Below are 66,260 nucleotides of genomic sequence, written 5' to 3'. Positions count from 1 at the left end.
TATCCTCAATCTCAAATGAGAAAATAATTAATTGTTGTTACATGCTTATGCATAAAAGAGGAGTCCATTATCTGTTGTCTATGTTGTCCCGGTATGGATGTCTAAGTTGAAGAATAATCAATAGCGAGAAATCCAATGCGAGCTTTCTCCTTAGACCTTTGTACAGGCGGCATAGAGGTACCCCTTTGTGACACTTGGTTAAAACAGTGCATTGTGATGATCCGGTAGTCCAAGCTAATTAGGACAAGGTGCGGGCACTATTAGTACACTATGCATGAGGCTTGCAACTTATAAGATATAATTTACATGATGCATATGCTTTATTACTACCGTTGAAAAAATTGTTTCATGTTTTCAAAATCAAAGCTCTAGCACAAATATAGCAATCGATGCTTTTCCTCTATGGAGGACCATTCTTTTACTTTCAATGTTGAGTCAGTTCACCTACTTCTCTCCACCTCAAGAAGCAAACACTTGTGTGAACTGTGCATTGATTCCTACATATTTGCTTATTGCACTTGTTATATTACTCTATGTTGACAATATCCATGAGATATACATGTTACAAGTTGAAAGCAACCGCTGAAACTTAATCTTCTTTTGTGTTGCTTCAATGTCTTTACTTTGAATTATTGCTTTATGAGTTAACTCTTATGCAAGACTTATTGATGCTTGTCTTGAAGTGCTATTCATGAAAAGTCTTTGCTATATGATTCACTTGTTTACTCATGTCATATACATTGTTTTGATCGCTGCATTCACTACATATGCCTTACAAATAGTATGATCAAGGTTATGATGGCATGTCACTCCAGAAATTATCTTTGTTATCGTTTTACCTGCTCGGGACGAGCAGAACTAAGCTTGGGGATGCTGATACGTCTCCGACGTATCGATAATTTCTTATGTTCCATGCCACATTATTGATGTTATCTACATGTTTTATGCACACTTTATGTCATATTCGTGCATTTTCTGGAACTAACCTATTAACAAGATGCCGAAGTGCAGTTCCTGTTTCTGCTGTTTTTGGTTTCGAGAAATCCTAGTAACGAAATATTATCGGAATCGGACGTAATCAACGCCCTATTTCCTAATTTCATCGGAAGCATCCAGAACACCCGGGAAGGATCGGAGGGAGCCCTGGGGCCCCACACCACACCCCGGCGCGGCCAGGGGGCCGCGCCCCCTATAGTGTGGGCCCCCGGAAGCCCTCTGCGCCGCCTCTTCGCCTATATAAAGCCCCCGACCTAAAAACCTCGACACGTTCGACGAAACCACGAAACCTTCCAGAGCCGCCGCCATCGCGAGGCCAAGATCTGGGGGACAGGAGTCTCTGTTCCGGCACGCTGCCGGAGCGGGGAAGTGCCCCCGGAAGGCTTCTCCATCGACACCGCTGCCATCTCCACCGCCATCTTCATCACCGTTGCTGCTCCCATGAGGAGGGAGTAGTTCTCCATCGAGGCTCGGGGCTGTACCGGTAGCTATGTGGTTAATCTCTCTCCCATGTACCTCAATACAATAATCTCATGAGCTGCTTTACATGATTGAGATTCATATGAGTTTTGTATCACTACTATCTATGTGCTACTCTAGCAAAGTTATTAAAGTAGTTCTATTCCTCCTGCACGTGTGTAAAGGTGACAGTGTGTGCACCGTGTTAGTACTTGGTTTATGCTATGATCATGATCTCTTGTAGATTGAGAAGTTAACTATTGCTATGATAATATTGATGTGATCTATTCCTCCTACATATGCATGAAGGTGACAGTGTGCATGCTATGTTAGTACTTGGTTTAGTCTATTGATCTATCTTACACTATAAGGTTACTTAAACATGAGCATTATTGTGGAGCTTGTTAACTCCGGCATTGAGGGTTCGTGTAATCCTACGCAATGTGTTCATCATCCAACAAGAGTGTAGAGTATGCATTTATCTATTCTGTTATGTGATAAATGTTGAGAGTGTCCACTAGTGAAAGTGTAATCCCTAGGCCTTGTTCCTAAATACCGCTAACGTTACTGCTTGTTTACTATTTTACTGTGTTACTACTGCTGCAATACTACCACCATCAACTACACGCCCGCAAGCTATTTTCTGGCACCGTTGCTACTGCTCATATACATTCATACCACCTGTATTTCACTATCTCTTCGCCGAACTAGTGCACCTATTAGGTGTGTTGGGGACACAAGAGACTTCTTGCTTTGTGGTTGCAGGGTTGCATGAGAGGGATATCTTTGACCTCTTCCTCCCTGAGTTCGATAAACCTTGGGTATCCACTTAAGGGAAAACTTGCTGCTGTTCTACAAACTTCTGCTCTTGGAGGCCCAACACTGTCTACAGGAAAGGAGGGGGAACGTAGACATCATCTGCATACCGTCATAGTTCTGCTGCGTGTTGTAATACTCCATGTGCTCAGGATCCTGATCACTAGCTCCCCATGAAGGATTGGATGCAGTGTGTGTATCCTGTGCCACGAAACATAAGTGATGTCAAACTAAGTGGAGTATAGTCTATATGGAACACAATAGCTAGAACAATACATGCCCTGCGTGTATCCTGCTCCTCCCATGAAAGGGGCCTGCTGCTGCTGCCACTGGTCAAAAGCAGCTTGCTGCTGATAGTCGTCGAACAATCCATGTTGCTGGTACTGAAAGTTGTCGGCGGGCCTGCAGAGGAGCGTTGAGATCTAGCGCAGGCGGCGGTACTCCGCGACGATCCCGCCTTCGCCGTGGACTCCAATCAATGGCACACCTGAGGACACCCCGGCGTAAACGGACGCGGGGTCGATTTCGACCATTTAGGGCATCCCCAGGGCCGCGGCCTCGACCGCCTCGCCGGCCACCAGGACCGGCCATGGACTTCTTCGCGGGCTTGGCTGCGTCGCAGGAACACCTAGGCGGCGCTACGGTCGAGCTTTGTGGCTGCTAGGGTTTCTTTGGAGGAGTGGGTGAGGAAGAAGAACGCGCGCCCCTTTATATAGGCCGGTGGCATGCGGTGGCCGTGGGACGCTTGGCGTCGCCATTAACGTGGTTGGCGGAGGTGGGCGGCCGCTCGGCAGCCGAGGCATCGTCGCCATTAACGTGGCGCAGAGTGCCGAAGCGACGCAGCGGCGCAGTCGCTGGCGCGTTTGAGAAGACGCATCGACGCATGGTCGCTGCCAGGCAGGCCCGACGAAACGTCCGCCAGACGCGAGCGGATGTTTCCGGACGTCCGCAGAGACGCATCCGAGGCGCATATTTGGGCCAGGTTTGCGTCTCCGCGGATGGTCCGGTCACTTTGCGTCGCCCCGCTGGAAGTGATGCCAGACGCATTTTCGGTCACGGCGGACGAAAACGGTCGCTGAGCGTCCGTTTGCGTCGCGCCGCTGGAGATGCCCTTAGGCCGACATAAAGGAACGCACGCGACCACTTGGACGTCCGATATGTGTCGACCTCTTGAAGATGCCCTAAAAATACTCTTCATGAGACATTTTCTTTGTCTATTTTGCACGAGACACAAAAAAGTCGATTGTCCGCAAAACTTGAGTGTGCACATAGAATGCCAATATGTATGCGCGAAATTTTTGACCAGATTTTTTTTTATAATTTAAATTGTTTTTTTACTGTGGCAGGAGCATATGCACATGGACTCAAAATTGCATTTTTATCTATTCTCGTGTCCCTTCCAAGCTGGCCTAGCTTTACTCCCGAATGAGTTTATGTGGGCTGGCCTGGCTAGTGTGCCTTGATAGAGCAGAAGAAAGCAGCACCCAGGCGATATTGAACGGACAGCATCGGGCGTGCCCAAGACAGCCTCTGACTTGCTAGTTGCAGGTTAGAGAATCCGCGCCGGTCTGCGCGTGGCCGGGCGAGGGCGCCTTCGCGTGCCCGGGTCGAGCGACGCATGCATGCAACAGTTTGGTTGCTCCCGTCCGATCGGACTGCAGCTGTCCGACGGGGTGCTGTGCCCCTGGTCGGCCACCGCAGGGCCTGCAATCGGTCTGCTGCAGTCCGATCGGCCTGCTCCTGTCCGATCGGTCTGCTGCATGCCGACAGAGTCACACTTTTGGAATTTTTTGAAAACGTGTGATAGTCCTGCAGTTAAATAATTAAAACGTATTATTTTAAAAAAATTCGCGAATCTCCAGCGCCTCCCCAGGCTCTTCGGTGACCGAAATCTTGCGTGCCGCCGGCGCGAGGAAAGTGCAGCAGCAGCGGGGAGGCAGGGAAGGGGCTGGTCGTGGCACGCTGACTGCACGAGGAGGGGGGAGGGGCGGAACTCTAGACTCTAGAGGCAGCGGGTGAGGCAGGGGAGGGGAGGCCCCCGCTCCGGTGATGGGGATGCTGGGGATGGGGCGGCCCACGGCGCCGGCGGCGGGGATGTAGTGGAGCCGGCAGAGGGGGCTTCCGAGAGAGTGGGATGTTGGAGTGAGGTCTGAAGGTGTCCGATTTTTGCTTTTTTTCCTTTCTTTTCGCACGACTGAGTGATATGTTCGTCTAACACCAACTACACATACCAAAATCTGTTTGCTTCTAAAAAAGTTAAATCTTCTAATATATTTTTGTTGTTTTACTTGTTTAAATCTTCTACTTCCTTAGCTTTTTTCATCGCAAAAAAAAACTACTACTTCCTCCGTCCATAAAAAGTTGTGAGATATTTTGTCCAAATTTGAATGTACCTATACACTAAAGTGTGTTTAGATGCATTCCAATTTAGACAAACTTTTGACATCATTTTATAGACAGAGGTAATATTTTTTTATTATCATTTCAATGGATTAAATAAAAATACATCATTATTTTTTATGTATGGCCTATGTGGTTTGTAGTACTGAATGAGAGATATTTTATCCGACATCCCTAACTATGTATTTAGCTCGGTATCATGATATTCATCATATGTCTCACTATTATTTAAAAATTAACTTTGTTGGTTTGTATGACATAATTCAGGACAAATGTTTTTATTTTTATTGACTAGGAAATGAATGGTGATGGTGAGAAGTCGAGACTTCGAAGATGGCGAAAGCAGTATGGGTCCCTTGAATTTTGAAAGATGCCATGTGTCCATCATACGTTTCATGCGCAACTTACATTATAGGCCAATGTGACCAATTTAAATGGTTCGTTGAATTAAACTTAGAAAAAAACTACACATAATACATAAATAGGACTTATGAAACATGTGCCAAACTTTAAGAGACGTGCATTGCACGTGCAAATTTACTAGTTATGGATAAGAGATGAGATTAGAGTATCATAGGTAGATACTATATCATAGCGCACATCACGAGAAAAGTTAGTATCAAATAAATCTTGTACACAAATTTATATTGGGTTTCTACAAATCAATTAATATAGCAAAACTATGATACTAGTCTATGATACTATGCATTATGGATCTAATATCATACAAAAGTATCATATACATGATACTACTATATGATACTACCCACTATAGCCAGCCTTATATACACCATGTTTTGGGTTTAGTTCAATTTTATAATTTAATATAAAAAATTAATATTCATAATAACAAATATATATAATATGAATATGTACTTTAGGAAGATTCTAATGTAATAAAATTATATGTTATGGATATCAATATTTTTTCATAAATATTTAGCCAAAGTTTACAAACCTTGATTTTTTTGACAAAGCCTATAACGCAAAGTAATTGTGAATGGATGGAGTATGTTTTCCTTATGTACCTTGAAGTCACACCAGATTTTGGTAGTCTTATGGATATGTCCACGAATTCACATTTACCCATGCCAGATTTTTTTTTTTTGAGAACACAGTACAACGCAGACGCTCACAAACACGCACGTACAAACACCCCTATGAACGCACGCACGCACCCCTACCCCTATGAGCACCTCCGAGGGACTGAGCCGGCATATTTTGAGGTTGACGAAGTCACCACTGGCGCCTCGCTGTTGACGGGCACGTCACCTACCACTGAAAGCATAGCGCCGGTTAAATCCTGGAATAAATCCAGGTAAGTGCAAACACCCATGTCAAGTCTAGGACTTGAACCTGGGTGGGCTGGTTCCACCACAAGGAACCTAACCACCAGAGCCAAGCTCTGTTTGCACCCATGCCAGATTTTGGTCGAAAGACGCGTCTAACTGATGGCCGGGTCTATGCATAACCTTACGTCAAGCATCACTCCGTCTCCAACTGATGGAGATCGCAGGACCGATAGGAAATGAGGCGATGATGTCCCTTCTTGCTTCTAAGAGCATCTCCAGTCGCATCCTCCAAAGGGATTTGGGGCGCGCCGGACAGAAAATACGTTCCAGCCGCGTCCCCCAAAGCTCATTTTTGTCCGACGCGCCCCGATACGATGTCTGGCGCCCCGAGCCCGTCCCCGTCCCACAGGGGACGCACCGGGGACGCCGGACACAACGAAAAGCGAGGCGGGCTCCCACATGTCGGCGACTATTTGCATAAATCGTTGGTTCGCGCCTCTTTTCTCGTCGCTCCTTCCTTCCCGCGCCTCCCACCCCACCGCCGCCGCTGGATTTCCCGACCGTTTGGGCGTCTGATCTCTGCTGAGAGTCAGCACCGTTGTCGCGACTGGGGCTCCCGCCGGTCGTGGCGCCGCCACCGCGTCGCCAGCGCGTCCCAGAACGCGCCGTCAAATCCGCCCCACCTCCGCGCACAGAAGGTGCTCGACGACTTGCCAGGTAGGCGCGATTTGCCGCTGTTTGTTCCGTCGTCTGCCTCGGCGCAATTTTAACCATTGATTTTGCTTTAGCCATGTACAGCGACGATGAGATGGTTGCCCCTGCTGGAGGACGAGCAAGCCTTCGACGACGACGTGCGGGAGCATTTGCTGATCATCGCGTCCCTCCAGGACATGCTTGACGCTGAGGCGGAGAAGAGGAAGAGGCCGCACCGCGGAGGATCAAGGCCGGGAAGAAGGAAGTCGAAACCCCGGCAGAGGATGGAGGGGCATGCCATGCTGCACAACGACTACTTCGCCGATGACGCAACACAGGCCGACAATTTTTGGCGCCGGTACAGGATGAGCAAGGGGCTGTTCATGAATATCCTCCACGGCGTTCGAGAGTTCGACCCCTACTTCAAGCTCAAGCTCGACGCTGTAGGCGTCCTCGGGTTCTCGTCGATTCAGAAGTGCACCGCCGCCATGAGGATGCTTGCATACGGAGCACCTGCTGATACACAGGACGACTACCTTCGCATGAGTGAGTCTACTGCCATTGAGTGCATGTACAAGTTTTGCCGAGCTGTGGTGGGAAAGTTTGGCAAATACTACTTGAGAGGGCCAACTGAGGAAGAGACTGCAAGGATCATGGCACAAAATGCTGCCAGAGGATTTCCTGGAATGCTTGGAAGCATCGATTGCATGCACTGGGCATGGAAGAACTGCCCGTTTGCTTGGCAAGGTATATACAAAGGCCGTCATGGATATTGCAATGTGGTGCTTGAAGCTGTGGCAGATTATGACCTGTGGATTTGGCATTCTTTCTTTCGCATGGCGGGATCACACAATGACATCAACGTGTTGCAGCGGTCTCCGGTGTTCAGCAGACTAGTGGAAGGGCATGCTCCACCATGCAACTATGAGATCAATGGCCACCAATATACCAAAGGCTATTATCTAGCCTATGGTATATATCCAAAATGGGCCACTTTTGTCAAAACAATCTCGAATCCATCAGGTCTGAAGAATTCCCACTTTGCTACACGACAGGAGGCTTGCAGGAAGGATGTCGAGCGGGCATTTGGTGTGCTTCAAGCATAATTTGCCATTGTCCGGTACCCTGCTCTAAGCTGGTCTCACGATCAAATGTGGGAGGTGATGCAGGCTTGTGTGATCATGCACAACATGATCATCGAGGATGACCGCAAGAATCATGTTAGGTCACATGTTGGTCCCTATGGGTGTCAAGGCCCTCTTGCGGAGGTTGATCATGAGTTGCCTGCAGATTTTGCTGATTTTCTCGCCATGCACGCAGAGATCCGTGACAGCAATGTGCATGAGCAACTTCAAGCTGATCTCGTTGAGCATTTGTGGAGGATCAAAGGAAATACTGTGGCACCTTGATGTAGCATCTAGCCCTATTTATTATATTTGATTACTTGTTTTATTGTTTGTTGTAATTTAATTTGAAAACAATCCTCGCAAACATTTTTATTCATATGCTACATTTGATAAATGGTTTATGTGTTAAAAAAGTAATTTAAATGTTTGGGGGCGGCGTTTGGGGGACGCGGCTGGGGAGCGACGTCCCCAAAGGTGGCATGAACAAAACACGTCCCCCAAACGCTCAATCCGGCGCGGTTTGGGGGACGCTTTGGGGGACGCTAATGGAGATGCTCTAACGTCCTCTCCAATGGCTAGGTGAGCAATAGGCTCTCAGCGTTGGGATCCAGTTAGCAAGATCTATTTGACAGGTGGAGAGAGGTTATTGGCAGTGGCAGTGAATGCATCAACGGTAAGTATCCATGTACTCTTGGTGGATACACAAGATATCCTAGTTAGATCAGGAAAGTGTGTCCTTGTTGAAGGTGTTGGCTTGGTGCTTAGCTCTTCTTGGACTCGTCAACATCGACACCCTTGCGAGTTGCGACGATCCCATCTTGAAGGAGCAGTGTATTTCTAGTAGTTCCGTCACATGTCCTAGGGCTGTGAACATACTATGGCCAGGCAGATCCATTTTGGACGGCTGTGGTTTTACTTTTTCTAAGAATAAAATGTTAGCTGATCTTTTCGGCATCATATATGTTTGTTTTTTCTTGGCATAATGGAATTTTCAATAATACATGGTTGTGTGCATCATAAGATGGGTCTTAAAGGAGGGATTTTATAATACTTTTACTCTGTCGTACTGTATTATTTCATAAAGTAGAATTCCATGTATAATTGTGTTTACATAGTACTATTATATTTATTTCTATATTGCCGTTTATTTTGGAAAAGTTCTATACATGAAATTGTCTATTTCATAACTAAGCTACATGAAATCAAAATATGCACCATAAGCTATTTAATTTGTGCAACTACAACTTAAGTGCACCAAGGCATTGTACCACCCAAAAACATGAAAATACAGAGAACGACATTGTTTTAGAAATAAAAAAATAAATCAGTTGATTTAGTTGTAAAAATATGGATATATTGAAAATAAATAATTTCTCCACATGACCGTTATTGGATTAAATATATGGAGCTAATGAATAGGAAAATTATGACTCTCCTTCTCGACCCCCTCCCCCCCACCACCACCACCAAAAAAACAAGCGCATTCCCTCAAAATAGAACACATGCCCTCCTGTCAAAAACGATACAATGAAATAATTAGGAATAATGATTTGTTTATAAATCATACTTTTTGTTATAATAAGATTCACACCTAGTATCATGTGGTTGGTGGGTATCAGTTGCACCGCAACCCACATAGACACCAATCTTCTTAACACTTGGTGCACCTAGTAAGCTGCCTAGTTGGATGTCAATGCTGATCTCGGTTGTGTATTCTCAATACACCTCTCTCACCGCGTCGTATGAGGCATACTCATCTCCTCCCATGCACGCCAATGCCTCGTCCTCCCTCTCTTCATGTGTGGGCCGCTGCATGGCTCGGCCTGCTCCTCATCTCCTTTAACACCGGTGCCTTGAACGGCCTCCTCTCATTCCAAGCTGCTCTTTGGCACTAGATTTGGAGTCGAAAGAGAGGAGGATGCACTAGCTGCTCACACGCAGTGCTATCTCATCCAGATCCAGATGGCTAGCTGTGTGTATGAGAAAGAGGATATTATGAGGCGAGCCTTATATAATTTGTAACCACATCACAAAAGAAGGTTGAGAAATATATTTGTATGATGTTGGTCACATCGCAAGCGATCCATTAGGAACGACCGTTTCCCACATGCTATCTCAAGTAGCAAATGGGATATCCAGCCAATCGTTCAAATTTTCAGTGACCGACTGCTCGTCATGTGGTACGGTGGTGGAGGGTATCAAGTTCATCTCAAGATGATTTCTGTGTGAGCTTCGTTATGTTTTGCGTGCTGAGTGTTGTTGCTCATCAATTAGCTAGAGGGTGTGTGGTGCTCCTCCCGATTGTATTGAGAGGTACTTTGCGACCCAACCTAATCATTTGAGTTGTGCTACACATACAAACAACCTTTTCAGCCTGCCACTTCACAAACATGACGTGCATATTTAGCTGTGGCCGGTCACTAGACCGCATACAATTCCGACCCAATTAACCATGTGTGATGATGTCATTTTCTTTTGCGGTATTACCTCCGATCGAAATTAATCGACTCCGGAGACTACCGGACTGTTTGTACTACGTGTATGCAGGGACGGAGCTAATCCCAATAAAAAATGCAAAATCCTTCACTATTTAGCATTGTGTAGTGTTAGAGGCTGACACCAGTGTAATAGATATGTTATACTAATGACCCAAGTGCTATTATTTTCCAGCTTCATCCCTACGTGTATGTGTCTGCATCGATCTTTTCGAACAGAGGGAGTATGTGCAATGATGGCGTTTATAATAGGGATACCGTGTACGTGTGTGAAGAGATGATACAAGTTGAAAACAGTGTTTAAAAAAGTTGTACTGAATATTTTCCCATAAAATACAGACTTGGGTCGGGGTAACAAGTAAATGTAAAATAGAAGAACGAGGCATTTGTGCTCAGAAGCTAATGATTTTTCACTACCCTACTCCTAGGCTCCTAGCGCAAACAATTTAGTCACCTCTGGACAAATCAGTCTGTTTGTTTTCCGAGGTCGGCCATGAAGCCCATGTCGTTGCCATTGCTCCACACTGTTTCATTTTCTGAACCATACACTGGAGTCACTACTGCCCCTGGCCAAGCAGAACTCTTCCTGTCCCACTGTCGTCTCCAGCTACTTTTAATAATTTGTTGCACCACCGCGGATGACTTTGGATTGTTGTTGCATGTTGGGAGAAACTTTTCACGAAGGGTCAGGATATATTGACAGAGTTTTACCTGAAGCTTTACTGGGAGAAGCGGTGAATGTAAAATACTCCCTCACTTGCGGTAGGTTCAATAAATATAGACATATTTTGCCTTCATTTCGATTGAATCTACTACAACTATTTAGGGCCCGAAGGAGTACTCAAATTGCTTCTGCCACGAAGAGATAGGGTTGGGAAAATTCTCCATGCTCTAGCATTTGCTGATGAGTGATGACTGCACGAAGCAGTGATATTTTCGAATTTCATATTGCTATTTCTGGTTAGGTGGACGGCCCAATAGAAATGCGTCACAGGGTGCACAAAGGCGCCTTTTTGGTCTGGTGGAGGAGTTGCCGTCTCCACCTGGATTGTTTTATATTCTGGCATTTTGGTTCGTGCATGCGTACTCCCCAATTAGCTCAAGGCAGCAAGTTACTGAATTTTGTTTCACCTGCAGCGTGCATGTTGGAAGGCTAGGTTTTAGTTTATCCCTTTCTTTTCCCCTTTTCCTTGAGCTTTTTGAGTGGATTGGACAATGCATTTTTTTTATAAAAGACGTTTTATTAATCTCACAAGATAGTATCTAAGGATATAAATTCAAGGAGCTAACACCCGACCAGGATTTAGCAACATGATACCGCAACCAACAAAAAGATCCTCATACGCTTGAAAATAATTGTTTGTATTTGCATGATATTGCAATGCCACACTTACTTATTTTTTTTAGTGTTCTTAGAAACAAGTGAACTGTCCTTACCTTTTATTTTGTATGTTGCACAATCTCTACTTGAAATCACGTGAGGATCTAAACTATATTCTTATCCATGTATGGTATTTGTCATTTTGACATGTAGTGATATTTTCAAAACTATATTTATATATTTATGTCTTTTTAGAACTATACGTTCAAAAGAATTGTACCATTAGGCCAGGTGTTGCTCACGTATTTTTTTTTGAATAAAATCTGGCTTATTTAAAGTCAAAAACATCATACACAACAAGACAATTGAGTAAATGAATGCGTACATATAAGCTACCCTACTTAGACGGAGATTACTTTTTAGAGAGCATGCCTACACGTGCCACAATGTTATAGTTAAGGAGGAAGGTTTATGTACAAGAGGTTGCCCTAGATGAGAATAAAAAGGGCAACATAAACTCAAAAACAAAAAAAAAAACTACTAAAGGCTAACTCCTCGCGACATGGTCTAGGGCTTCAACTCGATCCTACTCCTTTGGCCCAAAACCCACACATTTCTGTTTTTTTTTTTCAAAGCTCCCAACAAGTATGCTCACCCGAGTGTCGAATGCACGACGCTCCTGCGGAGGAAGCGTCGACGGGCTAACAACCACCAATCCTGAAGTGCAGAGTCTTTCTCCGGTATGGTGAAGGACATATGGGCACAACTGACTACAGATGTACCAAGTCTGTCTCAAATGAACACATTTGCATCAGTATGTGCTCCGATGTGCCTTCCTCTTGTTCGCACACAAAGTAGCTCGAGGTTTTCTCATGCAGGCCGTGTCTCCACCTGCGATTCGTAGTCCAGCTGTGATGTTGTGCCGCTAGCCATATGAAGATTTTGATTTTAGGTGTAGCCATGTATCTTTAGATTGCTTCGGCCAGGGGAAACCTGACCCCACCCTGCATCAACATCCTATAAGTCAATTCCATGGTGTAGGCTCGAAACTCCGACCATTGCCAAGCGAAGACGTCTGGTGTGTTTGTGTTAAGTTGCACACCTGCAATGGCCACCCAAAGCTGGAAGCATTCACACGCCTCAGTTTCTGGTAGCGGTGCGTGCGCAGCCAGGTCATGTGCCTAACCGTTGTTGTGTAGTATTTGCGCCACCATCCCCGTGTTGCAAACTCTCATGGTAACCAGTTTCGTTAGGTTTGGTGCGATGTCTGGGGCCGCTGTCCATGAATCCATACGTCTCGCCAAAACAACGCTCGCTTTCCATCACCCACCGAGATACTGATGAGACTGTCAGAAAATCCTCGCGTCGCCATGTCCTTGACCATCAGAAGCCCTTGCCATGGCCTGCTGGGATCCATCCGCTGTAACCACTCCCAACACACCCTCAAAGCAATGCTCTGGATTGTCATGTTTTTGATGCCCAACTTGTGCCGACTCATGTGGCTTGTAGAGGTTGGGCCAAGCCACCATACACTATCCTCCGGCAAGGCAATCCCCTCTCTCCGATCCTTTTTGTGTTGGCCATGGAGGTTACAACGGAGAACATATGCCTCAGTAGCAATCAAACTTGTAGTCTTGGATGACGGTTGGGCCACCATAGTTCACCATGTCAATTAATAGCATTGAGAGATTTAGCCACTAAAGTACGTGTGAAGACTTGCACCACAAGACGGGATCGGAGCCGAATACCTTTGCTTGATATATAACTTCTTTAAAAAGGTCTTACTACACAAATGCCAAAGATAAAAATACCATCCCTGGTTTGTAGTGTCAAGAGTGAATAAGGGCAGATGGTGAGCGGGATTCATGAGGATAGTGGCTACATTTCTTTCTCACATGAGAAGCATGATGGGAAAGCCATAGCGTTATTTTTATAAATGGAAGAGCAACAAATCTTCTTTCTAAAACCAGTCATATTTATTATATTGCACGAAAGCATGACCATGCTGGGCTTTTGTGAGAATGTGTCTGACTTACGGGGGTAAAGTTAAAGTTCCCCCGAATTGACGTAAAGTAGTATAGTAGGAAAATAAAAGGTAAGAAAAAAGGCGACGATTTCTATCCCTTCGCTCTCGCGCAGTCCGACAGCAAGTGGGAGCTACGCCTACTACTGATGAACTCGCCCCCCTCTTGTCGCGCGCGCGGACGGCCCTGATCCCAAAAGCCGGTAAGTTTCCTCCCTCGCCCAATCATCTTTCCGAGTCTCGAGCTGGTGTTCTTGCGGAATCGGTTGCGATCCAGCTCCCTCAGCGCCGCGCCGACGACCTCTGAAGCTCCGCTGCTTTTTCTCTTGTATTTTTAGCCTTTTTACTGGTCCTTTCGATGCCTTTTTGAATGGATTGTTTTGTCTGATGTTTTCTTCCTGATTGGTGATGAGTATTATGATCTTTGTGCTCGATTTGAACCACCGATGAGTAGCAAAGATCACCTGTAGTTGGTTCTGACTTCTGAGTTCCCGCAACAAAAAGTACTGTATAAACATACCACTTTAGTCTTTAGATTGACTCTTCCAATATCCGATTTCTTCACCGGTCAACTTACTTTAGAAATTAGCTATTTTCCCAGGTGAATCTTCTGGATAACTTTTTCCCTTTCTTTCATCCTGGTGTGCAGGAGAGGTGGAGTCTGTAGCTTATTTCCTGAAATGTGTTGTATTTATTTGTTGGTTCACCCACCTCGATTTTTTTTTTGTTGGTTCATCAGTTTGGTTCCTCCGTATTTGGTTTGTTCTGGGTTCAGTTGACAGCTGATCAACCAACTTATCACCTTCAGTCAGGCCTTGATCTTATAATATTAGCTTAAATTTATTAGTACTGGATAGGGAGCAAAGATGTACCAGGAGTTGGAAGTGTCTGCAATTCTCACTCACCTGAGGCAGAGGAATCAAACTGAAAAGATGCACACTATGCTAACTTCTGTGTTGCTCTTTTCTTAAAAAAAATGCCGTGTTGCTGCTGTTTCCTTATCCCCTCCATCACTGGTAGTCCCTCTCATGTGTCATTTGGCTTGTTGGTATTGGAATATAAGTGTATGGAAGAATCCCATGTGTAGGTATTAACTAGGGGATGTAAGGAGATGGAGTAATAAAATGTGATCTGAATATCTCCTTACAGGGGCGGGGTCGGTGGTGGTGTTTAAGGTCCACATATGTATCTCACAGGGTACACTATTAAGGACTAAAGTTTGGACTAAAATTTTGTCTTCCAACATTACTCTGTTAGGTCTGATGTAATTCCTATTGCCTTGCACCAATCAGTGACACTTATTAAGGATCAGAAGGAGTACGAAAAATGTTGCGTTTTGCCTGTCTCTAGCAGTAACTTACTGCTGCTTTCTTTCTTTGAAGCCTATTGGACGTCTAAGATCTTGTTAATGTTCATCTGGAGATAGCATGTGATGTCTGAACAACAGGACCATGCTAGTAAAAGCTCTAGCTCAAGCATCAGCACCAGCACTCAGGAGAGCGAGGAGGAAGCGTCCGTAACTATAGGTAGCCTGCTCGCCCAAGCAAGGAACAACAGTGGGCGTCGTCTTGGGAAGCGCCTCTTGCATTTGGGTTTAATCCCGGTAATCAAGAGTCAATCTACGTTTGTTCGTCTTTTATCTTATACGGAGTAGTATTTTTTTTTCTTGAGCTTTACTTCTAGCTGAGTCATAATTACCTCTATGAATGTTCTCTGAAGTTCGAACTGAACATAATTTGTCAGTGTAGTACTCAGTAGTAATAACGAACATGCATTATAATTTTGAACTTTGAATTATGAAATGAAATAATAGATCTGTTGGTGTCCTTGGTTATATAATAGTAAAGCTTCTTCTAACTTTTATGGAAAAATTACTAATACCCTATTTCTACTAATACCCTGTTTCATGGCAGCACACCCCTCGAGTTAACGGAGAGATTCCTAACGTTGACAATGCAACCTTGGATCATGAAAGGTTGTCGGAAAGGTAAAGGTCGGATCTCCCCGCTCTCTCCACTTGAATGAACATCATCTTGCAGAATGAATCTTCCAGAACATATGTACTGTTGCATCTTCTTATTTGGTTGCATCACATGTAAAGTCCATTTAGCTTTACCTTTTATTTTGACAGGTTAGGGACTTACGGTTTGGCCGAGTTTCAAATAGAGGGAGATGGGAACTGTCAGGTCTGTTTACATGTTTACCCAAAACAAATTGTAGGAGACTTTCACACAAATTTTTATTCCATTTCTTAAAGATAACATGGTAATTGACATATTGTTACTTCTTCTAGATGTTTCCATTTTTATAATCTCACTCATAACCAATTTAAATAACAAAAGATAATTGGCCACTTAATCTGGATAAGTCAATGCTTTGGGAAAAGCATGGGTCGGGGTTGGAGTTCTTCCCCTGTCTCTGTTGTCGAGAATAAGACGTGTTTTGTATGTTTCATTGCAAAATGAAATCGGGAGGAGGAGCTCCCCAATCCACACTTTTTCAGAGACATAGGATTACTATCCAAATTAATTGGGCAACTCTCTTGATACAGTTTCGAGCTTTGGCAGACCAGATTTTTTGCAATCCTGATTATCACAAACAAGTCAGGAAGGCAGTCATGAAACAGGTAGTCTGTGTTCGCCTAAACTCATGTACATTCTGTAGTAATATAAATATATCCATTGATCACATTGCAGTCTTGATCATATTTTTTCATTGTTATGCAACTATGCTGAAGCTTTGTCCCTGAATTTTAGCTAAAGGAATTCAGAAAACGCTATGAAGGCTATGTACCAATGGAATATAAGGTGTACCTGAAGAAAATGAAAAGGTTGGGGTTGAGCAAAGATAAAGCTGCTTAAATTATATGTTCACTGGCGTTATACTAGATTTCGATTATATTCATAGCTTCATGCGTATGTTTTGCAGATCTGGGGAATGGGGGGATCATCTGACCTTGCAAGCAGCTGCAGACCGGGTAACATGGCACTTCTAATTTCAAGATGGCTGGATAGTTTCTGCAGTACTTCTACATAAACATTCTCGTGGTTCCTGAAACTGTGAATATAGCTCAAACACACAAAAAAACTTCTATCCTTGTCCCATCCCATGCAAGTCCTTATTTCGATATATGAAATATTATGTGTTTTTATGTAATTGTTTCACTAGTCATGATAAGTGGTTTAGCATTCCTCGTCTAAGGTTCCTGAAATTTCTACCAGAAGTTAAGTGTTTAGTAATGTATTCAGGTTTTCTTCCGTGGTAATGCTTCTCTAGTTCTCTTGGACTATTATGTTCTTGTCGGTATTCATTGTCATGGCATTAGCATTGTCATTTACTCGTGCTTTAAATTTTCCTAACACATTTCTCCTGTTATATATCTCTACTTTCTCACAGTTTGGTGCCAAAATTTGTTTGGTGACGTCATTTAGAGACACATGCTTAATTGAGATAGTCCCCAGGGACCTGACTCCCACAAGAGGTGAGAGCTGAGATGCTCCGATGCTTACATATTATTTTCCCGAACATTTATCTGGCCAGTCTCTTATGCTATTGCTATAATCCTGTAGAGAGATTTCCCAATCCACGAGGGCGTGTGTAGACACAACTGAATATATATGCTATTTAATCCTTCCATGGTACATGTTTCAGAGATTTGGCTGAGCTTCTGGTGTGAAGTACACTACAACTCCTTGTATGGAACTGACGGTGAGTGCTTTACTTAACTGGTGGTTTGATGAACCACCAATTTGTTACAGTTTACAGGTCATTAAATTTTAGAACCCCTTCCACTTACACTTATTTCTGTATTATCCAGTCAGCGGCAAGTTCTAACTTTTTAATTAGCCTGTTCTGTACATTGTAGATATCCTGACCCGCAAAACTAAGAAGAAGCATTGGTTGTTCTAGGGTGGTTCCAACTTCTGAGGTGCTTCTCTGTGTAAGCTGTTCTTCTCTCTTCAGTTCGGCGGGGGTCTGCGGTAGTACTACTAACGGCTTGCTACCATGGCCAACATTGTAAAATCCAGGTTGAAGCTCTGCTTGGAACGCATATGAAGGACACAGCCATGAAAATATCCCGCGTCCCTCGAGCTTGCTTAGGCTTATGAGCTAATGTACAGTAAGTTTCAATGAGGATCTTTGCAGATTTAAGCTCCATGAGTTGTGTTCTGCGTTCCCTGAGCTTGCGTAGGCTTATATGAGCTAATGTACAGTAAGTTTCAATGGGCCCTGCAGTCTGCAATGAGGTTCTTTGCAGCTTTAAGCTCCATGGTTTATGTTCTATATAGTACACATGGTTTTTTTTCATTTTCTTTTTATAAAGAAAAATGTATTAACTCGAATGTCACATCAAAAGGAAATAACCACATAGTGTTCACTCCCAGCCTCAGAATAACAAGATGCGCACAACCCTTACAAGACCATTACAATCTGGTAACACGAATTTTACTGACTCAAAGTTGCAGCAAGCACGGTGATATAAAACCATAAAGAGTTTACCTGGCCTTAATTTGCATGATGAGACACATGTAACCCTGCAAAGCCATTACAGTTGGATGACAGAATTCTCATTCTTCGCACGCTTACTCGATCTGTTGCCACCAATTTGCATCTTCCCTTGCATGGTTCAAAGCCTTATGATGATCATCACCTTGATCCCAAGCCTTGGGCACAAAATTGTCATCAGCCTTGAAGTCTTCCTTCTCAAGGGAGTACTGCAGCACATAGCTTTGGCTTTCCACCACAACACCATGACTCGAAGGAAACACCTCCTTGCTGAGCACCGCAACCTGAACGCGGATGATTCCACGGCGGCGAAGACAGATCAAGTCCACATCCTGGGTCGACCCGACGACGGAGCCGACAGCCCATAGACCCAGGAAATGGCGCAGCGAGTGCGGCACCCCTTTGACGTGAACCCAGACGACATGAAGATCAGAAGAGGAGGGGATCTGCTCACCTTTCCACTCGGTGATGTCCAGGACCACGCCAAGCGATTGCCGATACACCTTGCAGTTGATAACTCGCTGCAGATCCTCCGGAGATGGGAAACCCAGCAGGAAAGCATTGTCACCGTGAGGGAGAGCTTCCCACCTCCATGAACCTGTGAACGGGACCATGCTCCTGATTATGTCTTCGACCAGGCCGGCGGTTGGCTTGCCTTCGGTGACCGTGACCACCGCCGTGGGAGGCGCGAGATCGAATCTCCACACGGAGTCGGGAAGCTGGAGGAAAGACGAATTTTCACAGCCGTAGCCACAGAGCATCGCGCTAGGTCTAGGGACCTTCAGAACTGGGCACTGCGACATGCTATGGTTTGTGTTGTCGCAGATGAAACAGTAGAACGCGGCAGCACAGTCCATTGCGGCCGTGGCCGGAAGCGCCGGCGACCCAGACCGAAGGACAACAGGCCTGCTGCTGCGCCGGAGAAGGTAGTGTGAGAGAACAGAATTGGGGTGGGATAGCTTCCCTGTTATCTCGTATATATAGATGATTACAAGGTAAACAAACCATTTACAATTACAACCATAATGACCTCAATCAGCTATAAACGGGAGGCTCAAGATATGGTTTAATTGCACCAATATCGTAGGATATTCGGTTGCCTAACACACACACCCCCCTCTCTCCTCCCTCGTCGCAGCGGGAGATTAACGGACGGTGATGCTAGACCGAAAATCTAGAAAATGGCACGGTGACGGTAAAAACACACTTGACCACTCGATTTCGAAGGAAGTGTAGATCAATCTTGATGTGTTTGGTGCACTGATGCTGAACCAAATTTGTAGACATGTAGACGGCGCTAACATTGTCACAAAACACGACGGTGGCCCGAGGAAGAGGTCGATGAAGCTCCTCCAAGAGTTGGCGAAGCCAAGTAGACTCAGCAACGTCATTGGTGTTGGCGACGACACGGTACTGTACTTCAGCGTTGTAGTGACACACAGTGTGTTGGCGTTTGGACTTTGGAGGACCAAGACACCAAGTTGTCGCCGAGGAAAACACACTAGCCGAGTATCGGGACATCCTGTCCAATCCGCGTTAGTGTACGTCCGCGCGCCTTGTTACGTGTTAGGTGTACGTCCGCGTTTGCCGTTTTTACATCTGTACTTGCTAGTTTGCGGGCGGACTCGTTCGGTTTAGTCCTGGTTTGCGTATACGTGCTCGCTCGGGGGCTTCTCGCTCTGTTGACGCGTGTGTTATCGCCGGATTTTAGCCAAATTAGGAGATGGGCCGTGATTGAGATGGGCTTAGAGGATACGCACATAAAGTGTTTCTGAATCGGCCTCGTGCGAGAGTTTGGGCTAGATTGCCCGTATATCTGTACATTATGGTAGATCACGTTTCAGTTTAGAATTAAGAGATAGAGTTTGGTTCGTACACAGTTAGGTTTATTCCAAAGATAGAAAGTCTACGAACTATAAATATGTACCTAGGGTTATTGAGAAAGAAGGACGATCACGTTCACAACAAACACAATCTAGGCGCATCGCCACCCCTTGTTTCGAGGGTTTCTTCCGGGTAAGCGTCATGCTGCCCAGATCGCATCTTGCGATCCGGCGATGATTATTCGTTGTTTTGTGTTGCTCGTACTGAAGCCTTGTTGATGGCGAGTAATACCGTTATCATAGATGTTTTGGGGCTAACATCGGTACTTTTCTGATATGTTTGCTTAGTTATGCTGCCCCTAAATATCTAGCTGCCTTTGCACCTATCTAAGGTGTAAGGGCAGCATCTTGCTTGGTCTTTATTTAGTAGATCTGATCTGTTATGGTTGTTCCTTGTTCTCCAAGGATTAGTTTGATATCCGCATGGTTAGGCCTTGCAAACGGGTTGAACGATCCAGTAGTGCGTAAGGTATAGTTTGCCGATCCAAGAGGGGTTGTTCCGGGAATCGACTCTGTGTTGGTTTTTAGGCCTCTTCTAGGACTAGTTTTCTGTTATCTTTCGTATCTGTCAGGCTCAACTACACGTAGGACGTTCCAATTATGCGGTGAAAGCCTTAGACTGTCGTAGATCGATTTAACTTGGTATTGATAAAGCAGGATCCCCATGTTATCGTAGATCCAATGCGAACCATGGGTCAATCGGCTCTTTGAGCCGATTCACAGGGTAACCTGAGAGCCGATCGAGGCTCAGATTTAATGTTTACGTGTCTGCCATGCAGGAAACTAATTGAAGCAATCCATCACCTTCCTGACCAGGGTATAGGTCAGGTGGCACGCCTCGCAATGCCCAGACGTGTGCCGGATTTTGCGGGCCGTCGCCCGAGGGACCAGGACCCACCAGCAGTTCTGGGAGCCTCCCGGCTCTTCGTGTTGCTCGTCGCTGCTCGCCGGTGGGTTTTGGCAGGCAACACATTCTGGCACGCCCGGTGGGACATTCTACAGCAACTGCGTCAACATCTGCAGCTGAGATGGCGGACGGACCAATCACGTACGAAGATCTGCCTGTGGAGCACAAGAAGAAATATGATGATATTAAAGCTGTCTTTGAAGCCGATCTCATCGGCTCTTTCGAGAGGACCCATAAACATGGCATTAGGTGGAAAGGGTTCTCACCCGAAGGCGTTCTCGATGAAGTAGATCTGTCTGTCCCTTCAGAGGAACGCACCAGAGCTCTGCGCCAGGATGTTAATTACATGGTGGCTCATTCACTACACCGTCATTCTGAGAGCCTGGTGAACGCTTTCGAGCGCATTGCGGTTCGCGTGGTTCAGGAAATCATGAAGCATCAGTACTCTCCGTCAGGGCCTGCCCTAGGGACTCACCAGGGAGAAATACCGTTCCGGACACTGCATCGCACTGCCATTCACGCTTGCAGCTCCAGAGCCACAGGGTTCACCGGCATACGTCGTCTACAAGATTGGAGGCGATCATGGCGATTGCCAATTCCTGTATGAGCCGCCTAAAGAAATCCCACATGGATACGTGTGCACATACGTGCCGGACTGCAATAACTTGGCGCGCACGAACCAGATTGCAGCAGGAGGGATTTCTGGAGCGGACGCCGATAAACAGGCGTGGCTAGCTAAATATGCCACCGGAACGAGTCATGAAAGCTCAGCCCCTGCAGCTCATACCGTGGAACAAATCAGTACAATTTTGAGAGACCAGTTCGGCATCCCGCCAAAGAGGAGAACAGTCGGCTATTCCAAGCCGTACCCCAACGAATATGATTTGATTCCGCTGCCGCCCAAGTATCGGCTCCCTAACTTCTCAAAGTTCAATGGATCAGAAGGGTCTAGCTCAATTGAGCATGTGAGCCGATATTTGGCACAGTTGGGCATGATTTCAGCATCAGACCCGTTAAGTGTAAGGTTTTTTGCGCAATCTCTCACAGGACCAGCTTTTGGGTGGTACACCTCGTTGCCACCCGTTCGATCCGGACGTGGAAGCAACTGGAAGAGCGCTTTCATGTTCAATATCACTCGAAGCTACCGAGGATGGCATTGCCGATCCGGCGCGCAGTGCGGCAGAAGCGGAGAGACGGTGTCGGAATACATTCAGCGTTTCAGATCGTCAAGAACCGATGTTATTCGGCTCGTTTAACTGAGAAAGAAGCAGTCGATCTGGCAGCGTTGGGCCTCGCAGCGCCGATCAAGGATCTGGCTTTCCAAGTGGAATACAATTCACTGGCGCACATGGTCCAGAAATTAACATTGTATGAGCAGCGCCACCCAGAATTGTACCAAGACACATTCAAACGCCCGATAGGCCTGGTCGAGACAAAAGAAGTTGAGGACTCTGCAGAAGACCAGGAAGTAGCCGTGGCTGAATGGGCTCGGGGGGCAGCTCCCGTGTCCTGCAAATGGGTGAAACAACAAGGGCCTGCAAAAGGGTTTGACTTCGATATAAGCAAAGCTGAGCAGATATTCGATTTATTGCTTAAGGAAAAACAGCTGAAGTTACCCGAAGGCCATAAAATCCCTACGGCACAAGAGATGAACGGGAGACCGTACTGCAAGTGGCATCACTCGTTCACTCAAATCACCAATGACTGCAAAGAGTTGCGTCGGCAGATCCAAACGGCGATAGAACAAGGCCGTTTGATCCTTGGTCAGTTTGCCATGAAAGTGGACACGCAACCGTTTCCTGGCGTCAACATGGTGGAACTCAATCACTCCACGAGGCGTCAGCAAGATTTCTCATTCGAGGTTAACATGGCAGGGCCTGCATACCACCATGGCAGGGATAAAGAAGAAATCGGTCACTCCCGTGGCAAGGAAAAGGAGGAGGCCGGTCCGCGCGACCGGCTCCGAGATGATGACAGGCGGTACATCACCGAGGAACAAGTGAGAAACGTGCGGTATCAACGACCACTCTCCGCGCATCTCCTTAACAAATATGAGCATCAGTACGACCGACGCCGGCGATATGACATAGGTGACGAAAGATATCGTCGGTCTGATGCAGACAACGGGAAATATCGTCGGTGTGATAGAAACGACGAAGGATATGAGCACCGCGCTGAGGGGAAATCAAGAGAACAGGAAGACATGGACAGACACTGGGATTGTCCTTTCTTTAAGCATTGCTGGGACTCAGGAATGAGCCGATTGCCTACAATCGACAACTTCCCGGAATGTAGACAGCAGAGGAAGGGTACAAGTGAGGTTTCAGTGTTCAAGCGTCTAGGACCTCTCCCATCTCAGAACAAACAAGCTGAGTCATCTCGAGTGGAAGACTTCGAGGAGTCAGAAGATGGAGAAGAAGATAGATACCACCGACCAAGGTGGTGCCCTGATGGACTCAGTCATTCCCAAAAGCGTAGGGTTCAGCGGCTACGTAACTTGGAGGAAGCCGAGGCGCAGTACCTGTACACGTTGAGGAAAGCGCGGCCCGATCTGGCCGTGAAAATTCAGCAAACTTTGGAGGCGGAGAATCGTCCACCGAAGAAAGAATGGCGCCCCAAACAAATAAAAGCCGATGCGAAGGCATCGGCTGGCACAAATATGGTGTTCATACTTCCGTCGGAGTTTTGCGCTCCAAGAACCGAAGAAGTGCCAGTAACACAGTTTGACTGCGGCCCACGGCCAGTTATCTTTGAAAAGCCACGAAAGAAGAGCTACAGACATTTGAAGGCCCTGTACCTAAGAGGTTATATCAACGGGCAGCCTGTCAACAAGATGTTAGTTGACACGGGAGCGGCAGTCAATATAATGCCATACTCTATGCTAAGGCGTTTGGGACGCTCTAACGCAGATCTGATCAAAACCAACGTCACCCTAAGCGACTTCAACGGCCAAGCATCAGAAGCGCAAGGAGTTCTGAACGTGGATCTAACCGTGGGCCGAAAGACCATCCCTACATCATTCTTCATCGTCGACAGCAAAAGCACCTACGCTGTCCTGTTAGGGAGGGATTGGATTCACGCCAACTGCTGCATTCCATCCACAATGCACCAATGCCTGATACAGTGGGATGGAGATGAAGTGGAGGTCGTTCATGCAGATGACTCGATCGAGATCTCATTAGCTGGCATGAATATTTGGGACGCAGACGACCAAGAGCCGATCTCTGGAGTCAGTTTGGACGGCTGTGAGCGCATCGAAGCTTCAAAAAACGGGGTGAGGCTGGTCTTATCCACCGGCCTGACAGAGTAGCAAGAACAAAACCAATGGACGTACGTGGCAAGGCCGATCCCTGCGATCGGCCCCAAAAAATAAAAAGCAATGATCTCACCTCAAGCATGTCACGTAGTCGTAGTAGGGAGGCTCCCTCCCGTAGTAGAGCACAAATAAGGTGTAAACCTTCATTGAGCAATGCAATCGAAAAGGAGGCCGATTCCAGCAATCGGCCCAAATTATCCTCACCATACGTCTTGCCTGTGTTCAGCATCGATCTAGCAGGCGACGGAAAGCTAGGATATGGGTTTACATCGGCTGATGAGCTAGAAGAAATTGACATTGGTCCTGGGGATAAGCCACGACCAACATTTATCAGCAAAAAGTTAGATCCGCATCTGAGGGGCCTGATGATAGCTTTGTTGAAAGAATACCCAGATTGCTTTGCCTGAGATTACACAGAGATGCCCGGGTTAGACAGGAGCATCATTGAGCATCGGCTCCCTCTTAAGAAAGGATTTCGGCCGTTCCAGCAGCGAGCACGACAGATGAAGGCCGAAATTTTAGAAGAAGTCAAGAAAGAGATCGAGAAAATGTTGAACGCCGGGTTCATCAGGCCATGCAGGTATGCTGAGTGGATTTCTAGTATCGTGCCTGTAGAGAAAAAGGACGGCCGATGGCGCGTCGCCATAGATTTTCGGGATCTCAATAGAGCCACTCCAAAGGATGAGTATCCAATGCCGGTAGCAGAGACATTGATCAATGCAGCTGCTGGTCATAAGGTGTTAAGTTTCATGGATGGCAATGCCGGTTACAACCAAATTTTTATGGCTCCAGAGGATATACACAAGACTGCATTCAGAGTACCAGGTTCGGTGGGCTTGTTTGAATATGTAGTCATGACATTTGGACTGAAAAATACCGGCGCAACATACCAAAGAGACATGAATTACATCTTTCATGATCTGATCGGCAAGTTGGTGGAGATTTACATTGATGACGTGGTAGTCAAGTCTGTTTCAGTAGAAGGACACCTGGAGGATTTGCGACGCATCCTGGACCGAACTAGAAAATTCGGGCTAAGAATGAATCCAAAGAAGTGTGCTTTTGGTGTAACGGCCGGTCAATTCTTGGGTTTCTTGGTTCATGAACGCGGAATTGAGATCGGCCTGAAAAGTCAGGAGGCAGTGCGAACAATGAAGCCACCTACCACGAAGAAGGAACTCCAGTGTCTCATCGGCAAAATCAACTTCGTCAGAAGGTTCATCTCCAATCTGTCATGGCGAATCGAGCCGTTCATGGGGTTGGTAAAAATTAAGTCTGATGATGAGTTTCGCTGGGGGGCAGAGCAACAGCGAGCGTTTGACGAGATTAAAGAGTATCTAACGAAGCCACCTGTGTTGGTTCCGCCCCAGCAAGACAGACAATTCTATATTTACTTTTCAGTAGCTAACACTTCCATCGCCTCGGTGGTGGTGCAAGTTTATGATGGTCTGGAGAAAGTCGTTTTCTACCTCAGCAGAAGGATGTTAGATGCAGAAACTAGGTACCCTGAGATCGAGAAGTTGTGCCTCTGCCTATTTTTTACCTGCACCAAGCTCCATCACATCTTGCTGTCAGCGGAAATTGTCGTCATATGCAAATCAGATGTCATCAAACATATGCCGTCGGCTCCTGTATTGAGAGGCCGACTCGGTAAGTGGATGTTTGCATTATCGGAATTTGATGTCCGGTATCAGCCTGCGAAAGCAGTCAAGGGACAAGCGTTGGCCGATCTTATTGCTGAACGAATCAACACTGATATAGCAGCACTTTCTGTGCAAGCATGGGCCATGTTTTTCGACGGATCAGTTTGTGATGATGGTTGCGGCATCGGCATTCTACTCGTGTCACCCCGGGGGGCAACATATTCCTTCTCAATCAGGTTACCTACCCCTTGCACCAACAATGTCGCTGAGTATGAAGCAATACGCAAGGGAATGGAGTTGCTATTGGAAGCCGGGGCAGAAGCAGTGGAACTTTTTAGAGACTCCAAATTGGTGATTTCTCAACTCACGGAGGAATACAGATGCGAGAGCGAGTCGCTCTTCCCATTATGGATGCAATGCCGTGAGCTGATGACACAATTTAGGTACCTAAACTTCAATTGGATCCCGAGGTCGCAAAATACCGAGGCAAACGATCTCGCACAGATGGCGTCAGGCTACAAGGACGTAGCAGATGGAGCTGATGTTCAGGTACAGTTCCTGGAACCGGATGACTGGAGAGCCGATATCTTCAATTACTTGAAAGATTCGGCTCGGGGGGCACCTAAACGGATAAGGTACAAGGCCATGAAGTATGTCCTTATTGGGGATGACATGTTCTATAGGACTTTGGAAGGGTTACTTCTCAGATGTTTGGGACCAGCCGAGTCAAATCGGCTCTTACACGAGGTACACGAAGGCGCCTGTGGAACTCACCAATCAGCTCATAAGATGAAATGGTTGGTCAGGCGATCGGGGTTTTATTGGCCTACCATGCTTGAGGATTGTTTTAAGTACTATAAAGGGTGTCAAGCATGTCAGAAGTTTGGGAGCATTCAGATGGTACCCGCATCAGCAATGAACCCCATCATCAAGCCTTGGCCATTTCGAGGTTGGGGCATGGATATGATCGGCAAAATCAATCCTCCATCGAGCAAAGGCCATGTGTGGGATTTGGCCATTACAGATTATTTCACTAAATGGGTAGAGGCCGTCACTATGAAGTCAGTGGCATCGAAAGATGTTATCAATTTCGTGAAGGAACATGTCATTCATAGATTCGGGATTCCCCAGACTATCACGACCGATGGAGGTTCGGTCTTCGTGTCTCACGAGATGCGAAAGTTCTGCGAGGACATGGGGATTAAGTTGATCCGATCATCTCCATACTATGCTCAAGCAAATGGGCAAGCTGAAGCGTCCAACAAGAGCCTTATTAAGCTGATTAAGAGGAAAATCGACGAGCACCCTAGACGTTGGCACGAGGTATTGTCAGAGGCTTTGTGGGCTTATCGCATGTCATGTCATGGATCGATAAAAACCTCGCCATACCACCTGGTCTATGGACAAGAAGCCGTATTGCCCTGGGAAATCACGGCTGGCTCGAGACGGATTACGTTTCAGAATGATTTAACAACTGAAGAATATGCAGCCCTGATGAGTGATAGCATTGAGGATGTCACGGAACTTAGACTGTGGTCGCTTGAGAAAATTAAAGAGAACAAAGCCAAGGTAGCTCGCGCGTATAATAAGAAGGTGAGACCAAAGGAGTTCCACGTTGGTGATCTGGTATGGGAAGCTGTGTTGCCATTGGGCACTAAGGATAAAATGTATGGTAAATAGTCTCCAAATTGGCACGGCCCGTACAGGGTCGACCAAGTTTTAATGGGTAATGCATTTATGCTCGAGGAGCTGAGCGGCGTGAAGTTCCCAATGGCTGTCAATGGTCAGCATCTCAAGAAATATTTCCCAAGTATGTGGGATGATGGACAGTGAAATATGGGGACCGATGCATGAAATCGGCCAGTAAAAAAAATTTTCACAAGCATGTGGGATGATGGATAGTGGAATATGGGGGCCGATGCATGAAATCGGCCAGTAAAAAAATATATATACAAAGCACAGCCGATGCACAGACATCGACTTGAGACTAAAAAGCCGATGCGCAGCCATCGACTCTAGAGGTACAAACTGTTACAAGCAGATATCAGGTTGCCGTTTGGGAACTGAATCTGGCCTTATTGGCGTTTCATGGTAAAAGGCCGATGCGTTGCCATCGGCTCTTTGTGCGTTGACCTACTTTGACAATCGGAAAATCAAACATAGAAGCATTCTTCATTGACTAAGAGGGTTTTTTACAATAAGAGCTGATTGCTCTCAAAAGGAGGATCTGCTGCCTAGTGCACTGATGGCGTGTATTTCACACGTTCGTTGGGCAACCCCAAGAGGAAGGTATGATGCGCACAGCAGCAAGTTTTCCCTCAGAAAGAAACCAAGGTTTATCGAACCAGGAGGAGCTAAGAAGCACGTTGAAGGTTGATGGCGGCGGGATGTAGTGCGGCGCAACACCAGAGATTCCGGCGCCAACGTGGAACCTGCACAACACAACCAAAGTACTTTGCCCCAACGAAACAGTGAGGTTGTCAATCTCACCGGCTTGCTGTAACAAAGGATTAACCGTATTGTGTGGAAGATGATTGTTTGCAAAACAAAGAGAACAAGATTGCAAGAGATTGTATTTCAGTAAAGAGAATTGGACCGGGGTCCACAGTTCACTAGAGGTGTCTCTCCCATAAGACAAACAGCATGTTGGGTGAACAAATTACAGTTGGGCAATTGACAAATAAAGAGAGCATGACCATGCACATACATATCATGATGAGTATAGTGAGATTTAATTGGGCATTACGACAAAGTACATAGACCGCCATCCAACTGCATCTATGCCTAAAAAGTCCACCTTCAGGTTATCATCCGAACCCCCTCCAGTATTAAGTTGCAAAGCAACAGACAATTGCATTAAGTATGGTGCGTAATGTAATCAACAACTACATCCTTAGACATAGCATCAATGTTTTATCCCTAGTGGCACCAGCACAACACAACCTTAGAACTTTCTGTCACTGTCCCATGTGTCAATGCAGGCATGAACCCACTATCGAGCATAAGTACTCCCTCTTGGAGTTACAAGCATCTACTTGGCCAGAGCATCTACTAGTAACGGAAAGCATGCAAGATCATAAACAACACATAAGCATAGCTTTGATAATCAACATAACAAGTATTCTCTATTCATCGGATCCCAACAAACGCAACATATAGAATTACAGATAGATGATCTTGATCATGTTAGGCAGCTCACAAGATCCGACAATGATAGCACAATGGGGAGAAGACAACCATCTAGCTACTGCTATGGACCCATAGTCCAGGGGTAGACTACTCACACATCACACCGGAGGCGACCATGGCGGCGTAGAGTCCTCCGGGAGATGATTCCCCTCTCCGGTGGTGTCGGAGGCGATCTCTGGATCCCCCGAGATGGGATCGGCGGCGGCGGCGTCTCGGAAGGTTTTCCGTATCGTGGTTCTCAGACCGGGGTTTTCGTCACGGAGACTTTTTATAGGCGAAAGGGCAGGTCAAGAGGCGGCACGGGGCCCCACACCACGGGGCCGCGCGGCCAAGGGGGCCGCGCCGCCCTAGGGTGTGGCCCCTCCGTGGCCCCTCTTCGTCTCTCCTTCGGACTTCTGGAAGCTTCGTGAGAAAATAGGCCCCTGGGCTTTGATTTCGTCCAATTCCGAGAATATTTCCTTACTAGGATTTCTGAAACCAAAAACAGCAGAAAACAAAGAATCGGCACTTCGGCATCTTGTTAATAGGTTAGTTCCAGAAAATGCACGAATATGACATAAAGTGTGCATAAAACATGTAGATAACATCAATAATGTGGCATGGAACATAAGAAATTATCGATACGTCGGAGACGTATCAGCATCCCCAAGCTTAGTTACGCTTTCGTCCCGAGCGGAGTAAAACGATAACACAGATAATTTCTGGAGTGACATGCCATCATAATCTTGATCATACTATTTGTAAAGCATATGTAGTGAATGCAGCGATCAAAACAATGTATATGACATGAGTAAACAAGTGAATCATATAGCAAAGACTTTTCATGAATAGCACTTCAAGACAAGCATCAATAAGTCTTGCATAAGAGTTAACTCATAAAGCAATAATTCAAAGTAAAGGTATTGAAGCAACACAAAAGAAGATTAAGTTTCAGCGGTTGCTTTCAACTTGTAACATGTATATCTCATGGATATTGTCAACATAGAGTAATATAATAAGTGCAATAAACAAGTATGTAGGAATCAATGCATAGTTCACACAAGTGTTTGCTTCTTGAGGTGGAGAGAAATAGGTGAACTGACTCAACAATAAAAGTAGAAGAATGGTCCTCCATAGAGGAAAAACATCGATTGCTATATTTGTGCTAGAGCTTTGATTTTGAAAACATGAAACAATTTTGTCAACGGTAGTAATAAAGCATATGTATCATGTAAATTATATCTTACAAGTTGCAAGCCTCATGCATAGTATACTAATAGTGCCCGCACCTTGTCCTAATTAGCTTGGACTACCGGATCATCACAATGCATTGTTTTTACCAAGTGTCACAAAGGGGTACCTCTATGCCGCCTGTACAAAGGTCTAAGGAGAAAGCTCGCATTGGATTTCTCGCTATTGATTATTCTTCAACTTAGACATCCATACCGGGACAACATAGACAACAGATAATGGACTCCTCTTTTATGCATAAGCATATAACAACAATTAATAATTTTCTCATATGAGATTTGAGGATTGTTGTCCAAAACTGAAACTTCCACCATGGAACATGGCTTTAGTTAGCGGCCCAATGTTCTTCTCTAACATATGCATGCTTAACCCTATGGTGGTAGATCTCTCTTACTTCAGACAAGACGAACATGCATAGCAACTCACATGAAATTCAACAAAGAGTAGTTGATGGCGTCCCCAGTAAACATGGTTATCGCACAACAAGCAACTTAATAAGAGATAAAGTGCATAATTACATATTCAATACCACAATAGTTTAAAGCTATTTGTCCCATGAGCTATATATTGCAAAGGTGAATGATGGAATTTTAAAGGTAGCACTCAAGCAATTTACTTTGGAATGGCGGAAAATACCATGTAGTAGGTAGGTATGGTGGACACAAATGGCATAGTGGTTGGCTCAAGTATTTTGGATGCATGAGAAGTATTCCCTCTCGATACAAGGTTTAGGCTAGCAAGGTTTTTTTGAAACAAACACAAGGATGAACCGGTGCAGCAAAACTCACATAAAAGACATATTGAAAACATTATAAGACTCTACACCGTCTTCCTTGTTGTTCAAACTCAATACTAGAAATTATCTAGACCTTAGAGAAACCAAATATGCAAACCAAATTTTAGCATGCTCTATGTATTTCTTCATTAATGGGTGCAAAGCATATGATGCAAGAGCTTAATCATGAGCACAACAATTGCCAAGTATCACATTACCCAAGACATTTATAGCAATTACTACATGTATCATTTTCCAATTCCAACCATATAACAATTTAACGAAGGAGAAACTTCGCCATGAATACTATGAGTAGAAACCAAGGACATACTTGTCCATATGCTACAGCGGAGCGTGTATCTCTCCCATAAAGTGAATGCTAGGATCCATTTTATTCAAACAAAACAAAAAACAAACCGACGCTCCAAGAAAAAGCACATAAGATGTGATGGAATAAAAATATAGTTTCGGGGAGGAACCCGATAATGTTGTCGATGAAGAAGGGGATGCCTTGGGCATCCCCAAGCTTAGACGCTTGAGTCTTCTTGATATATGCAGGGGTGAACCACCGGGTGCATCCCCAAGCTTAGAGCTTTCACTCTCCTTGATCATGTTGCATCATACTCCTCTCTTGATCCTTGAAAACTTCCTCCACACCAAACTCGAAACAACTCATTAGAGGGTTAGTGCACATTATAAATTGACATATTCAGAGGTGACACAATCATTCTTAACACTTCTGGACATTGCATAATGCTACTGGACATTAGTGGATCAAAGAAATTCATCCAACTTAGCGAAAGAGGCAATGCGAAATAAAAGGCAGAATCTGTCAAAACAGAACAGTTCGTATTGACGAATTTTAAAATGGCACCAGACTTGCTCAAATGAAAATGCTCAAATTGAATGAAAGTTGCGTACATATCTGAGGATCATGCACGTAAATTGGCTTAATTTTCTGAGTTACCTACAGGGAGGTGGACCCAGATTCGTGACAGCAAAGAAATCTGGAACTGTGCAGTAATCCAAATCTAGTACTTACTTTTCTATCAACGGCTTAACTTGGCACAACAAAACACAAAACTAAGATAAGGAGAGGTTGCTACAGTAGTAAACAACTTCCAAGACACAAAATAAAAACAAAGTACTGTAGGTAAAAACATGGGTTGTCTCCCATAAGCGCTTTTCTTTAACGCCTTTCAGCCTAGGCGCAGAAAGTGTGTATCAAGTATTATCAAGAGACGAAGTGTCAACATCATAATTTGTTCTCATAATAGAATCAAAAGGTACCTTCATTCTCTTTCTAGGGAAGTGTTCCATACCTTTCTTGAGAGGAAATTGATATTTTATATTACCTTCCTTCATATCAATGATAGCACCAACAAATCAAGAAAAGGTCTTCCCAATATAATGGGGCAAGATGCATTGTATTCAATATCCAAGACAACAAAATCAACGGGAACCAGGTTATTGTTAATGGTAATGCGAACATTATCAACTTTACCCAAAGGTTTCTTTGTAGAATGATCAGCAAGATTAACATCCAAATAACAATTTTTCAGCGGTGGCAAGTCAAGCATATTATAAATTTTCTTAGGCATAACAGAGATACTTGCACCAAGATCACATAAAGCATTACAATCAAAATCTTTAATCTTCATCTTAATGATGGGCTCCCAACCATCCTCTAACTTTTTAGGAATAGAGGCTTCACGCTCTAGTTTCTCTTCTCTAGCTTTTATGAGAGCATTTGTAATATGATGCGTGAAAGCCAAATTTATAGCACTAGCATTAGGACTTTTAGCAAGTTTTTGCAAGAACTTTATAACTTCAGAGATGTGGCAATCATCAAAATTCAAACCATTATAATCTAAAGCAATGGGATCATCATCCCCAATGTTGGAAAAAATTTCAGCAGCTTTATCACAGGCAGTTTCAGTAGTTTTAGCAGTTTCAGGCAGTTTTTCGCGCTTTGCATTCGAAGTGGAAACATTGCTAACACCAATTCTTTTATTAGTATTAGTAGGGGGTGCAGCAACATGTGTAGCATTAGCATTACTAGTGGTGGTAATAGTCCAAACTTTAGCTACATTCTTCTCTTTAGCTAGTTTTTCATTTTCTTCTCTATCCCACCTAGCACGCAGTTCAGCCATTAATCTTATATTCTCATTAATTCTAACTTGAATGGCATTTGCTGTAGTAGCAATTTTATTATGATGATCCTCATTAGGCAAAACTTTTGATTTCAAAAGATCAACATCAGCAGCAAGACTATCGACTTTAGAAGCAAGTATATCAATTTTCCCAAGCTTTTCTTCAACAGATTTGTTAAAAGCAGTTTGTGTACTAATAAATTCTTTAAGCATGGCTTCAAGTCCAGGGGGTGAACTCCTATTATTATTGTAAGAATTTCCATAAGAATTACCATAGCCGTTGCCATTATTATAAGGATATGGCCTATAGTTGTTACTAGAATTGTTCCGGTAAGCATTGTTGTTGAAATTATTATTTTTAATGAAGTTTACATCAACATGTTCTTCTTGTGCAACCAATGAAGCTAATGGAACATTATTAGGATCAATATTAGTCCTATCATTCACAAGCATAGACATAATAGCATCGATCTTATCACTCAAGGAAGAGGTTTCTTCGACAGAATTTACCTTCTTACCTTGCGGAGCTCTTTCCGTGTGCCATTCAGAGTAGTTGATCATCATATTATCAAGAAGCTTTATTGCTTCACCAAGAGTGATGGACATAAAGGTACCTCCAGCAGCTGAATCCAATAAATTCCGTGAAGAAAAATTTAGTCCTGCATAGAAGGTTTGGATGATCATCCAAGTAGTCAGTCCATGGGTTGGGCAATTTTTAACAAGAGATTTCATTCTTTCCCAAGCTTGAGCAACATGTTCAGTATCTAATTGTTTAAAATTCATTATGCTACTCCTCAAAGATATAATTTTAGCAGGGGGATAATATCTACCAATAAAAGCATCCTTGCATTTAGTCCATGAATCAATACTATTCTTAGGCAGAGATAGCAACCAATCTTTAGCTCTTCCTCTTAATGAGAAAGGGAACAATTTTAGTTTAATAATATCACCATCTACATCTTTATATTTTTGCATTTCACATAGTTCAACAAAATTATTAAGATGGGCAGCAGCATCATCAGAACTAACACTGAGAAAATTGCTCTCGCATAACAAGATTCAAGAAAGCAGGTTTAATTTCAAAGAATTCTGCTGTAGTAGCAGGTGGAGCAATAGGTGTGCATAAGAAATCATTATTATTTGTGGTTGTGAAGTCACACAACTTAGTGTTTTCAGCGTTGGCCATTTTAGCAACAGTAAATAAAGCAAACTATATAAAGTAAATGCAAGTAACTAATTTTTTTGTGTTTTTGATATAGCGAACAAGATAGCAAATAAAGTAAAACTAGCAACTAATTTTTTTGTATTTTGATTTAGTGCAGCAAACAAAGTAGTAAATAAAACTAAGCAAGACAAAAACAAAGTAAAGAGATTGAGAAGTGGAGACTCCCCTTGCAGCGTGTCTTGATCTCCCCGGCAACGGCGCCAGAAAATATGCTTGATGGCGTGTATTTCACACGTTCGTTGGGCAACCCCAAGAGGAAGGTATGATGCGCACAGCAGCAAGTTTTCCCTCAGAAAGAAACCAAGGTTTATCGAACCAGGAGGAGCCAAGAAGCACGTTGAAGGTTGATGGCGGCGGGATGTAGTGCGGCGCAACACCAGAGATTCCGGCGCCAACGTGGAACCTGCACAACACAACCAAAGTACTTTGCCCCAACGAAACAGTGAGGTTGTCAATCTCACCGGCTTGCTGTAACAAAGGATTAACCGTATTGTGTGGAAGATGATTGTTTGCAGAAAACAGTAGAACAAAGATTGCAAAGAGATTGTATTTCAGTAAAGAGAATTGGACCGGGGTCCACAGTTCACTAGAGGTGTCTCTCCCATAAGACAAACAACATGTTGGGTGAACAAATTACAGTTGGGAAATTGACAAATAAAGAGAGCATGACCATGCACATACATATCATGATGAGTATAGTGAGATTTAATTGGGCATTACGACAAAGTACATAGACCGCCATCCAACTGCATCTATGCCTAAAAAGTCCACCTTCGAGGTTATCATCCGAACCCCTCCAGATTAAGTTGCAAAGCAACAGACAATTGCATTAAGTATGGTGCGTAATGTAATCAACAACTACATCCTTAGACATAGCATCAATGTTTTATCCCTAGTGGCAACAAGACAACACAACCTTAGAACTTTCTCATCCGTCCCGGTGTCAATGCAGGCATGAACCCACTATCGAGCATAAGTACTCCCTCTTGGAGTTACAAGCATCTACTTGGCCAGAGCATCTACTAGTAACGGAAAGCATGCAAGATCATAAACAACACATAAGCATAGCTTTCATAATCAACATAACAAGTATTCTCTATTCATCGGATCCCAACAAACGCAACATATAGAATTACAGATAGATGATCTTGATCATGTTAGGCAGCTCACAAGATCCGACAATGATAGCACAATGGGGAGAAGACAACCATCTAGCTACTGCTATGGACCCATAGTCCAGGGGTAGACTACTCACACATCACACCGGAGGCGACCATGGCGGCGTAGAGTCCTCCGGGAGATGATTCCCCTCTCCGGCAGGGTGCGGAGGCGATCTCTGGATCCCCCGAGATGGGATCGGCGGCGGCGGCGTCTCTCCGGAAGGTTTTCCGTATCGTGGTTCTCGATGCTTGGGGTTTCGTCACGGAGACTTTTTCTAGGCGAAAGGGCAGGTCAAGAGGCGGCACGGGGGCCCCACACCACAGGGCCGCGCGGCCAAGGGGGGGGGGGCCGCGCCGCCCTAGGGTGTGGCCCCTCCGTGGCCCCTCTTCGTCTCTCCTTCGGACTTCTGGAAGCTTCGTGAGAAAATAGGCCCCTGGGCTTTGATTTCGTCCAATTCCGAGAATATTTCCTTACTAGGATTTCTGAAACCAAAACAGCAGAAAACAGCAACTGGCACTTCGGCATCTTGTTAATAGGTTAGTTCCAGAAAATGCATGAATATGACATAAAGTGTGCATAAAACATGTAGATAACATCAATAATGTGGCATGGAACATAAGAAATTATCGATACGTCGGAGACGTATCATGCACTACTACTAGCCCTATTCTAGTAGTCCCTAATCTAGGGGCCGTCGCTGCCCTCGTCGTCGTCGTCCGCGCCGCTGTCGGCGCTGCTGCCAGCGACGTCTTCGTCGCCGCTGCTGAAGCCGCCGGCAGGGGCTTCTTCTTCATCGTCGTCGTCGTCGTCGTCGTCCTCCGACCATGCGCGGAAGCGTTTCGCCGGCGGGTACTCGTCGGAGGAGGTGTCCTCCTCCGCTTCATCCTCCTCGTCGGAGGAGAGGTCCGCGCCCCAGGAGAAGGCGTCGTCGTCGCTCGCTGCCTCCAACTCCCCGTCCACGAGGAACTGGAGGTTATCCTCCCCGTCGGTCAAGGATCCGTCGTCCTCTGACTCGACGGAGAAGTCCCAATCCCTCTCGTCCCACCATAGTGGGGCGCGGGCATTGTACGCTGCTGTCGGGTCGAACTGCGGCGCCGACTCGCTGGAGGAGGAGGACTGGAAGGAAAGACCCGAAGAGGCAGAGGAGGAGTCCATGGCAGAGGAAGGGGGTTTTCGATGGCTAATGCAGAGCAAGAGGATGAAGAGGCGAACTGCTCGGATGAGTTTAAATAAAGGGGATATAGTGAAAGATGATTCAATGCTGTGCCAGTTTCGAGGATGCGGTGCCAAAACTGTCAAATCGTGCAGTGCGGAGAAGTTGAGAAGCCAAGGCATCATGATGGAAGGGCATTGTAGCGGTTCTGCTCTGCAACGCGTGACCCGATGAAGGAAAACAGAGTGGTTTTGGAATTATTATTGCCAAAACCAGGGGGGCATGTGTTATCACCGGATTTTAGCCAAATCAGAAGATGGGCCGTGATTGAGATGGGCTTGGAGGATATACACATAAAGTGATTCTGAATCGGCCTCGTGCGAGAATTTGGGCTAGATTGCCCGTGTATCTGTACATTATAGTAGATCACGTTCTAGTTTAGAATTAAGAGATAGAGTTTGGTTCGTACACAATTAGGTTTATTCCAAAGATAGAAAGTCCACGGACTATAAATATGTACCTAGGGTTATTGAGAAAGGAGGACAATCACGTTCACAACAAACACAATCTAGGCGCATCGCCACCCCTTGTTTCGAGGGTTTCTTCCGGGTAAGCGTCATGCTGCCTAGATCGCATCTTGCGATCTAGGCAGTATCAGTTTATTCGTTGTTTCGTGTTGCTCATACTGAAGCCTTGTTGATGGCGAGTAACACTGTTATCGTAGATGTTTTTGGGCTAGCATCGGTACCTCTCTGATATGTTTGCTTAGTTATGCTGCCCCTAAATATCTAGCTGCCTTTGCACCTATCTCAGGTGTAAGGGCAGCACCTTGCTTGGACCTTATTTGGTAGATCTGATCTGTTATAGTTGTTCCTTGTTCTTCAAGGATTAGTTTGATATCCGCATGGTCAGGCCTTGCAAACGGGTTGAACGATCCAGTAGTGCGCGAGGTATAGTTTGCCGATCCTAGAGGGGTTGTTCCGGGAATCGACTCTATGTTGGTTTTTAGGCCCCTTCTAGGATTAGTTTTCTGTTATTTTTCGTATCTGCCAGGCTCAACTACGTGTAGGACGTTCCAATTATGCGGTGAAAGCACTAAACTGTCGTAGATTGATTTAACTTGGTATTGATCAAGCAGGAACCCCATGTTATCGTAGATCCAATACGAACCATGGAAGAATCGGCTCTTTGAGCTGATTCACAGGATAACCTGAGAGCCGATCGAGGCTCGGATTTAATGTTTACGTGTCTGCCATGCAGGAAACTAATTGAAGCAATCCATCACCTTCCTGACCAGGTATAGGTCAGGTGGCACGCCCTTGCATTTAGCCAGGACGTGTGCCGGAGCATTGCGGGCCGTCGCCCGAGGGACCAGGACCCACCAGCAGTTCTGGGAGCCTCCCGGCTCTCTGTGTTGCCCGTCGCTGCTCGCCGGTGGGTTTTGGCAGGCAACAGTCACATCTTGCTGTCAGCGGAAATTGTCATCATATGCAAATCAGATGTCATCAAACATATGCTGTCGGCTTCTGTGTTGAAAGGCCGACTCGGTAAGTGGATGTTTGCATTATCGGAATTTGATATCCGGTATCAGCCTGCGAAAGCAGTCAAGGGACAGGCGTTGGCCGATCTTATTGCTGAACGAATCAACACTGATATAGCAAAGACCGTTCGTGCGTGCATGGGCCATGTTTTTCGATGGATCGGCTTGTGATGTTGGTTGCGGCATCGGCATTCTACTCGTGTCGCCCCGGGGGGCAACATATTCCTTCTCCATCAGGCTACCTACCCCTTGCACCAACAATGTCGCTGAGTATGAAGCAATACGCAAGGGAATGGAGTTGCTTATGGAAGCCGGGGCAGAAGCAGTGGAACTTTTTGGAGACTCAAAATTGGTGATTTCCCAACTCACGGAGGAATAAAAATGTGAGAGCGAGTCGCTCTTCCCACTATGGATGCAATGCCGTGAGCTGACGGCACAATTTAGGTACATAAACTTCAACTGGATCCCGAGGTCGCAAAATACCGAGGCGAACGATCTCGCACAGATGGCGTCAGGCTACAAGGACGTAGCAGGTGGAGCCGATGTTCAGGTACAGTTCCTGGAATCGGATGACTGGAGAGCCGATATCTTCAATTACTTGAAAGATTCGGCTCGGGGGGCACCTAAACGGATAAGGTACAAGGCCATGAAGTATGTCCTTATTGGGGATGACATGTTCTACAGGACTTTGGAAGGGTTACTTCTCAGATGTCTGGGACCAGCCGAGTCAAATCGGCTCTTACACGAGGTACACGAAGGCGCCTGTGGAACTCACCAATCGGCTCATAAGATGAAATGGTTGATCAGGCGATCATGGTTTTATTGGCCCACCATGCTTGAGGATTGTTTTAAGTACTATAAAGGGTGTCAAGCGTGTCAGAAGTTTGGGAAAATTCAGACGGTACCCGCATCAGCAATGAACCCCATCATCAAGCCTTGGCCATTTCGAGGTTGGGGCATGGATATGATCGGCAAAATCAATCCTCCATCGAGCAAAGGCCATATGTGGATTTTGGCCATTACAGATTATTTCACTAAATGGGTGGAGACCGTCCCTATGAAGTCAGTGGCATCGAAAGATGTTATCAATTTCGTGAAAGAACATGTCATTCATAGATTCAGGATTCCCTTGTTATCACCAGGATTTGACCGAGTCAGAGGTGGGCCGCGATCAAGATGGATTTGAAGATTGTATACGGAAGAAATACGTGGATCGGCCTTATATGCAAAGTTGGGCTAGTTTGCCCGTGTATCTGTAACATATTAGGATACGTGTCGGTTAGTTAGAGTTTTACCCGTGCACGGTTAGGTGCACGCCTAAATTAGAAAGTCCTCTGGACTATAAATATGTATCTAGGGTTTATGGAATAAACAACAACCAACGTTCAACCAACCAAATCAATCTCGGCGCATCGCCAACTCCTTCGTCTCGAGGGTTTCTACCGGTAAGCAACATGCTGCCTAGATCGCATCTTGCGATCTAGGCAGCACAAGCTCCACGTTGTTCATGCGTTGCTCAGATGCGAAGCCTTGTTGATGGCGAGCAACGTAGTTATCATAGATGTGTTAGGGTTAGCATAGTTCTTCGCGTAACATGCTATCGTAGTGCAACCCTTGCATGTCTAGCCGCCCTTACACCTATCTTAGGTGTAGGGGCGGCACCCCGCTTGATCATTATTTAGTAGATCTGATCCGTTACGATTGCTCCTTGTTCTACAAGGATTAGTTTAATATCTGCAATAGTTAGGCCTTACAAAGGGGTGGAGGATCCAGCGGCACGTAGGGTGTCGTTCGCTAGCCCTAAACAGGATGTTCCGGGGATCAACCTCGTGTTGGTTTTTAGGCCTTGTTTAGGATCGGCTTACGATCACCGTGCGTGGCCGCGAGGCCCAACCGTGAGTAGGATGATCCGATTATGCGGTGAAAACCCTAAATCGTCGTAGATCTCATTAGCTTTATCTTGATCAAGCGGGACCACCATATATTCGTGCACCTCGTACGAATCATGGGTGGATCGGCTCCTTGAGCCGATTCACAGGATAACCTGAGAGCCGATCGAGGCTCGTATTTAATGTTTACGTGTATGCCATGCAGGAAACTAAGCGAGGCATCTCCATCACCTTCCTGACCAGGTATAGGTCAGGTGGCACGCCCTTGCAATCAGCATCGGACGTGTGACCAGAAGGCTTTGCGGGCCGTCGCTCGGAGGGACCTCAGCCAGCCGCAGCTCTAGGTTGTTCCCGGCTCTACGGTGTTGCCCGTCGCTGCCCGCCGGTGGGTTTCGGACGTCAACACATTCTGGCACGCCCGGTGGGACAAGCTTCTACATCAACCACATCGCCATCTACATCTGAGATGGCGGACGGCACGCCTTGATCACATACGAGGATCTGACCGACGAGCTCAAGAAGAAGTATGACGAGATCAAAGTCATCCTCGAAGCCGATCTCATCGGCTCTTTCCACAGAACCCGTTCACATGGCATCAGGTGGAAGGGGTTCTCGCCTAATGGTGCACTCGATGGGATAGACCTCTCTGCCCCGTCGGAGGAACGCACCAGGTCCCTGCGGTAGGAGATCAACTACTTGGTGGCTCACTCGCTACACCGCCACTCTGAGAACCTGGTAAACACGTTGGAGCGTGTCGCTCTTCGCGTGATCCAGGAGATCATGAGGCACCAGTACTCGCCATCAGGACCAGCTCTCGGGACACATCAAGGAGAGTTGCCACTCCAGTCCCGTCCACCGCTGCCATTTGCGTTGGCAGCACCAGAGGTGCCGGCTTCACCGGCATTCGTCGTCTACAAGATCGGTGGTGACCCTAGTGACTACCAGTTCTTGCCCGAGGCGCCTAAGGAGATCCCTCACGGGTACACGTGCACGTATGTGCCGGATTGTGGTAATCGGGCACTCACAAACCAGGCCACAACATCAGGGACTTCTGGGAAAACAGGAGGGACGTCAGCGACAGAGCTTGAGAAGCAGACGTGGCTAACTAAGTACGCCACCCCGACGAACCTCCAGAGCTCAGCTCCTGCAGTTGGCTCAGAGCTGGAAAAGCAAACGTGGCTGGCTAAGTACGCCACCCCGGCGAATCTTCAGAGTTCAATTCCTGCAGCCAGCACAGCGGATCAGATCAGTACCATACTGAGAGATCAGTTCGGCATGGTGCCGAAAAGGAGGGCAATTGGCTATTCCAAGCCGTACCCCGACGACTACGAGATGATCCCGCTACCACCCAAATATCGGCTCCCTGATTTCTCCAAATTCAGTGGTTCAGATGGTTCCAGCTCCATCGAGCACGTAGGCCGATATTTGGCACAACTAGGACCGGCTTCAGTGTCGGATCAACTACGCGTGAGGCTCTTCTCACAGTCCCTCACGGGATCGGCTTTCGGGTGGTACACCTCGCTACCACCAGACTCCATCCGGACTTGGAAGCAGTTGGAAGAGCAGTTCCATATGCAGTACCACTCAGAGGCTTCCGAGTCCGGCATTGCCGATCTAGCACAATTACGTCAGAAGCGCGGAGAAACTGTGACAGAATACATCCAGCGCTTCAGGAATCTCAGGAACCGATGTTATTCGGTTCGTATAACTGAAAAGGAAGCAGTCGAGTTGGCAGTAGCAGGCCTCGCAACACCGCTCAAGGACATGGCCTCCCAAGCAGACTACCCCTCACTGGCGCACATGGTTCAGAAACTGTCGGCATATGAACAGGTAGTCCTGGTTGATGCAGAGGAAGACGAAGTTTCTGCGGGAGATCAAGAGGTAGCCGTGGCTGAATGGACTCGGGGAGGAACCCCCGTGTCCTGCAAATGGGTAAAGCCACCAGGCCCGCCCAGGGGATTTGATTTTGACGTGACCAAGGCTGAGCAAATCTTCGACCTCCTGCTCAAGGAGAAGCAGTTGACGATTCCTGAAGGTCTCAAATTCCCCACGGTGCAAGAGCTGAACGGAAAGCCATACTGCAAATGGCACAACTCGCTCTCCCATGCCACCAACGACTGCAGGGTATGGCGTCAGCACATCCAAGCGGCGATAGAAAAAGGGCGTCTAATTTTCAACCAGTACGCCATGAAGGTCGACACCCAGCCCTTCCCCGCCGTTAACATGGTAGAGTGCACTTACCCTGAAGGTTGCCAGCCAGGATCCTCGTTCAGCATCAACATGGTAGGACCTGGGAACCACTCTGGCAAAGATGGAGACGAGGGCTGTTTGCTCTCGTAGCAAGGACACAGAGGAGGCCGCTCCACGCGATCGGCTCCATCATGATGGCAAGCGCTACGTCACAGAGGGAGAAGTGAAGAACATAAGATATCAGCGACCCCTCTGATCACCTCCTCAACAAGTATGTAAGTCAGTATGACCAACGCCGACGATCCAGCTATGATGATGAAGGAGATCGTCTGGCTAGAGAAGCCAGAAGATATCGTCGGCATGATCGCGATGAGGAGGAGCACGAGCGCCGTGCCATAGGAAAATCAAGGGAGCAAGACAACAACGACAGGCACTGGGACTGCCCCTTCTTCAGACACTGCTGGGATTCAGGAATGAGCCGATTGCCCACAATCGGCAATTGCCCAGAATGCAACCAGAAGAAGAAGGAGGCAGCCAACGTGTCTGTGTTCAGGCGCTTAGGGCCTCTCCCGCCACAAAGCAAACGTGCTGAGTCCCCTCGGTGGGCAGATCTCGAGGATTCCGAAGACGAGGGACAAGTAGAGGAAGAAGACAGGTACCACCGTCCAAGGTGGTGCCCTGATGGACTCAGCCGTTCACAAAAGCGCAGGGTTCAGCGATTACGCGGCCTGGAGGAAGCCGAAAGGTTATACTTGCATACGCTAAGGAAGGCACGACCTGATCTGGCCGCGAAAGTTCAGCGAACCCTGGATGAAGAGGGTCGTCCACGGAAAATGGAGTGGCGCCCCAAGCAAAGGAAAGCCGATGATGAAACATCGGCTGGCACAAACATGGTGTTCATCCTCCCTTCGGAGTTCAGTGCTCCAGGATTAGACGAGGCACCTGTGGCACAACTGGACTGCGGCCCACGGCCGGTTATCTTTGAGAAACCACGAGAGAGGAGCTACAGACATCTGAAGGCCCTGTACTTGCGAGGTTATATTGATGGGAGGCCTGTAAATAAGATGCTGGTAGACACCGGAGCGGCAGTCAACATCATGCCGTACTCTATGCTACGTCGGCTGGGACGCTCTAGCTCAGATCTAATCAAGACCAACGTGACATTGAGCGATTTCAACGGCCAAGCGTCTGACGCACAAGGTGTTCTGAACGTGGATCTGACCGTAGGAAGGAAAACTATCCCTACAACGTTCTTCATCGTCGATAGCACGAGCACTTATGTTGTTCTGCTAGGAAGAGATTGGATCCACGCCAACTGCTGCATTCCCTCCACGATGCACCAATGCATAATACAGTGGGATGGAGATGAGGTAGAAGTCGTCCAGGCCGATGACTCAGCCGAAATTTCAACGGCTGGCATGAACGCATGGGAAGCAGCAGGCCAAGAACCCCTCTCAGGTATCAATTTGGACGACTGCGAGCGCATCGACGTGACGAAGGGAAGGGTTAAACTGGTTTTATCCACTGGCCTGACCATGTAGCTGAAGCGAAGCGATGAGCAAATGGGGTGAGGCTGATCCTTGTGATCGGCCCCAAAAATTATGAAGGAGCATTACAGAACCTTCAGTCAACGCTTCAATGGATATGGAGGCCGATTCCAGCAATCGGCCAAAATTATCTTCACCACATGTTCTGCTTGTGTTCGTCCTTGATCCTATCAGGAGCCAACGTGCGAATTACAGAGCCGATATCTGCCATTCCCTGACAGATTCGGCTCGGGGGGCATATAGTCAGATGAACATGTACAGTAAACATGTGTACAATGAAACATTAGGGGCCGATTGGAAAAAATCGATTGGAAAAAATCGGCCAGTAAATTTTTTTTTTCATAACAGACAGCCGATGCAAGGGCATCGACTTTAGAATTGAGAAGCAGCCGATGCGCAGCCATCGACTCTAGTGCAATTATGCGAGGTTTACCGAATCTCCACCAAATCCAGGTCAGCTGTGGTGCCTTCTGCTTCTTCGCGGGAGTAAAACAATGGGAACTTCTTCAGCTGCTTCGAGCCGATCCGGGTTCCTGAACCTTCTTGTCGAGGATTTCCAACCTTTGGTACTAGTTCAGCCGTGTTGACAGAAGGGGTTATCGGCTTTCTAAGGAAGAAAGGTGATCGGCTTTGGCGCATCCTCTCTGACATTCTCGCCTCGAGTAAGGCTCGGGGGGCAGCAGGCCTGGTGGGTGCTCTATTCAGGAGCCGATTGGGGTACCATCGGCTGTTTTTTCGTCGCAACCTTCTTCACAAATGATGAGTGACCACTAGGTTTGGTTGGAAGAATTCAAAGGCTTCTTTAAGGATTCTACATTATCCACCAGATTTCAAAATCATCAGTTGAAGAATGGAAGGGTGAATTTTAAAGGACCGATGCGTTGCTATCGGCTCATTACGCATTGGCAAAGGGGACAAATCGGCAAGGTCAGTACAAGAGGAAATCGGCTAAATTAAGCTCAAAGGAAATCGGCAAAATCAAATTGGGGAAAGTTCTTCATTGATAGGCGAGATTTCTTACATGAAGAGCTGATTGCTCTCAAAAGGAAGTACTAGGGGATACATTGCCCCATCTACTGCTACTGGCCCTATACTAGAGGTCCTATCTACGGGCCGTCGCTGCCCTCGTTGTCGCCGTCGTTGCCGCTGTCGGCGCTGCTCCCGGCGGGCTCGTCATCGCTCCAATGGCCGCCGACTGGGCCCTCATTGTCCTCGTCCTCTTCGTCAGCGTCGTCGTCGTCGCTGTCGAAGTCGCTGAGGTTGCCCGGCCAGGGGCAGAACCGCTTGGCCGGCGGCTCGTCGGAGGAGGTGTCGTCCTCCTCCTCCTCCTCTTCTTCCTCCTCCTCCTCGGGAGAGGAGAAGTCACAGGAGAAGCGATCGTCGTCGCTCTCCTCCTCTATTTCCCCGTCGGCGAGGAAACAGAGGTCGCTCTCCCCGTCGGTCAGGGACTGGTCGTCCTCCGACCAGATGGAGAAGTCATGGCTAGACTCCTCCCCGGCCTCAATGGCGCGGCGGGTGTTGGCTGCGTGGACCTCCGCCGGGTTCGGCTCCGGCGTCGGCTCGCGAGAGGAAGAGGACTGGGTGGAAAGATCCGATGAAGCAGAGGAAGAAGAAGACATGGTGGCGCAGGAGGGCTTTTGGAGTGCTAATGCGAAGAAGATGCGGAAATAAACTGTGCGGAGCGGTTAAATAAAAGGGGATATAGTGGAAATTCAATGCCACGAAGCTTCCGAGGAAGTGGTGCCTAAGAAAAAAACCGCCAGTCACGCGGAGAAGTTGAGAAGGCAAGGCATCATGATGACGGATACTGCAACGGTTCTGCCACGACATGACCCAACGAAGGAAAAGCAGAGTGATTTTGGAATTACCAATTCCAAAACCAGGGGGGCATGTGTTATCACCAGGATTTGACCGAGTCAGAGGTGGGCCGCGATCAAGATGGATTTGAAGATTGTATACGGAAGAAATACGTGGATCGGCCTTATATGCAAAGTTGGGCTAGTTTGCCCGTGTATCTGTAACATATTAGGATACGTGTCGGTTAGTTAGAGTTTTACCCGTGCACGGTTAGGTGCACGCCTAAATTAGAAAGTCCTCTGGACTATAAATATGTATCTAGGGTTTATGGAATAAACAACAACCAACGTTCAACCAACCAAATCAATCTCGGCGCATCGCCAACTCCTTCGTCTCGAGGGTTTCTACCGGTAAGCAACATGCTTCCTAGATCGCATCTTGCGATCTAGGCAGCACAAGCTCCACGTTGTTCATGCGTTGCTCGTACTGAAGCCTTGTTGATGGCGAGCAACGTAGTTATCATAGATGTGTTAGGGTTAGCATAGTTCTTCGCGTAACATGCTATCGTAGTGCAACCCTTGCATGTCTAGCCGCCCTTACACCTATCTTAGGTGTAGGGGCGGCACCCCGCTTGATCATTATTTAGTAGATCTGATCCGTTACGATTGCTCCTTGTTCTACAAGGATTAGTTTAATATCTGCAATAGTTAGGCCTTACAAAGGGGTGGAGGATCCAGCGGCACGTAGGGTGTCGTTCGCTAGCCCTAAACAGGATGTTCCGGGGATCAACCTCGTGTTGGTTTTTAGGCCTTGTTTAGGATCGGCTTACGATCACCGTGCGTGGCCGCGAGGCCCAACCGTGAGTAGGATGATCCGATTATGCGGTGAAAACCCTAAATCGTCGTAGATCTCATTAGCTTTATCTTGATCAAGCAGGACCACCATATATTCGTGCACCTCGTACGAATCATGGGTGGATCGGCTCCTTGAGCCGATTCACAGGATAACCTGAGAGCCGATCGAGGCTCGTATTTAATGTTTACGTGTATGCCATGCAGGAAACTAAGCGAGGCATCTCCATCACCTTCCTGACCAGGTATAGGTCAGGTGGCACGCCCTTGCAATCAGCATCGGACGTGTGACCAGAAGGCTTTGCGGGCCGTCGCTCGGAGGGACCTCAGCCAGCCGCAGCTCTAGGTTGTTCCCGGCTCTACGGTGTTGCCCGTCGCTGCCCGCCGGTGGGTTTCGGACGTCAACATCCCCAGACTATCACGACCGATGGAGGTTCGGTCTTCGTTTCTCACGAGTTTAGAAAGTTCTGCGAGGACATGGGAATTAAGTTGATCCGATCGTCTCCATACTATGCTCAAGCAAATGGGCAAGCTGAAGCGTCCAACCAGAGCCTTATCAAGCTGATTAAGAGGAAAGTCGACGAGCACCCTAGACGTTGGCACGAGGTATTGTCAGAGGCTTTGTGGGCTTATCGCATGTCATGTCATGGAGCGATAAAAACCTCGCCATACCATCTGGTCTATGGACAAGAAGCCGTATTTCCCTGGGAAATCACGGCTGGGTCGAGACGTATTACGTTTCAGAATGATTTAACAACTGAAGAATATGCAGCCCTGATGAGTGATAGCATTGAGGATCTAACGGAACTTAGACTGTGGTCGCTTGAGAAAATTAAAGAGAACATAGCCAAGGTAGCTCGCGCATATAATAAGAAGGTGAGACCAAAGGAGTTCCACGTTGGTGATCTGGTATGGGAAGCTGTATTGCCATTGGGGACTAAGGATGCAACGAATGTTAAATGGTCTCCAAATTGGCACGGGCCGTACAGGGTCGACCAAGTTTTAAAGGGTAACGCATACATGCTCGAGGAGCTGAGCGGTGTGAAGTTCCCAGTGGCTGTCAATGGTCAGCATCTCAAGAAATATTTCCCAAGTATGTGGGATGATGGACAGTGAAATATGGGGGCCGATGCATGAAATCGGCCAGTAAAAAAAATATACAAAGCAACAGGACGCAAAGCACAGCCGATGCACAGACATCGACTTTAGACTAAAAAGCCGATGCGCAGCCATCGACTCTAGAGGTACAAACTGTTACGAGCAGGTATCAGGTTACATGGATAGGCTCTACTGAATGAATGCCTCGAAGGCACGGAGGGCGTCAGCACGGACACGATCCACCTCGGCGATCTCGGCCTCGTCATCTTCGTCCTCGCCCGTCACTAGCCGTTTGTTCAGGGCACGTATTTCTGCCAGATCAGTTTTCAGTTGAGCTTTGAGGCCTTCTGCTTCCTCTTGGGAGCGGGCAATAAGAGCTTCCTTATCGTAAATAAGCTGTTTGGTTGCCCGGACCCTCTCTTCAAGGTCCTCCAATTCCTTTCGCAAGGTCTCAAGTTCGGCGGTGCTGACAGAGGTGTCAGTTTTGGCATCTAAGGCCGCCTTTTTCTCATTAAGTCGCTGACATTTGTCTGCAATGTCGGCTTTCAACGGAAGTTGGGCGTGGCGTAGATCGATTCTCTGACGAGCTAACTTCGCCCTTGACCCGTAGACAGACAGAGTCACAACTGGCCAAAGTTTCACCTGCAACGTTACCGGGAGATGGTGCTTGACTTCTTCAAGAACGCTCTTCACTTCCTCGGGGTCTTCGACCAACATCTCGATCGGGGAGGAAAGCAAGGCTTTGAGACGCTGGAATTGACGTAGGACAGTGCTGGGTCGTGGTTCATCGCATGCCGTAGAAGGAGCTGGTTCGATGGATTCAGGGTCGAACGTTAGCAAGCCCGAGAGGTCACTTCGACAAACAGAAACAGCGTCAGTATGCAGCAAAAGGGAAGGGTAAGCCAAACGAAAGGAGTATACCTCTCCTGAGACCAGGGGGACAGCCGATGATGAGGTAATCGGCTCTTGTGTTTCTGCTGGGGGCTTGGCCAAATTGGCGACCTTGTCAACGGCACCTTCAGGGATTACTGGATCCAAGTTTGCGGAGGGCATCTGTACTTCCTCGACTCCCCCACTAGAAGTGTCATCAGTCTGCAAAGGAGGTGGTTAGCTGATGTGAGCAGCAATGGATTAGCATGAAAGATGAGCTGGGAAGAGTATGGAGGGTAATTACATTTGAAGCCTCTTGGTTTGATGAAGGGGCTTGCGGGTCCTTTCGAGTCCTCTTGGTGCTCACACCCTGCCCCGCTTTGATTGGAGCTTGGGGGGCAACAGGTTCAGGAACTGGCCTTTTCCTGGAAGCCGATGGTGGCAAATCTGGCTGGCTCTGCGTGGTGATTTTCCCAGAATTGCCCGAGCTCGAATCCCCTCGATTGGATTGTGTTTCCTCGCTGGAGTTGTCTTCGGTGGAGGCCTATAAAAAAAGAGTGAGTAAGCACAAGCATGTTTGCAGAAGCCCATAAGGATAGATGAAATCAGTCAAGGCATGGATCAACGTACGTGCAAGCTCTCTTCATCTGGAGAAGGGCTCCGGCGCTTCAAAGTTTTCCTGGCGGCTACTTTCCTCACCGTCGTTCTCGCCTTGGTTGGGGCTCGGGGGGCAGCTGGCCCGGAAGATACTTTGCTCTTGGAAGCCGATTTTGGTGAAATCGGGTGGCTCTGCATCACGACCTTTTTCAAGGGTGGCGAGCTTTTGCAGAAGAGGACCACAGGAGCCGGTGGGATGAATTCAAAGGGGGAGCCGTCATCATATGTAGGTTCTGGACCATCTTGTTGCTGCAAGGAGACAGAGCAAGGTTATAAAAATCATTGTAAGCCACTTCAAGAAAATTTGCGAGTGGTAGTACCTGTTCTGCGGGGATATTATATTCAGCATCGAGTTGTTTCAAAGAACGGTCCCGAGCTCTACTGAAGGCATGAGTTTTCCACATTGACCACCAGGTCTCAAAACCATCGGTTGACGAGGTGAAAGAGAGGTTGTTAGGGACTGGGATGGCTAGAGCATCAAAGAAAGAGTAACACCTCTGACCGGTGAGGAGATCGGGCAAGTCAGCTCTGCTCTCTGTTAAGTGGTGGAGGAAGAAATGTGGAGACACCTGCCCAAGACCAAATTGTCGGGCTGCTACGACCGGCTGATAGGACTCATAACCAGGTTTGATTATTCTGTTTGATGTGCTCATGCCAACTGGAAGGAAGCAGGGACGGATCATGGTGGAATACAATTGCCGGGTGCTGGCGTCATCGGCAAAGCTGTCTAGCCTGAAGGAGACTGGGTTTTCAAAATTTTCAGATTCCGTGTAAGGAAAGAAGAGAGGATTGTCCAGGCCTTGGAAGAAATTGCTGAACCACTTTGATGCTTCCTTGGGGATCAGTTTACTACCTGGAAGGCTATACAAGGCTTGGCCGTAGCTAGTGCATCGGATCTGCTTCCCGTTAGCATCTGGAAAGGTGCAAGTGGCCAAAAGTGGGAAGTTTGGGATATGGTTCTGGAAATACAGCTGAGCCCATAGCTGAATAAACCACCAGGGACCTCCTGTTTTGACTGCTTTTTGGGAAGATAATTTGACGGACATTAGTTGGAGATATCGATAGACCTCTCCAAGGAACAGTTTGCCGATACCAAGCTGGGTGCCTCTGGCAAGTTCATAGGCCAAGGGAAGATAATTCTTGGTCGGAGCAAGTGAAGGGCCACAGAATATGAAGTGTTCCAACCAGAAATTTAGGAAGGCCGTGTGTTCTTTCTCTGTTACAGAGCCTTTATTTGTCATGTGGCGTCGAAGGTAAGCACCCCAGTTTGTGCACTCTGTTTTGGAAGAGAGTTTGAAAGGGACCCTTGGCAGCATAAAAGCAAAGGGGCTGGGGGATGTAACGTCTAGGGCGGTGATCATTACCACATCTAGCAGAGTTGGTGTCATGGGGCCGTGACCAAACATGAAGCAGTTCAGAGCATCAGACCAGAAGTAGCTGATGGTTTTTAGAAGGTTTTCATGCTTCTCAAGGGGAGACAATGATAAGGACAGAGCATCGGCTATTCCTGTGGTTTCCCATTTGGATTGGTAAGTTTTGGATACTCTACTGTACTAGGAAACCCAATCTTCAGGAGGGTTAGGCCAGACTCGTAAGCAGTCGGCCCAAGAAGTTAGATCTAAATTCTGGTTCACGAAGGGGATCCTATGGGCCTCGCAAGAAATCAGATGGGCAGGACTCTCGACAGTACGGGGGCCAAGACAAAGAGAGTTTGGAAGAGAAGGATGCGGCAACAGAATGTCTGATACCTAAAATTAATGGTGGAATAAGGCATTAATTCAGATGTTTGCTATTAGTTCTAACACTATGCTCGGATGGCGAGGGGCAGTTAAAGATTACCTTCAGGCCAGAGACCGTTGCGTTGGCGTTGGACGATTCCGCCATCTGATTCGCTGGCGGAGATGAATCTGCGCGGTTGGAGATCTGGGATTCGCGTTGCCGCGAGTTGAATCTGTTCGATGGGCAATTGGAGATCCGAGTTTGGTCCGTTAGACGAGGGTCACAGGTTACCGTTTGAATTTGGGGAATGTCCGCTTGGACCTGTCTAAATAGGTAACTGAGTCTGGCCTTACTGGCGTTTTATGGTAAAAGGCTAATACGTTGCTATCGGCTCTTTGTGCGTTGACCTACTTTGACAATCGGAAAAATCAGACATAGAAGCATTCTTCATTGATTAAAAGGGGTTTTTACAATAAGAGCCGATTGCTCACAAAAGGGAGATCTGCTACCTAATGTACTACTACTAGCCCTATTCTAGTAGTCCCTAATCTAGGGGCCGGCGTCGTCGCTGCCGTCGCTGCCCTCGTCGTCGCCGTCCTCGCTGCCATCGGCGTTGCTGCCGGCGATGTCTTCATCGCTGCTGCTGAAGCCGTCGGCAGGGGCTTCTTCTTCTTCGTCGTCGTCGTCGTCGTCCTCCGACCCAGCGCGGAAGCGCTTCGCCGGCGGGTATTCATCGGAGGAGGTGTCGTCCTCCGTTTCATCCTCTTCGTCGGAGGAGATGTCCTCACCCCAGGAGAAAGCGTCGTCGTCGCTCTCTTCCTCCAACTCCCCGTCAACGAGGAACTGGAAGTTATCCTCCCCGTCGGTCAAGGATTCGTCATCCTCTGACCTAACGGCGAAATCCCAATCTGCCTCGTCCCACCACAGTGGGGCGAGGGCCTCGTACGCCGCTATCGGGTCGTACTCCGGCGTCGGCTCACGGGAGGAGGAGGATTGGGAGGAGAGACCCAAAGAGCAGGAGGCAGAGGAGGAGTCCATGGTTGCAGAGGAGGGGAGTTTCGATTGCTAATGCAGAACAAGAGGATGAGGAGGCAAACTGCTCGGATGAGGTTAAATAAAGGGGATACAGTGGGAGATGATTCAATGCTGTGGCGGTTTTCGAGGATGCGGTGCCAAAACTGTCAAATCGTGCAGTACAGAGAAGTTGAGAAGGCAAGGCATCATGATGGAAGGGCACTGTAGCGGTTCTGCTCTGCAACGCGTAACCCGATGAAGGAAAACAGAGTGGTTTTGGAATTATTATTGCCAAAACCAGGGGGGCATGTGTTATCGCCGGATTTTAGCCAAATTAGGAGATGGGCCGTGATTGAGATGGGCTTAGAGGATACACACATAAAGTGTTTCTGAATCGGCCTCGTGCGAGAGTTTGGGCTAGATTGCCCGTATATCTGTACATTATGGTAGATCACGTTTCAGTTTAGAATTAAGAGATAGAGTTTGGTTCGTACACAGTTAGGTTTATTCCAAAGATAGAAAGTCTACGGACTATAAATATGTGGGTTATTGAGAAAGAAGGACGATCACGTTCACAACAAACACAATCTAGGCGCATCGCCACCCCTTGTTTCGAGGGTTTCTTCCGGGTAAGCGTCATGCTGCCCAGATCGCATCTTGCGATCTGGGCAGTATCAGTTTATTCGTTGTTTTGTGTTGCTCGTACTGAAGCCTTGTTGATGGCGAGTAATACCGTTATCATAGATATTTTGGGGCTAACATCGGTACTTTTCTGATATGTTTGCTTAGTTATGCTGCCCCTAAATATCTAGTTGCCTTTGCACCTATCTAAGGTGTAAGGGCAGCATCTTGCTTGGTCTTTATTTAGTAGATCTGATCTGTTATGGTTGTTCCTTGTTCTCCAAGGATTAGTTTGATATCCGTATGGTTAGGCCTTGCAAACGGGTTGAACGATCCAATAGTGCGCGAGGTATAGTTTGCCGATCCAAGAGGGGTTGTTCCGGGAATCGACTCTGTGTTGGTTTTTAGGCCTCTTCTAGGACTAGTTTTATGTTATCTTTCGTATCTGCCAGGCTCAACTACGCGTAGGACGTTCCAATTATACGGTGAAAGTCTTAGACTGTCGTAGATCGATTTAACTTGGTATTGATAAAGCAGGATCCCCATGTTATCGTAGATCCAATGCGAACCATGGGTCAATCGGCTCTTTGAGCCGATTCACAGGGTAACCTGAGAGCCGATCGAGGCTCAGATTTAATGTTTACGTGTCTGCCATGCAGGAAACTAATTGAAGCAATCCATCACCTTCCTGACCAGGTATATGTCAGGTGGCACGCCCTCGCAATGCCCCGGGACGTGTGCCGGATTTTGCGGGCCGTCGCCCGAGGGACCAGGACCCACCAGCAGTTCTGGGAGCCTCCCGGCTCTTCGTGTTGCTCGTCGCTGCTCGCCGGTGGGTTTTGGCAGGCAACAACGTGTCAAGCAGACATCTCTTGTGTGTGGAGATATTTTCTTTCGCGAAGGACGATCTCTAGGTAGTGGTACCTAGAGAATCAACTTGGGGTTGGGTGGTTAGGAGGGTGGTTGTACCCTCAGCTCACCAGAGTTTAAATTCCATTTGATATCTGTGTGTCTTATAAAGGTAAAATATTCATTCAGTGGGAGGCGACTTTCCTATCGACAACGAAGCGTATGTGGTGACTTCGTCAATGTCAAGATCTAATCCGCCGGCTCAGTCTTCCGGAGGTGCTCATAGGGATAGGATGTGCGTGTGTCGTTCATAGGGGTAAGTGTATGCGCGGCGCATATGATCGCCTGCTAGTGTGTTTCTAAAAAAAAAGTAGTGGTAGCTAGGATAGGATGCCGCAATAATAAATTGCAAACGAGCTCGTGGACAAAAAAAAACACTTTGGAAGCTGACGCCCAGCCTACACGTTCCAGCCCACTAGTGTGCTACACGGGCCTTTGCAGAATGCGCTCAGGTGGACTGACTGGGCCTTCCACATCACCTGCTTACCATCTTCCTGAGCTCTCCATCTCAAAGGAAAGAAGAAGATAAACACTGTGACGCCATTGATGCGTCTGCCGAAGCTCCATTGACCGCGGGAGGCAGCCAATGAGGGAGGGGTCAATCCGTGCGTGAGCCATTACGTAGCCACCTCTCTCCGTCGAGGCCACACGCCAACTATTTTATCCTCTTCTCTTCGAGTAGTCCGACTTCCCCCCGACAACCCACCCGGCCCAGTGCCCGCCGGAGACACCCACCACCGTCTCCACTCTCCACCTAGTCCCGATTCCTCGAGCTGATCCGATCCACCGGGCAATTCCGGGTTCAGGCCGCGGTCTGAGCTGAGAGGGGGAGTGAGAGGGGGTCATGGATCAGAGCAAGGAGGAGTTCCTGGCGCGGTTCGGCGCCGACTACGGCTACCCGGACGCGCCCAGGGGCGTCGACGAGATGCGGGCCGCGGATTTCAAGCGGCTCGAAGGTGCCACCCGGTTCACTGTTCTGTCAAGTTCATACTTTTGAGCGTTTCATCAGGAGATAAAAACCGGATTGTTCTAGCGTGCCCTGTAGAAAGGACCATTCTTGCTCCGATTATGATGCCAATTTTGTATGTGTGTGTGGAGGAAGTTTATACCATTTAATTTTGTGTTTCGCTTGGTTTTGGGGGAGCAGGAACGGTGTACCTGGACCACGCCGGCGCGACGCTGTACTCGGAGCCGCAGATGGCGGATGTCGTCAAGGACCTCACCTCCAATGTCTACGGCAATCCTCGTATCCTTAGTTCCCCTTCTCGAGAGACCTTGCTTTTCTTTCTTGTTATCGATACATGTGCTGTAAATTCCTGTGGATGTGGCCCTTGACATGTTTGTCAGATAGCCAGAGCGATTCGAGCATGGCCGCCAGCGACCTCGTTACTGCCGCGCGCCATGAGGTACTGATTGATTTTTCTTCAGATTTCAGACTTGAACCTAGCCAAGTCCTATTTCCATTTCTATCTGAACTTATCATCTAAGATTATGAATTGCTAAAGCTACGACTAAAGTTGGAGAGGAGTATTGGTAAATTTGCATGTGTCAACATCTTTGTGCTTGAGAGTTGAAACCTCTGCAAACTGCCAACACCATGCTCTATTTTTTTTCGAGAAAACACAATGACATTGCGTTTCTTTTCATTGCAAAGAAGAAGATTAGTTTGTTACAAGATCACGCCTCCATGGAGGGTGAAGAACACCCAGCTACTAACAGAAAACTAGTGTACATCCCAGTCTACAGGTAAGACGGCGCGAAGGCCAAGGGCTCCAGCTCTGGCCCAAAGCGCCGCCTCAGCCTTGATCCTGTCATTCACTCTCTGGATGGATGGCTGCTCTCCATCGAAGACGCACGAGTTTCGGTGCTTCCAAATCAACCAGGGCACAAGCAGCGTTGCGGTTGCAAGGCCTTTCCGCATAGGCTTCGGCGTGTGCTGTCTCGCAGTGATCCACCATTCGTGGAGGGTAAGCTCGTTGTCAGGTGGTCGACAAGGGAGCCGCAGCCAGGACAGAGTGTCGTACCAAACCTGCCTAGAGAAGGGGCAAGCCAAGGTGAGGTGATGCATGGACTCGGGCTCTTGGTCGCATAGCAGGCACCGAGGATGGTGCTGCAGCCCTCGCCGTCGTAGTCGCTCCGCCGTCCAGCACCGGTCCTTGTTAGCCAGCCAGTGGAAGAATTTGACGCGCGGAGGCGCCCAAGTTCTCCACAGTAGCTTCCAGGCCTGGCAGGCCCTGGACCCCTGGAATGTGCTCCGGTAGCAGGTCTTTGCCGTGTAGACACCGTTTGCGCTCCATCGCCAGACGAGCTGATCAGGTTGGTCTGTGAGGATAGTCGCCTCCACCTGTGTCCAGAGCACAAGGTACTGGCCCAGCTCCTGGAGACCAAGCACGCCGTGGATGTCGCGCGCCCAACTGTGGTCGGTCAGCCCATCTCTGATGGAGGTTGCCTTCCGACGTCTCTTAGGGATACAAGCGTAGAGCTCAGGGGCAATTTGGCTGACAGAGCGACCGGCAATCCATCTGTCTTCCCAGAATCTCCCAAGGCGTCCGTCGCCAGCGATCATATGCGTCGAGGCAAAGAACAGGCTCTGTTCCTGGCGCGAAAATTGCAGCTCAAGCCCTGTCCATGCTCTGTCCTCATCCGTTCTGCTGTACCAAAGCCACCGCATCCGAAGCGCAAGCCCAGCCCTCTCCATATCCTGAACACCTAGGCCTCCAGGGGATAGAGGCCTCCATGAGCCTAGACTTCCATGCTCTATTGTATGCACTTGGGAGAAATTTCAATCGGCTCTTTTAGTGGTTATATGATGCCAAAGGTTATCTTCTCAGGTGCTGAAATACTTCAATGCATCTCCGAGAGACTACAAATGCATATTCACCTCCGGGGCAACAGCGGCTCTGAAACTTGTTGGTGAATGTTTTCCTTGGAGTAGAGAAAGCTGTTACATGTACACGATGGAAAATCACAATAGTGTACTTGGGATAAGAGAGTATCCTTCCATACAAATGCTTAATGTCAGATTTACATCTTTATCTTCCTGGCTAGTTAAAAGCATATATCTCTATGCAAGTACAGCCTACAATATCACCATGGTATAGATGGTTTATGTACATATAATATGTTTGATGTTCTCAGATTTATAGAACCTGCATTGCTGTCATTTTCACATCTTTTCGTCACTGCATTCAATTGTTTCTTTAAATTTCAAAGTTTATGAATGATTCTTGTTTGTTTGCATTCTGTGCTTAAGTTGAGAAATTCACAATGACATAAGGTATCTCGTAGAGTTTGTGTTTCCTTAATGTATTTATAGATATGCTCTGAGCAAAGGAGCTACTGTATTGGCGGTTGATATTAATGAGGACAGTGATCTCGAAAGTAACCATGGAAGTCCTAGCTCGTTTAAGATCTCAACACACTCAAACCAAAGAAGAGGTGAAGATGCGCTTTCACATAATTGCCAGAATGGAAACCTTTCAGCAATTTCAGGTAAATTCCGTATGCTTTTCTTGTTCCTTTAGTTACCTGACATATTAACATCATTGTTAACTGGCATCATTCGTCCATGACATACAATGATACAATCTTATATTCCATTGTAATAGTTGATCAGCGAGCTAGGAATTACATTTTTTATGCAGCTTCTTATTGACCGCTATATCCTTAGATATTTTGCTCTGATGGGATTGTGAAACTTCCACAAGCTAGGTGCATATTTGTCAGTGTCCCTGGAATTCTTGCGCGTTTGATTTCTTTAATTGGCACTATAAGATAGTATTGTGTACCTTGCAATGTACGTAAAATGCTCGAATATTTGATTACAAAGCTCTGTTCTTCAAACCCTGGTAAGCGATTACATAGAACAAGAAAACAAATAAAAAAATTCTACTCCCTCTGATCCATAACAAGTGTCGGGGTTTTACTTCAAATTTGAACTAAAGTGAGCAAAAAAGTTATGGATGAGAGGGAGTATAATGAATAGCAAAGCAACAACGAAAGGAAAATTTAAAATTTTACTCTAATGTACCTGAATAGCAAAGCTGGCGTGGTTCTTATTTCATATTTTCATTACTTTTTTGCTCTCTGTGATATAGGAAACAATTGGAATCTGTTTGCTTTCCCTTCTGAGTGCAACTTCTCGGGACAGAAATTCAACCTTAACTTGGTCAAGCTCATCAAGGAAGGAAAAGTTGCAGGGTTCCCTTCGCAGCAGCAGTAAGATGGTTGATTACTATAACAGCCATGCTTTCGATAAGGCAACACTATTTTACAAATGTTGTCATCCTCTTCTCGCAGAACTTCAGTATCTTTACAATAATTATTGCTTGAAATCAGGGGTCAATGGATGGTTCTGTTAGATGCTGCAAAAGGATGTGCAACTGAGCCACCAAATTTAGATGTATATCCTGCTGATTTTGTTGTCTGTTCATTCTACAAGGTAACATATATGCACCTATTATTGGCTTGAAAAACTGGGTCCTAGAGATGTCACCAATTGTTATATTTTGATAAACTTTGCAGATATTTGGCTATCCAACTGGTATTGGTGCTCTGATTGTAAAAAATGGTACGCAACAAGCATGTATCACTTTAATTTGCGTTTCATTCCTTTGCGTTTTCTTGAAGAAAATGTATCACTTTAATTTGGCATGAGAGCTGTATTGTATTTTCTCATGATATAAGCTACATTAAATAGCATAACATTAATGGAATTATTAAAACAATCTTCACGTAGTTGCGGGAAATCCTCCTCCCAATAGATAACTTTATGAAATATTTCATATTTCCGTTTTGCAGAGGCTGCTGGTTTGCTGAACAAGACATACTTCAGTGGAGGTTTCTTGCTCCTCTAATTAATTAGGTGTTCTATTTGTCTTATGTCTTGGTACTAATTTAGTTTTGGAATTGGTGTGACATTCTAGGAACTGTAGCTGTTTCAATTGCTGACATCGACTTTGTTAAAAAAAGAAAGAGCGTTGAACAAGTTCTTGAGGATGGAACAATCTCATTCTTGAGCATAGCTTCTCTACGTCATGGGTTTAAGATAATTGACATGCTAACTACCTCAGCTATTTCACGGTATATATTAAAGGTGGTTTGGGCATAATTTTCTGTCCTGGATGTTCTCTGTAAACACTCAGTTGTTCTCCTGTAGGCACACTGCATCTCTTGCTACTTATGTGAGAAAGAAAATGCTGGACATGAAGCACAGAAACAACAAAAAAGTTTGCATAATCTATGGACATCAAGCTTCTAAGGTATCAAAGCAAGTAATCCTATCGTCTTTTTTAAAAATTCTTGTTGCTGTTGAGTTTCTTCTATCGTAGGGAGTGATCCTCACATTATGAGCATGATGTTCTGGACTTCTTGCCTGAAATATGACATATGTTTTAGGTGGCAGATCTGAAGATGAGCCCCACAATAACATTCAATTTGAAAAGAGAAGATGGCACCTGGTTTGGATACCGAGAGGTAGAGAAGCTTGCTTCCTTATCAGGAATTCATCTTCGTGTAAGTGTACAAACCAAGCCGTCTTTTTACATGATGTAGTGGAGCATCCTTGCAGTGACATTTTACCCATGTTGATCCCTTTGCTGATTTCTCTCTCTGCCGTTTTGCAGACAGGTTGCTTCTGTAACCCTGGGGCTTGTGCCAAGTATCTTGGCTTGTCGCACTCGGATCTAGTGTCTAATTTTGAGGTACACCATACAACGTTCTGCTTAGCACAATGATAATCATATGATTGTAACTGTTCCACATCTAAATAACGTAAATGCATGCTTGCTTGCTAGGCTGGGCATGTTTGTTGGGATGATAATGATGTAATAAAAGGAAAACCAACAGGGGCTGTCAGGATATCATTTGGGTATATGTCCACTTATGAAGACGCAGCGGTATGATTTTCTTATCAAGTTTGCACTTTCTTTGTTTTGAGGACTGAACATATAGTTCTTCGAAACTTACCAATGACATAGATCCTCTCTAATAACTCATCAGTATTCTATATCCTTTTCTTTTCTAGGGATTTTTGAAGTTCCTGCAGTCTTCATTTGTGTCCAAACCAATAACATTCAGTAATGGGCTTGACTTAGTAGGTAATAATTTTATGATATGAAACTAGTGATATTGTTTATCTGTTAGTATGTTTTTTTACCAGTGTACTTCATATGAAATTTTAATTGCAGACAACCAGAGTCAACAAGTTGTTCCAGATGTTCGCTTGAAGACCATAACTATTTATCCCGTGAAATCTTGCCAAGGATTTAGTGCGCAGATTTGGCCGTTGGCCATTGGAGGTATGTGCACATCCTGTAGAATGGATTATCTTTCACGATTACATTTGGCTACAGTATTTTTGTTCACCATATGCATACATCATGTTTCTTTTTTGTTTTTTCTTAGGTTTAAAATATGACAGAGAATGGCTCCTCCAAGGATCTGGTGGTGAAATTTTGACACAAAAGAAGGTAACTGAATTATTTGTTTAGCTGTGGTGAATTAATCCTCCAAGGATAGCACGCTCTCTCCTCAGAGATGAAAACGTAAATTTAAAGCAATTGAAGGCCTGATTTGTAACTGCCCACTACCTTTTGCATTTAGTTATTGAGAATCTGTTTTACATGCAAATAACGTAATTACATAACATGAAGATAGATTTGCATTCTAGACATGAACAGAGCAACATAAAATAATTTCATAAGCAAACTTAAATAGAACTACATAATTTTTTGTATCTTGCTTAAATTATTTGACGCACTGTCTTCCATTATTTCTAGTCTTAGCGGGCTTTCATATTCTTCAGGTACCAGAGTTGGGTTCTATCCGCACATTGATCAACCTGGAACTTGGGAAGCTCTTCATAGAGTCTCCCAAACGCAAGGATAAATTGGAAATTTCTCTTCTGGAGAATCTAACTCATTTGACTGCAGAAGTAGATGTGTATGGGCAAAGGTATGGTTGCATCATCAGATATTTGTCCAGCTGTTCTAAATTGAACCAGTTTTCACAATGATATGATCCACTATCTTTCCATTTACATAGTCTTGGGTTTATTTTAGGTTTGCATCTTTTATTTGGTGATATTCTGTCAAGTTTTACAGGTAGATTCAGATCTAGAATGGTCATTAATTGTGGCAAATTGCTTCAGGTACGAGGTAGAGAGTTATGATGACAATGTAAACACGTGGTTCAGTGAAGCTATTGGACGTCATTGTACCTTTATGAGATGTTCAAGCTCCAAAAACCGTTCCTGCTCACATGCTGGCAAGAACGGCCGTCTATGCAGGGATACTCGAAGCAAACTTAGTTTTGTCAATGAAGGGCAACTGCTACTAATATCTGAAGAGAGTGTCTCTGATCTCAACAGTCGGCTTAGTTCAAGTATGCAATTTTCTTTCCCTGTTCCCTACTTATTGATCAAGGACCAAAAAGACTATTTATTCATTCAAATGATCGAGATAGCTCTTGCAAGCTGCAATGGTGATTGCTTGACATAGTCAGTACATAATGTGTAGTTGAACTTCCACATCATTTTCTTGATACAACCTGATCTAAATATTGTTTAGGTAATAATGGAAATGGCAAGCAACGGGTTATTGTTGATGCAATGAGATTTCGCCCCAACATTGTTATCTCTGGGTCAACGCCATACAACGAGGACAACTGGAGAAGGATTCACATCGGAGATGCCTATTTTACTGTTAAGTGTCCTTTTCATCTCAGATCCCATTGACAGAAGGGATTCTTGTAATTTGTGAACACAATTGAACCTCCTTGCTGAGTTGCTCATTTGTTTTTTGGATGGTTCATGCACAGTCCATGGGAGGCTGCAACCGTTGCCAGATGATCAACCTACAGCAGAACTCAGGGCAGGTGATCAAGTCGAAGGAACCATTGGCAACTTTAGCATCCTACAGACGAGAAAAGGTGAGTTGTTGTATCATGAGTGAGCCAATGTTTGTGTTTTCCGCTATGTGGTTAAATCAAATTATGCGTTGCTAGGGCAAGATTCTGTTTGGTGTCCTGTTAAACTATGAAGACGGCTTAGACGGAGAAGGGGAGATTCTCGCAGAGAGATGGCTCCAAGTAGGGCAAGAAGTGCACCCTTCAACGGCAGCTACACCAGAAAGATGCTTGGCGACCGTTGAGTCACTACATACAGGAATGTAGGGAGATACGCATACAACAAATGGAGATATTTTTAGTTACGATCAATGTAGAAGATATTCTGCACGACCAGATATTCTACATGACCAAGCGTGTATAACAATTCTTTAAATGAATGTATGTAATACTTTTTGAACATGATGCCTGTTTTCCAGTGTAAAAAGAAAGAAATATAAGGAAACGGAAATTGTTTAGTCAACTATGGTTCAGATTTCAGAGTTCCTCAGGACTGCTGTTTCTCTGAACATAGGGAGTGGTACACAGCTGGACATGTAAAAAATAAGAACAATGATGCGTAATGAATTCATGATAATTTCATAACCAAATTTGGCTGCTTTGCCAAAAATAAAATTATCCGAAACAAGAGACTAAACGACACTCAGGTGCATTAGTTTGATATATGCAATGAATGTGAGCTCACTCACTACTTAGCTCACTGCTTAGCATGAGCAGTAACAAGGTTCAACAATGTTGTATCTGCAGGAGAAAGGGAAAATGGTACTCTAGCTAAGTAACGTTTCTTACATTTTAATACTCTATCAGCAGTTGATATTTATATCAGGGTAGCACCTATAGCATCTACCATTTGTATATAACATCGCAACAGCGAGAAGGCAAAAGTTTAAGTGATAGGTACATGGCGAAGACAAAAAATTACAGCATCAAGTTTGTTATCCAAATCAACTTTGTGCAGCTTCAAAAGTTGGCGACTTGATTTATAACCATTTGGATTGGGATCTCTGACGTTTATATTCAGCTTTCTCCTCTAGCAAGTTTCCTCGACATGGAACATGTTTCCTCTGATAAGTTTTCTGCATTAGCATCATGATATTAGCAATGTGAAATGTACAATATTAGCAGTAAATAGCTTCATGCTGACAAGAAGAGAAAAGCCAAATGTTGGTTCATGTCTAAAAATGAACAAACCTTGGTGGGTTCAGTTCATCAGATGAAAATCTCAACAACCTTTCCTCGAATGGTGTGGCGTGCCAGCTGACCTTTTGATCCTAACATCAGTTGATATCTTCGAACAGTTAGTTGATGTAGCCACAAGTTAAGGAACACATTAGATAAACGATCAGTGTATACATACCTCCTTATATTTGGTGGTTGTGTTCGGAATGCCGTTGCCATCCTCGACTTGGAATGAATTTCCGCTGACAAGTTTCCTACATTAGAACCATGATATTATCAATGCACAATGTAAGTTTAATTGTAGTAAGTAGCTTCACACATGAACAAAGAGTTGGGATTCCTTCATGTCTAAAAAGGAACAAACCTTGGAGGGTTAGGTTCATCAGATAGAACCTTCAGCAACCTTTCCTCGAATGGTGTGGCATGCCAGCTGACCTTCTGATCCTAACATTAGTGATACCTTAACATAGTTAGCTAATAGAACCACGAGTTAAGGAACACATTAGATAAATTATAAACGGTCAGTGTATACCTCCTTGTACTTAGTAGTTGTGTTTGGAATGCAGTTGCCATCCCATGCCTTGCATAATTCTGGAGTTGGATTCTCAACATCTGTGTTCATTTCAGAAGCTGATGTAAAGACAGTACTCATCATAGGTGCGTTCTCATCATGCAATTTGTCGGAAGCTGGTGAACGGACAGCACCTTGATTCTCACCTTCTGGGGATGGAGGTTTAAGCCAGTGAGCCAGGCTCAATGCAGCATGCTTTTCATCCGAATTAGACTTTGGGCTGCTGATTTGGCACTTCAACTCCTCAGGAGAGTGTGTTTCTTTTTCTTGGCACAGAGCATTCTCATTGGGAAAACAGATTGGTGGAGATTTTGAAAATCCCACCTTAGCCACTGAATTTGAAGAGGTCTTGTGCGGTTTCTTGATATAATCTGCTCTCAAATTTACCTGTGTAGGCGTATTCGAGGGAAGCATTGGTAAAGAATCTTCTGTCGGTTCCATCAGATGAAGCCTGTTCTCTATGGGTCTCAAGACAGGATAGACAAACTGTTTGCGGGTGCGCACACGCTTTCTAGACATAGAAGACCCTGTATGTGAAGTATAAATTGTTCCAGGCGTCTGCATATCGTCACTTAGAACCAAAGGTGTCGGGCAGGGTGAACCATTGGAACCAGAAAACCTGTTTTTGATGCTCCAAAATGGCGACTTCTCACGGAGAACTGATTGAGGAACCGAATCAACTGATTCAACTCGTGAAACTTCAATTTCAGTCATCAAAGTATGATCCTCCTCACATTTGAAGCTGAAAGGTTGGCATAAATATCAATTATTATATAGTCTAATCACAATAATTTTAAATGATTTCCAGACACTAATGAACACTAAGGCAGTGATTACCATTCAGATGAATTAAATTCAGATACTGATGTTGCTCCTATTCCAGATATTTTCCCCACCTCATTAGCGGTTTCCAAATTAATATCAGATGAAGCATTTTGGAGTTCAGCCGGGGTTTGAGATATTGTGCCACATAACTTGAGGTAATCTGCCTGGGTAGATTTAAGAGAAACATGGAAAATCAATTTACATCTTTTCCAAGGAATAAAAAATGAGACATGTGCTGTCTGAATGTAAAAGAAGGAAACAAATGCATAAGATAAAATTAAGAAGTGAAATATAATCATAATGAAATCAGCAACAGTGAGCTTTCCCAACAAGATAGGACTAGGAGCTATGAAAAATTCTGAACTAAAACCATAGTATGTTCCAATGTTTAAAGCAGAACTATTATCTGCAACTTCAATGGTCAAACTCATAGCCATAAACTCTTGAAAACATCGAAATATTGTAATGGCCACAAGACAAAATAAGTTACTTTTACAGGATATATTTGACCACAATGCAAATGTACATACATCTGTGGGTACATTAGCTATCCCAGCCTCACGACTGCTATGTGCAGTAAAAATGGAATATAGGAACCATCATACTCAGTACATAGCATACAAGTACAGCCAACCAGCTAATAGCTATTCGCTATGGTCATTTGAAAACGTAAGGTAACTAAAGTTCATGAAAAAATATATGCCACAGCTACTGTAGTGTACCCTTGCAGGCGTTGGAAAGCTAAAGGTAACACGTACACAATCAGAACATCAACCTTGACCAAACTAAGACGTTACTGTCACAACCAGTCGCACAGCAATTCCCTACTTGTATCAGCATCTTACATTGTTACTAACCCCTCTGTCCCAAAATAACTTGCTCGGATGTAATATCCATATCTAGACAAAGTTGAGCATCAGTATCTAGACAAAGTTGAGCAAGTTATTTTAGGACGGAGGGAGTACATTTTACCAGAACATATCAAAAGAATGGTTGACCATATACCACACCCACTCCACGAAATTCCAGAACAATCCCATTCAATTCCTAGCATAGAAGTAGAGTGAACCAGCAGCTAACTATCTGCAGTGCACAGTTGACGATATACACTAACCAAAGCATTTATCATGGGAGTTTTTATGCCACAGCAGGAAGATTGAGGGCAATACTTTGTAACCTTAAATTTGCCCGTCTAAGCTATCCATTTTTGTGTGTGTGAGAAGTCCGTCTAAGCTATCCACATACACAATGCGCATCATGAAAAAGCAGGCACGATATGAGATTCACTCTAAACCACCTCCTTGTCGCAGCGAGAAAGCTAAAGGCAGCGCATAAATAGCCAAAATGTTAACCACCTAGGTCGAGCGACAACTATTCCCCACTGTCGTGTGACACAACACTGAACATCAGATCGCCTGGGAGCTTAGCGGACGCATAGTCGCATACCTCTTGCCTGAGCTGCTTGTCGATGCCACGATCATCTCCCAAATGCTCGTCCGACCCTTTGCTCGTTCCAAAACCTGCAACAACGCCACCACGCGCCGAGGTTAAGCACTAGCAACAAACGAAACCATGCCGCAAAAAACCCCAAATCTGGCTGAAACAATCCAGGATTTAGGGGGTGCCGAAGGCGACGGAATACCTTTCTCCTCGTCCGAGAGCCGATCCCTGTGCACGGGTGGATCCTGCACACACACGCAGCAAAAGCAATCAGCGCCGCTTGGCAGGCAGCTGCCACGATCCGAAGCCCGGATCGAGCGGTTCGACGCGAAGGGCGGTGGGAGGAGGCGGGAGGGCGAGGGAGGTAGGGTTTTCCCTTACCCGGTGGGCCGCGACGGGGCCGGGGCGGAACCAGGAGCGGAAGCAGGCGACGAGGACGGCGTCGAGGAAGTCCACCACCGCCCGCGCGATCGCCGCCGCGCACCCGCACATCGGGGGCTCCTCTCGGGGACTTCGCCGGCGGCGGCGGCGGCTAGGGTTTCGCGGCTGGGCTCCCGCCGGATCGGGACGGAGGCGAGGCGAGGACGGCCGTTTGAAATCGAAGATGGGATGTAGCCGTAGTGAGCAGGAAGAAGGTCAGAGGAGACTTGGCGAGACGGACGGCGAATGGGCTGATCTCGCTGGGCCGGGCTCAGTGAGTCTCGGCCTGGTTTAGTTGCTGGGCTGGAATGTGTCATTTCAGCCCAGATCTGCCACCGGGCCGCGCTGTGATAATTGGTTAGAGCATCTCCAACATACGCGCTATATAGGCCGCGCGGCATAAAAACGTCCAATATAGCGCGCGCGGGAAGGAATGTGGCGCTCCAGCAGGCGCG

General features: G+C 46.2%; 3 protein-coding genes across 7 annotated transcripts; 2 read left to right on the top strand and 1 right to left on the bottom strand.

The window, feature by feature from the left end:
- The first annotated feature begins 13,689 nt into the window (after positions 1-13,689).
- Positions 13,690-17,886, top strand: LOC127312013 (OVARIAN TUMOR DOMAIN-containing deubiquitinating enzyme 11). Of its 3 annotated transcripts, XM_051342493.2 has the most exons (11): positions 13,690-13,825; positions 15,005-15,225; positions 15,536-15,609; positions 15,754-15,808; positions 16,174-16,248; positions 16,379-16,452; positions 16,551-16,599; positions 17,019-17,103; positions 17,274-17,330; positions 17,488-17,562; positions 17,651-17,886. In XM_051342493.2, the coding sequence occupies exons 2-10, from the start codon at positions 15,055-15,057 to the stop codon at positions 17,529-17,531; spliced, it is 684 nt and encodes a 227-aa protein (XP_051198453.1). In that variant the 5' UTR covers positions 13,690-13,825; positions 15,005-15,054; the 3' UTR covers positions 17,532-17,562; positions 17,651-17,886. The 3 variants fall into 3 exon arrangements, with proteins under 3 accessions (XP_051198453.1, XP_051198452.1, XP_051198454.1); XM_051342492.2 differs by having other exon boundaries at positions 17,488-17,886; XM_051342494.2 differs by lacking the exons at positions 17,488-17,562; positions 17,651-17,886 and having other exon boundaries at positions 17,192-17,329.
- Positions 17,887-53,982: 36,096 nt separating this feature from the next.
- Positions 53,983-61,833, top strand: LOC127312014 (molybdenum cofactor sulfurase). The gene is made up of 22 exons (XM_051342495.2): positions 53,983-54,421; positions 54,613-54,711; positions 54,813-54,871; positions 56,297-56,457; positions 56,782-56,957; positions 57,563-57,683; positions 57,804-57,906; positions 57,990-58,035; positions 58,266-58,304; positions 58,391-58,547; positions 58,624-58,726; positions 58,863-58,979; positions 59,090-59,167; positions 59,261-59,362; positions 59,491-59,563; positions 59,654-59,764; positions 59,871-59,935; positions 60,271-60,419; positions 60,616-60,848; positions 61,034-61,167; positions 61,284-61,394; positions 61,470-61,833. The coding sequence occupies exons 1-22, from the start codon at positions 54,310-54,312 to the stop codon at positions 61,635-61,637; spliced, it is 2,517 nt and encodes an 838-aa protein (XP_051198455.1). The 5' UTR covers positions 53,983-54,309; the 3' UTR covers positions 61,638-61,833.
- Positions 61,834-62,003: 170 nt separating this feature from the next.
- On the bottom strand, positions 62,004-66,011 carry LOC127312016 (protein JASON). 3 transcript variants are annotated; one of them, XM_051342498.2, is made up of 10 exons: positions 65,767-66,010; positions 65,588-65,630; positions 65,392-65,465; positions 63,958-64,109; positions 63,255-63,862; positions 63,082-63,161; positions 62,914-62,993; positions 62,728-62,803; positions 62,562-62,641; positions 62,004-62,446 (listed from the first exon to the last, which is right to left on the bottom strand). In XM_051342498.2, exons 1-10 carry the CDS (start codon positions 65,875-65,877, stop codon positions 62,401-62,403), a joined length of 1,350 nt encoding a protein of 449 aa, XP_051198458.1. In that variant the 5' UTR covers positions 65,878-66,010; the 3' UTR covers positions 62,004-62,400. The 3 variants fall into 3 exon arrangements, with proteins under 3 accessions (XP_051198458.1, XP_051198459.1, XP_051198457.1); XM_051342499.2 differs by having other exon boundaries at positions 63,267-63,862; positions 65,767-66,009; XM_051342497.2 differs by having other exon boundaries at positions 63,082-63,862; positions 65,767-66,011.
- Between the last annotated feature and the right edge of the window lie 249 nt (positions 66,012-66,260).

This window comes from Lolium perenne, chromosome 7 (assembly GCF_019359855.2).
Source record: "Lolium perenne isolate Kyuss_39 chromosome 7, Kyuss_2.0, whole genome shotgun sequence".
In the NCBI taxonomy this organism is placed as follows: domain Eukaryota; kingdom Viridiplantae; phylum Streptophyta; class Magnoliopsida; order Poales; family Poaceae; genus Lolium; species Lolium perenne.
The sequence above is the reverse complement of the archived record's forward strand: the minus strand, read 5'-3'. Positions and strand labels throughout refer to the sequence as shown.

Bases quoted from the DNA above. Each gene is read 5' to 3' on its own strand.
- LOC127312013 (XM_051342493.2), top strand. From the start codon at position 15,055: ATGTCTGAACAACAGGACCATGCTAGTAAAAGCTCTAGCTCAAGCATC. The intron at 17,104-17,273 runs GTGAGAGCTGAG...TACATGTTTCAG, and splicing joins GGACCTGACTCCCACAAGAG to AGATTTGGCTGAGCTTCTGG. The intron at 17,331-17,487 runs GTGAGTGCTTTA...TGTACATTGTAG, and splicing joins CTCCTTGTATGGAACTGACG to ATATCCTGACCCGCAAAACT.
- LOC127312016 (XM_051342497.2), bottom strand. From the start codon at position 65,877: ATGTGCGGGTGCGCGGCGGCGATCGCGCGGGCGGTGGTGGACTTCCTC. The intron at 64,110-65,391 runs GTATGCGACTAT...AAATCTACCCAG, and splicing joins ACAAGCAGCTCAGGCAAGAG to GCAGATTACCTCAAGTTATG. The intron at 62,994-63,081 runs GTATACACTGAC...CACTAATGTTAG, and splicing joins CAACTACTAAGTACAAGGAG to GATCAGAAGGTCAGCTGGCA.
- LOC127312014 (XM_051342495.2), top strand. From the start codon at position 54,310: ATGGATCAGAGCAAGGAGGAGTTCCTGGCGCGGTTCGGCGCCGACTAC. The intron at 59,363-59,490 runs GTATGATTTTCT...TTTCTTTTCTAG, and splicing joins CCACTTATGAAGACGCAGCG to GGATTTTTGAAGTTCCTGCA. The intron at 61,395-61,469 runs GTGAGTTGTTGT...ATGCGTTGCTAG, and splicing joins CATCCTACAGACGAGAAAAG to GGCAAGATTCTGTTTGGTGT.